This window comes from Canis lupus, chromosome 33, assembly GCF_003254725.2.
Source record: "Canis lupus dingo isolate Sandy chromosome 33, ASM325472v2, whole genome shotgun sequence".
NCBI lineage: Eukaryota > Metazoa > Chordata > Mammalia > Carnivora > Canidae > Canis > Canis lupus.
In genome coordinates this window covers 31,544,020-31,607,125 of record NC_064275.1, presented here as the reverse complement: position 1 = coordinate 31,607,125, position 63,106 = coordinate 31,544,020, and the positions used below count along the sequence as shown (strand labels likewise).

General features: G+C 53.3%; 2 protein-coding genes and 1 long non-coding RNA gene across 3 annotated transcripts; 1 reads left to right on the top strand and 2 right to left on the bottom strand.

The window, feature by feature from the left end:
- Positions 1-15,097: 15,097 nt before the first annotated feature.
- CPN2 (carboxypeptidase N subunit 2) lies at positions 15,098-23,423 on the bottom strand. Its single transcript, XM_025473223.3, has 2 exons — positions 23,271-23,423; positions 15,098-17,472 (listed from the first exon to the last, which is right to left on the bottom strand). The coding sequence occupies exon 2, from the start codon at positions 17,467-17,469 to the stop codon at positions 15,826-15,828; it is 1,644 nt and encodes a 547-aa protein (XP_025329008.3). The 5' UTR covers positions 17,470-17,472; positions 23,271-23,423; the 3' UTR covers positions 15,098-15,825.
- Positions 23,424-23,815: 392 nt separating this feature from the next.
- On the top strand, positions 23,816-26,622 carry LOC125754268 (uncharacterized). The gene is made up of 2 exons (XR_007408029.1): positions 23,816-23,855; positions 26,452-26,622. It is a non-coding gene; the product is annotated as an uncharacterized LOC125754268 (long non-coding RNA).
- Positions 26,623-30,166: 3,544 nt separating this feature from the next.
- LRRC15 (leucine rich repeat containing 15) lies at positions 30,167-43,551 on the bottom strand. The gene is made up of 2 exons (XM_025473231.3): positions 43,482-43,551; positions 30,167-35,639 (listed from the first exon to the last, which is right to left on the bottom strand). Exons 1-2 carry the CDS (start codon positions 43,549-43,551, stop codon positions 33,883-33,885), a joined length of 1,827 nt encoding a protein of 608 aa, XP_025329016.1. The 3' UTR covers positions 30,167-33,882.
- Positions 43,552-63,106: the final 19,555 nt, after the last annotated feature.

Below are 63,106 nucleotides of genomic sequence, written 5' to 3'. Positions count from 1 at the left end.
AGCCAGTTCCACTGCGTCTCAAGGCTAATGTGGGACCAGAGCTGCCACCCACCTGGGAGGGGCAAACTGAGGGTTTCACTCAAGGAACGCTCGTTCCCCAGCCTTCGGGAGGTCGCAAGGAATATGCACCTGCACAACCACTGAGGAGAGGTTGTGCCAACACACCCCGGTGACAGGTTCATGGTCAGTCACAGGCCAGGAGAAGTGCCTGGCCTCTGCCCCCGCCCCACCGAGGTTGGCCCTAGCTGCTCACCGCCTCAGCTGCGAGGCCTGGCATGTGAAAGGTTCCCCCCAGAATGGCCGGTTCTCACGTTGAAGCCCACAGCCTCGCCGCTGCCCAGGCCCCTCTGTCTGCTGGGCTGAGAGGTCCGACTTTCCTCATAGAGGGGGCCGGTGCAGAGCTGTGACTCTTTATCATGTGAGCGTCACCAATTGGCCATGGGCTTTTTTTTTTTTTAAATATTTTATTTATTTATTCATGAGAGACACAGAGAGAGGCAGAGACACAGGCAGAGGGAGAAGCAGGCTCAGTGCAGGGAGCCTGACGTGGGACTCGATCCCGGGACCCCAGGGTCACGCCCTGGGCCGAAGGTGGGCACTAAACCGCTGAGCCCTGCAGGGATGCCCCTGCCGTGGGCTTTTAAGGGTTTCATTTCTGAGCCTCTCCCTCAGCCTTCTTCTCTCCTGTGTGAATCCCTGATCCCACGTCGCTGTGTCCACCTGCCCCAGGGTGGAAACTGTTCCCTGTAAATCCTACATCCCGAGCACTACGAAGGCCACTGAGGAGACACCCACAAGAGAGAAATCAAGCAAGTCATGTGGCTCGGGAGGCTGGCCGTCCCTCGGGTTGAAAGCTTGACCAAACATCAGAAACTTGAAAAGAAGGGTTTTCTTTCAGGGAATCCTTCCTCACTTGGCTACCCTCTGTGCGTTCCTGGTTTCCTCCACCTGGAGGCAGCTGAGCAGGAGGCTCGGCAGGGGAAAGGTCACGGGTGAAGACCTCACGTTTGTTTTTCAAGGGCACGTATTTCAGGGCACCTGGCTGTGGCTCCTGTGCCTCCACACGTGATGGGCAAGCCCCCAGGGCCAGCAGCACGTTGGATGGGTGTAGAGGTGACCCAGGACAAGCTAGACAGACAGAGGGCCCAGGGGCGCTACGGCCCTCCGTTTTGGCCTCCGCTGGGTCACGGGGACTGGTCCTGGGAGTGGGGTGGCTGTGTCCTCCAGGAAGAGCGAGCGCAGCCCACAAAGCATCGCCCCTCTCGGGGACCTTCCTGGAGCTGGGCGCTGGGAGCCGGTGGGGCAGCACCCGAAGGGAGCAAGCAAGGCCGCGAAGGAGGTCTCGACTCCAAAGACGCTGGAAAGGACGGCGTCCCCGGGCACCCCCTTGCCCTCCACCCTCTCAGCGTCTGGGGCCCCCACCCCGAGGATGACCTTGATGTCAGTCCTATGGGGGGGGGGGGGCGAGGACAAGTCTGTCCCTGAGCAGCTTCACGTGGCACAGCCCTCCTGAGCAACCCCTACATGCTTGTCTCTTGGGTTGAACAAGGAGAAGAAATTGTGGAAGAGGAAGTCAACTATGTGGGGAGGCTAAAAGAACATAACAATTTTCTTTTTTTTCTTTCATAACAAGGTCTGTTTGTCCAGAATTCTCATCCTCATGCTCAACTCCCTGTCCTTGAAGATGATAATGTCATTCACTTCCCCTCCTGGCACCGCCTCCACGGCACCTTCCGGGGGCATGGGACGGGGTGGGGTGTGCTTCTCGGGAGGAAAGGAGGGGAGTCCGCAGGACCTCCTTCCACCTGCAGGGGAGGGGGTGGGTTTGTAGTGTGTGAGATAAGCCAAGTCTTATCTCAGATTTGACTTCTGACAGGAGGAGGGTGGGCGGGCCACCTTTCCTCCCTCCACGGTGGGGAAGGATAAGAGGGGTGCAGAGCTGTGCATGTTCTTCTCTGTCGTCGGGGTGAGCAGAGGATTCGGATTCAGCTCTTACGGGATGGGATCTCATTTCTCCATGAACAATCAGGCAAAATGTCAGGTGAACAGAGGGCGAGTAAAGGTGAGAGGACCACGGACAAGATCGGCTATAGATGCTGGAGGTTCCAGAGCAACGATCGCATCAGAGGCATGTGAGTGCCAAAGACTTCGGGGCCATGTTCATGGACGCCTTGGCCTGTAGGGCCTTTCAAATGGACAGTGCTGCCATCCGGCCCCTTTAGCATGTTGTCTCCAGCTCAGGGGAGCAGTGTGGTCCTGCGATTACAATACGGGCCTAATGCGGGATGGTGCCAGAGAGGGAGGCAGCATCAAGTCATTGAGCCTAAGGCGCGTCTGAGAGAGGGGCTCCCTGCAGTAGATTGAGGCAGAAGGAGGATGTGGGACTTTTGTTTTGTTGGTTGCATATCTGTGGCCCTGGGGTGAGTGTGGGTGGCTGTTATTTGTTTTCTGGACGAGATGAAAGAGCTCTTCAAGTGGAAGTATTTGCACAAGGGGTCTGGTGGGATGGGAGGGTGTGAGTCAGACTATTCACTGAGAAAACAAGAAAATCAGGCTTTTTAAGAACTAGGCAATGGGAGGAGTTTAGCAGCAACTGGCAACTCAGCAGAAATAACAAAACATTCCCAGAATGAATGGAGTTGCAGGAGCCAACGTGAGCATGCCCCACCACCCTCCACGGGTGCGTACAGATACACACACACACACACACACACACACACCCCATCTAGCCTTCCATTCCCAAATCCACTGGAGGACCCAGGGTTGGGAGGGGATGGGGGGTGGCGGGTGGCTGAAGGGAGGTTCAGGGTGATCCATGCCAATGAGCTTCATTTAGTCATTTCATTCAAATCCACAAGGCTGTCAAAGTCAGAGCCTGGGACTCCTCTCCCTTGAAAGGCTTTCTCCCCCAGCCCTCAGGTGCAGCTTCCAATCTGTGGGGGAGGGGAGGGGAGGAGAGGGAGGGGGAGAGAGGGAAAGGCAAAGGGAAGGGCAAGGAGGATGTCTGAAGAACTTACGTTGTCTGAGGGCAAAGAGTCCCCTCCTGGTTTCCTAACCCAGGAAACCCCAATAAACCCTTTAGGATTCCTGGATGTGGAGGATGACATCTCCAATGCCTTCCAGGGGTGGGGGTGCGTCTGGGAGGGCGTGGCGGGGCGGGGCCTGCTGAGTCTGAGAGGGACTTAAACACACAACGGTGGTGTCTTAGGGTCCAGCGGGCAAACGCGGGCATGGAGTGATAAGAGTGAGGGACTAAGGGAGGCTTGGCCAGGGACAGTTCTGACCCATCCACCCTGGGTGAGGGCCCCGCGAGTGCTCTCCTCTACAGCAACACCAACAGTTTCCTGGCTCCCCATCGACCTGTCCTCCCTCTCGCACCCACTTCCCAAGGGAAATCTTCAGTCTCATTCGACATAGTCACTGGCTGCTTCACAAGACACCTGCTGTCTACTAAAAGGAGGAAGGAAGATGGACAAACATGAGCCAGCCCGACAGATGTCACCTCCGCATGGAGGGGTGGGGGTGTGTGGAGGGCCTCACTGGACAAATGGTGACTCTGAACCATGATCCCAGGGTTCAGAAAGAGCACTCAACTTTTGACCTCGGTCAGGGTCGTGAGTTCAAGCCCTATAGTGGGTCTAGAAATAATGAAAAATGAATGAACAAACTTTAAAAAAATTAAGTATGTATAGGGTGCCTGGGTGGCTCAGCAGTTGAGGGTCTGCCTTCGGCTAGGGCATCATCCCGGGATCCTGGGATCAAGTCCCACGTTGTCAGGTTCCCTGTGAGAAGCCTGCTTCTCCCTCTGCCCTGCCTCTGCCTATCTCTGTGTGGGTCTCTCGTGAATAAAGAAATAAAATTTTAAAATAATATAAGAATTTAAAATATTTAAAATAAATTTTTAATTTATTATTTATTTTATTTAATTTATATAATTTATTATTTATTTAATTTATTTTATTAAAATAAACATTTTAAAACATTTAAAATAAATTTTAAAAATGGAATGGAAAGATGCGGCGAGGAGGATGTGAAGGTACCTAATACTGCTGAACTCTACGCTTAGAAACGGCTAAAAGGCTCCATCGTAGGTAATGTCTATTTTTAACCACAACTTAAAAACAAAACAAGACTCCCCGGCCTTGACTCAGAGTAAGGGAGCTCTGGGTCAGGTTGGAGGGGGTCCTGTCGCCCATAGTGTGGAAAACCAGGGTTCAACCATCTGGAATATTTTCTTCCTCACCAGGGAGACAGACATGGTCACTGATGTCAAAGGCAGGGCAGGAAGGAGGAACGAACGTCAGCATTTCCAAGCACCTTCTAAGGGCACCTGGGAGGCTCAGTCCCGTTAAGCATCTGACGCTTGCTTTCATCTGCCAGGAGGTGGCACTCTCCACTCACCTGGTCAGGCTGTGGGGCGCTCTGGAAGGAGGGCATCAAGCTAAAGTTTTCCAAGGGGCTTGATTGGCTCCAGAAAGTTGATCCGAGTTTCTCCAAGCTGTCTGATCCTATCTGAGTCTATGCTTGTGTCTAAGGATGGGATTCCAGGGGCCCCTGGCCTCCTCCGACAGACAGAGCACAACTCTTGACCTCAAGGTTGTGAGTTCGAGCCCTAAATTGGGAGTAGAGATTACTTTAAAAAATAAAACGGGGCGGGGGGTTGGTGGAGGAAGAAAAAGAAAAACAGATGCCATTCTAGTCAAGGCCTTGGTAATATAACCGATCCTTCCGACGGCATCTGGTTACAAGGAGAACAGATTCCCACCCAACCTACGCAGATGATTAACAATTCCCATAAAAGAAAGAATACTCCCTGAGAGTTTCGGAACTCTGGAGAGTTACAGGTAAGGAGAAAAGATAAATATTTTAGTTTGTTTACAAAACAACATTTTCATAAAATTTCTGTAAGTTATAGACGTCTCTACAGAAAAAGTTTCTTCCAATCTGGAGGAGTAGACATGAGGGGATCAACAATGTTTTGAGCAAGAGTCATTAAAAACAGTCATCATTGTCCTTAACTTATTCAGTTCCATGTTGTTTCTTTTTGTTCTGTTTAAATACAGCTTTTGCATTAGTTCTGACAATTCATACTTTAGTTTTATGATCTCAGGGTGACCAGAGACCGGTATTTGTCAAAAGGCCTTTCCGTGAATCTTCTTGAAGCTGGACCATATTTTTGCAAGGGCATCAGAACAATACAGGGCGGTCAACAATGGACGTGGTTAAAGCCCAGTGAGAGTTCATTATAATGCAGTCGATAAGGAACTTGGATTATTTTTTGTAACACACAGCCGGCATGTTCACAGCCGCAACGTCCACAATAGCCAAATTGCGGAAGGAGCCTCGGTGTCCATCGAAAGATGGTGGATAAAGAAGATGTGGTCTGTATAAACGGCTTTCAAGCCAATTCAAGGTTGTTGGTTTATTTTAAAAAGACGTGTCTTTGGAGCTAACAACGTCACACATCATACAGATAACCAGCTTTCTCTCTCCCACGCCGCCGCCCCCTCGAGTTGTAAGATCACTTGATTTCAGTTCTGTCTGCCTTACAAGCCCTTGGGGTGGGCGGTGGGACGTGCTGTGCTCCCGTCACGGTCTGTGGGCCTGGAACGGCGGTGATCGATAGAGACCCTCCCGTCACCTTTATGCAAAGAAACCACGTTTACTGTCTTGTTAGACCCACAGGCACAGAAAAGAAAAGAAAAGAAGAAAAGAAAAGGAAAGGAAAGGAAAGGAAAGGAAAGGAAAGAAAAGAAAAGAAAAGAAAGAAAGAAAAGGAAAGAAAAGAAAAGAAAAGAAAAGAAGAAAAGAAAAGGAAAGGAAAGGAAAGAAAAGAAAAGAAAAGAAAGAAAAAAAAGAAAAGAAGAAAAGAAAAGAAAAGAAAGAAAAGAAAAGAAAAAGAAAAGAAAAGAAAGAAAAGAAAAGAAAAGAAAAGAAAAGAAAAGAAAAGAAAAGAAAAGAAAAGAAAAGAAAAGGAGAACTACTTATGCCCTCGTTCCACCGGACCGACCCAGATGCTGGAGGGTCAGGCCCGAGGGGGGGCCCTACTCAACTCTGCTGTTAACTCAATGGGTTAGTTAAGTTTTACCTCTTGTGATTTGTCCACGAAACTACTTAAAATGGTCGATTTTGTCTGTCTCATATACTTTTCATTGCTAAGAGCAAATGGGTAAAATAAAAGAAAAAAGGTTTATAGGTAAATCTTTACAATAGCTTCCAAAATCTTTGGTGACCTGACTTTGAGGTTGTGCTAGGTTAATTGATAAATTGGGTTGAATTCATCGGATACCTACATCTTTTCAACATAAAGTAAAATACTAAAGCATGAATCAGTTAAGACACTTGAGGTGGTTTTTTGTTTTGTTTCGTTATGTTTTCCTTCCTCCCCCCTTCTCCCCACCCCTTTTTCCTTTTTATCTTTTGTCTTATTCAGGAAAACTGCAGATACTTGGGTGTGTTAGTAAACATGCTTCGTGCTTTCTTAAAAATTGTATCATAGGGACGCCCGGGTGGCTCAGCGGTTGAGTGTCTGCCTTTGGCTCAGGTTGTGATCCCGGGATCCGGAATCAAGTCCCACACTGGGCTCCCTGCATGGAGCCTGCTTCTCCCTCTGCCTATGTCTTTGCCTCTCTCTCAGTCTGTGTCTCTCTTGAATAAATAAATAAATAAATCTTTTTAAAAATTGTATCATAAGCGCACACACACACACACACACACACACACTGTGTCTCTAAAAACTATGACATGTATTCATACATTTGCCAATCTAAAGAATTCTGGTACAATAGACAGTGCACCATTGGTTCCTACTGACTTTTCACCAGAGACAGAGGTTTCTAGGAGTTTAAAGTCTGCCACTTGGGGGACGCCTGGGTGGCTCAGCGGTTGAGCATCTGCCTTTGGGTCAGGGCGTGATCACAGGGTCCAGGATCGAGTCCTGCATCCAGCCCCTCGCAGCTGTGGAGGTGCTATGGAAAATGTGCTGGCCTTAACTGTGAGACTCAGGCATCCCTGAAACTCTAGCCTCAAGGCCATTCAAAGCTACCTCCAGAGAGTTTCGGAGGCCCGGTAAAAACATGCTGGATTTCCTCGGGAACACCACACTTCCTTGAATGCAGCTTTTAACTAGCCCCTTACAAGAGGGAGCGAGACCCTGTCTCCAGAGGAGTCCTGACCTCAACAGTAGGTCTGGAGGGCCCCTCAATGTCCCGTCCATCTCACGTGGAGACAAGTCTTCCTGGATGCACCTCCCAACCAGTTGCTCACATCAGGGAGTTGGAAACGGTTTCCTCACCTGGCTGGAGGAGCAAAGACGAACTTGCTACTTATCTCCGAGGACAAAGCTTTCCCTGAGTGAAGCTTTCCACGAGGCCTCTCACACAGGGAGTTAGACCCTAACCTCCACAGCAGGTGTGGAGGTGCAACGGCAATGAGCTGGCCTTCATGCTGAGGCTCAGGCGTTCCTAGAAGGCTAGTCTCTCAACAAGCGCGGTGTGTCGCCTCACACTGCACCTCGTACTCACTGCTGAGAGAGGACCTAAGTTACCAGAGTGATAGGATAGTTGGAAACTGCCAATCAGGAAAGCTTCCTCCTCAGCTGTAAGACCTGCCTTTCCCCTGTGCCTCCAGGCCAAAGTTTGGAGGTAGTTGCTAATCTCCCTCAGTTGTGAGGGGTCGTTGAAAGGGTCACTCCAGGAGGGCTTGGCTCTCAGAGTGAAGCGGTCTTTCCACCGTCCATACACAGCTCCTGTGGACAGGGGGCTACCGCCCTTATGGAAGAGGCTGCTGGAAAGCTGCTTTCAAGGAACTGTCATGTCCCAGGGGCATCGCATCCCATTTTTACCGCGCCTCTAAACTAAACCTGCTGTGGGGATAGGTTTGAACTCCCTTAACTGCAAGTCTAGCCTTTTAGGAAGGCCCAAGGCTCAGAATTTAGGCCAGTTCCTTTCCACTGTGCCTCCACAGCTGCTGTGGAGGTAGGGTCTAAGTCCCCTAAGTGAGAGGCCTGGTGGAGAGCTTCCTTCAGGAAAAGCTTTGTCCTTAGAGATAAGTAAACCGCTCTCCCTTTGGGCCTCCAGTGCTGCTGAGAAAATAGGTTCCAACTCCCTGGTGGGAGAAGCTAGTTGGAAGGCACATTCCAGGAAGGCTGGTCTCCCCGAGAGGTGGAGCCCTTCCAGCACATCTTAGGGCCCTTCCAAGCCTACTGTGGAGCTGGCTTCTAAACCCTAGTTGAGAGGCCAGTGGAAAGCGGCACTCATCAGGGGGCAGCTGTCCCCAGGGTTGAGGACAGCGAGTCCCATTGGGCCTCCAACCTAAGGTTGACCTGGGGCATACCTCCCACATGGGAGAGGCTAGCTGAAAGTTTAATTCAAGTAATTAAATTAATTAAATTAAATTAAATTAAATTAAAATGTAATTCAAGTAATGCTTATTTCTCAGCGTTCAGTATGTCGCCTTGACACTGTACCTCCACACCAACTGTTGAGACAGGCTCTAAGTCACTCAAGTGATAGGCGAGTTGAAAGCCGTCAGCCAGGAAAGCCTCCTTCTCAGGGTTGTGTCCAAGGCCTTTCCCCTGCGCCTCCACCTCAGAGCGTGGAGCCAGCTGCTAACCTCCCTCAGGTGTGAGAGCTCATTGAAAGGTTCGCTCAGGGAAGTCTTGGTTCTCGGAGTGAAAGAGAACGTCATTCCCCTGCAGAGAGGGGGTCTGTGTCCCTTATGGAAGAGTCTAGTGGAAAGCTGCATTCAAGGAACTGGGGTGTCCCAGAGGCATTCCGGGCGTTTTTACCACACCTGCGCAGCTGCCGTGGAGATAGTTTTGAACTCCCTTAATTGAGAAGCTCTTTCTAGGAAGGTCTGAGCCTCAGAATTAAGGCCAGCTCCTTCCCTTGCACCTCCACAGCCGCCGTTGAGGTAGGGTCTAACTCCCCTATGTGAGAGGCCTTTTCCTCACGGAGAGCTTTGTCCCAAGAGCTAAGAAGTCGACTCTCCCTTTGGGCCATCACCACCGCTGAGGAAATAGGTTCCAACTCCCTGATGCGAGAGAGGCCGGTTGGAAGATGCATTCCAGGAAGGCATGTCGCCCCAGGGGTTGCTCAGTGCATTTAAGGCCCCTTCGAACCTCCTGTGGGGCTGGGTTCTAAAGCCCATCTTTGAGGGGCCAGTGGAAAGCCGCACTCGGGGACACCTGTTCCCAGGGCTCAGCACAGCGTGCTCCATCCAGCCGCCACCCCCTGCTGCGATAGGGCCTGCGTCCCCCGCGGGAGGGGCCGGCTGAAGCTTTGCTTCAAGGGACACTTGTTTCTCGGAGGTCAGTGTACCGCCTTGTCACTCCGCCTGCACAGCCACCGTTAACAGACGTTCCAAGTCACCTCAGTGACGGGCAAGCTGAAAGCCGCAGGCCAGGCAAGCCTCCTCCTTAGGCTTAAGCCCGCGGCCTTCCGGGGAGCCCCACACCGACGTCGGGGCCAGCTGCCAGCCTCCGTCAGGTGCGGCCTCGTGGGCGGTTTCACTCCAAGGAGGCTCGGTCCTCGCGGTGAAGGGGACCGCATGCCCACGGCCCGCACCCAACGCCCGTGGACATGGGTCTGACCGCACGTGGGAGAGCGTAGCTGCAGTCAAGGGGCGCTTGTTTCTCAGAGTGAAGGGCACCAGGCCCGTTTCCATCGCGTCTCCGCCCTTGCCTTGAGATTTGCTCTGACTCGTAGTTGAGGAGCTTGTAGAACGCCTCGTTCTCGGCGTGGTGTGCACAGAGCAGCATGAAAGTGCTCCGGGCCACAGTGGGGACAGCGGGAGGTGGCTCGGGTCATCGGTGCCAGAAATAAGGGCTCGGGCCGGCCTGCAGCAGTGAGGGGGCGCCCCAGAGGCCTTCCAGAGACAGCCTTCAGGCTCGGCCTCTATGTCGGATGGGGGGAAGGGCAAGCCATTGGCTGGACACTGACTCTGTGTCATCCTCTGAGAAAGGACGGGTCAGTCAGGGGTCCAGTTGGCACGTGAGCACTTCAGCTAGAGGGAATTTAATACAGAGGGTCGGTGGCACAGCCGTGTGAGAGCTGAGAAACCGAGCAGGATGTTGAGGCCGCACAGAGGCGAGCCAGGTGAGGAACCCTCCAGCATCATCAAGGGCAGGAAGGGAAAGGAACTAGTTGGCCCTGCACAAACCCGAGTGGGCCTGTGTGCAGGTGGAGCTGAGGCCACGGAGGAACCCCAGCGCGGGGATGGGGATGAAATGCCCGGGCTTCTCCCCCCGCACCCCCTCCACTCCCCACCTTGCACCTGCTAAGCCTGGCAAGCCCAGAGATCCAGACACCTGGGAAATGCCTCCGCAGCACAGAAAGCGGGTGGAGAGGGCTGGGAGGCCGTGTAAGAGCAGCAGGCCAGCACCCAGAGCGTCGGCATCACAGAGCGGGCAGCTGGGGAGACGGGGTGGCCCACCCAGGACCGCAGGAAGCAGGAGGTGCCCCCGAAAGGAGAGGCGGCCAGCGCCGAGGACACGGGCTGGGAGGGCTGGCAGGTGTGGGACGGTCGGCATGGCCCCGGTGCAGGCTTTCGGGGCCAAGGCCAAAGCTGACTCCTGCCCCAGCCACAGTGTCCGCAGCCAGGCCTCCGGGGTGGGACAGGGCAAGGTGGCAGCAGGAGGCGCGGGGACGTGTGGGGCCCCGGCCCAGGGAAACAGGGTGGTGCTGTAGCAACAGGGGTGTCCCGGGGAATCCAGCAGCCGTACGGCCCACAGCCATGTGTGTAACTGTGGCAGGTGAATGATGCCTTCGGGGCCACAGTTCCCACCTGGATGCGCACGCCTGCCCCACGGGGGAGTCGAACCCACCAGAAGCACTTTGTACTCTAGGAAGACTGGGGATGCCAAGCAGACGCCGGGCCTGGCCTGGGCTCAGCGACACCACTGAGGCATTTGGGACGCGGGCTGGACTGAATCTGATAGGCTCTCGGGGCCCCCTGAGATTATCTAGCCCCTGAAAAGAGGCTGGCGCCATCGGCCTGCTAGTCTCGGGTGAGTTTTGGCACCCGGCCACGTCTCTGGCCTTTCTGTTATGACCAGCCACCCACATTCTAAGTGAGCAAGAAGGCAGGGTGGCAGGTGAGACCCTAAGGAGAGCCAGACTGTCTGGTCTTTTGGCTTGTGACCCCATCCTGATGGCAGGGAGGCCACCAAGCCGAAGGCAAGTGCCCTCAGCACCACGGAAGCTGGCGGCCCCGCGGACAGGAGACAGGCCGCGAGGGAGCCCAGGAGAGCGGGAGGGATGATGCCGCGAGACAGCCCACAGACCGTGACAGCTCATGTGCTTAGATGGACAAAGTAGGCCTGCACTTTTGTCCTGTTGTGCTTGCTTGATGATGAACTAAGTGTTGAAACGCTGACCTAAGATGTGACGTCCCCCCTGCCACCCCCGCCACCCCCCCCCCCCCCCCCCCCGTCCTTACAGTCACCACAGAGATGCAGACGCCTGGGGCCAGCTCACAGGGAGGCCTGGTCCTTCCCAAAGGCCTGCCCTCCGGCGCACACGCACGTGCACATGCACACACGCGCACACACACGCTATCCCAGGGCCGCATGAGGCGCCGTGCCCCCACCGTGCCTCTCACTCGGGATGGCTGGGGACAGAGGGCGGAACAGAGGACACGAACCTGGCCCTCCCACAGCAGGCATTGGCCAGAGACACGTGGCCCACGTCAAGTCCAAGCTCTTCCTTTGCTGGAGCCATGGGGGACTTCTCCTCGTCCCCTCAGAGCCCCGCTCACAGCCACCGGCGAGCGTGGGCCCAGCTGGCTCCACGGACGCAGGGCAGGAAGGGGTCTTTGAGGCCCCCCGGGGTTATGGGCCTGGGCAGGTCCCTGAAGTGGTGCAGAGACTCCCGTGGGTGCTCTTTCCTGAAACGGCCCTAGCTGTGGCCCGGCTGTGAGAGGGATTGGCGACCCGGGGCTCGACCCGTCGGGTGAAGCCCTCCGCTGTGCAGCCGGGTCCCCGGCCATCTCCACCTCTCGCCTGTGGCTCCAGCACCAAGGAACTGCTTGTCATTGTCCCAAAGCTCCCTGTCTCTTCAGCACCCTGGCTTGGGGGGGCCGCGTCTCCACCCGGAATCCCCCCAACGCCTTGCCGCACGCACATGCCAGCTCCCGCCGTCTTTAACTCAGGGCAGCGGCCTGAGCAGTGGGCCTGGCCAGGGACGTGAGGGTGGCAGGAGGCATGGCCCCCAGGGCGCGCTGGCTGGTGGGGCGCTGGCATGGTCGTGGGAGACACCTGACCACTCACTGTCCTACCAGGCTGTCCCGTAGGGCAGGACATGCAGCATCGCCGGGACAAGTGTGTCCACAGGCCGCGAGGTGTCGGTGCCGGCCGGGGACCCGCAGGGACCGCAGGCCTCCGCCAGCCACCCCTCGGGCGCGGCACTGGCCCAGAACTGCAGGAGACCACCCAGGGGCCTGGCACTGGCCCAGAACTGCAGGAGACAGAAGGCTCTGCGGCACCGAGTCTAGGCCCTCGGCCGTCCCTTGTCCCCTCCCTGTGGGCGCCAGGGTGTGACTTCCAGCGAGGACTGCGGGGACAGCACGGAGCCCCCGAGGAGCAGCAGGAGCCCGGCTGCCGCGTGGGCCTGGCCGCGTGGAGAGCTGAACGGTCTGCAGAAGCAGACGTGGGGGAGCCGAGAGCGCAGTGCAAGGGAGACGTCACTGCCGGCTCACGCTGAGCTAAATCGCCTGGGTTTGGGCAGCGCCAGACTCTCCAGTACCCACAGTAGGTTTGTACTTCTGAGAACCCAGGTGCGTTGTTCCGGGGACCTTACGTGAATGCGCTCACTCCCCCTTCTCCAACAGCACGGTCAGTGAGCACCGCTATGCCCACAATCCGCGGTGTGGAGGAGGAAACTGAGGCACAGGTGGCTACAGTCACTGCTCCAAGGTTACACTGCTGGCTAGTGGCAGGGAATCACCCAACTGAGGAGCATTCAACACATCAGGCCGGGGGACCCCACCTGTCGGAAGGAGGTGCTTTGGGATGACCTGGCCGCCCTCGCACTGCAAGAAAACAAGGCAGTGTGCATCCAGCTTGTTTCTTCAGAATCTACGGGGGGCATGAGGAAAAACACCAAGAACAAAGAGACCCTATGAAATGAGACCCTCTTCTTCTGTGCAGTGTGTGGCTCCTCTTATTCATGAGCCACCCAGGGCACTCTAGCGGTTTGGTCTGCCGAAGCTGGCATTCGCTCCACTGCCCTGGGTCTAGCTATACAAACACTGTGAGACCCCACATGGGACAACATCGAGCCCAAGCTTTCAGCCTTGGCTGAGCATTAGATGTCCCTGCGGGACTTAGGAATAAGACTGCTCTCTGGGTCCCCCCAGGCTGATTGAATCAAATCCCCGGGAGTGGGGGCTGCCCTGGTACCTGTTGTTGGGGTTGGCTTAACGTCCCCAGGTGATTCTGAGGTTTAATCAGCATCAAGAACCAGACTCCCGGGGCGCCTGGGTGGTCAGCCCATTAAGTGTCTGCCTTGGGTTCAGATCACGGTCTCATGGTCCTGGGATGGAGCCCATGCCTGGCCCCTTGCTCAGCGGAGAGTCTGCTTCTCCCTCTCCCTCTCCACCTGCTTGTACACGCTCTCTCTCTCTCAGATAAACAAAAAATCTTTAGAAGAAGAAGAGGAGGAGGAAGAAGAGGAAGAAGAACCACCAAACTCCCGGGGCACCTGGGTGGCTCAGTCAGTAGGTGTCCAGCTCTTGGTTTTGGCTCCAGTCGTGGTCTCCGGGTCATGAAATCGGTTGGTCTCCATGCTCGGCAAGGCGTCTGTTGGGGTTCTCTCGCTCCCTCTCACTCAGCCCCCCGCCAAGTGCTCTCACTCACTCGCTCTCTCGCAAATAAACAAATAAATAAATCTTTAAAAAAGAACCAAACTGAGGAAAGGCCCAGAGAGGAGCCACAATTGGCCAGAGGCTGAAGATTAAGGAAGAGGGGAGCCAAGTGTCCTGATTTCAATTCCAGAACCCATCAGAGCTTTACTCTGCCCCAGACTGGGACAGCTGCAGCAGGAGACAGGCGGCAGGGCGTGAAGCCTCCCGGGGTCGGGGGCGCCCTTGGAGCCTCGTCTCTGCTGCAGTCGTTCTGTCTGGAGGGATGCTCATCGCCTCTGCTTCCCCTCAAGATCCTGTGGCCCCCTGCGTGGCGAGGACTTCTTCCACTGCAGACTTTGCCCTGGCCTCCCCCTGGCCCTGGAGGAGCCCCATCCTCTGGTTCCCCACCGCCTCCATGGTACCGTTTCCCCAACATTCGTCAGGTGGCTGGGCCGCCAGCTAAAACACTGCATACCCAACTGCAAATCATCTTGTAGTATACGTAGGTCCCATGCAACATGTATATGTTTATTTGCAAAAATCTGGCAATCCTACCCAAAAGAGCACAGTGACTCTGGTCTCACCGAGCCAACTTGAAAGGGAAAAGAAGCAGCTTGCTCAGACGACACAGCCCCTGGCTGTTGGCCAGAGCTCTTTTCCCCAACATCACTCAGCACAATTATACTGTAATTTAATAAAGAGTTAGGGTTTGGGGGAAAATATAATTAAGAGAAATGTCACTCGATTATCTTGTTCCTTTATCTCTGGCAGCAGATGCCTGAGTGGGCGGTGAGCTGTAGTTCAGACAGGTGGTCACTGGACGGAGGCCGTGAAGTCCTGGAGGTGCCGGGTGCGGCGGTGCTCTCCCTGGAGAGGACGCATCCCCCGCAGAGGGAAGGCCGCGGCCTCGCGCAGCTGGCCCGGGCCGGGCAGGACGGCACAGCGCGGCTGGCGTTACAGGACTTCAGGTCTCAGACATCGGGCCTCGGCCTTCCTGAGGCAGCACAGTCCCCTAGCCGTGGAGGACCGATGAGGATTTGAATCCCAAAGCTTCTGGGAGCTGAACCCAATGAATCTGGGAGCCTGTTCCTTCGGCAAATCTGCTGAACGACCTTCCATCCCCTTAGAATTTATGGTGATTCTGATTTGAGCCTCGGGAAGCACGTTTTTTAAAAGAGCATCACTGGACATGAGGGAGGAGGGACACTTCCTTGTCTGACGCGGACATGTGCCTCTGTCTTCCCCCAAACCTGTCCCTGCCCCTGGTGATGGCTTCACTGTCCTCCCACCCAGAAGCCAGGACACGTGCACCCTTCTCTGACCTCTCCTGGCAGACCACGAGTGAGTTCCTGGAGGGCCTGCCATACATCAGATTCACTTCTCCCTCCCTCACCCCGGCATTTCCCCCGACCCGTCCACACTGCAGGCAGGAGAACCAGGCAGGAGCTGCACATGATTCGGTCTGGGGAGACAAAGAGCCTCCTCGGGCTGGGAACAGGAAGGGGGAATGGACAGAGGGGTGCTCAGAAGCATTCGCTGACCGGTAGGCCAATGAGGATCAAGGCTGAGAAGAGACCAGAGACCACACCCGGCTCCTGGGCTTGGCGACCTGCTGGAGGGGAATCCAGGAGGAATGGGGAGCAGGTCTGTTCCACACGGGTTTGTGGCTGAATGATCAGACACGGGGCTGCAGGTTGTCGTGCATCCCGCCCATGAACCTGAGATGGAGATGTGGGTTGTCACGCATCCCATCCCAGGGACATACATGCACAAGATTCCCCAGGGAGACCGAACAACAGGCCCCTGGGGGGCACCAGCATGGAGGAGGTGCCTGGGAGACTGAAGGGGTGGCTGGGCTCTTAGGGAGTGGTGTCCTGCCAACCAGAGGAGGACTGGTGCAGAGAGCTGAGGCCCACTGAGGCAGATGCACCAGAAAGCCGACAACTGAAGCGCCTCCAGGCCTCAGCTCCGTATGCCCTGCGCCTAGTGCCCCCCTGGCCGAGCCTCTATAGCCACGGTGACCCTCACAGAGCCACAGCTCGACTTCAAGTCCCACCCCTGGCTGGCATTATATGTCATCCCCGGGGGGCCCGACCCCTGCCTGGGAGACAGCTGGATGTTTAGCCAGCGACACCGGGCCTCGTCACAGGCAAGCACCACGGTGCCCTCAGGGTTGCTGTAGGTGCACCGGCTCCAGACAGCCCTTTCCTCCACCCCCAGGTCCCAGCTGCTCCCTGGGTCCCCGTGCTCCGGCCCCGGGGCCTGGAAGCCCAAGTGATCCCGAGTGACAGGACACACCAGCTGCTCCTCCTTTAGGGCAGGCAACACCTGGCCCTTCAGATAGGCAGGGCCTGCACAGTAGGTCTGGATGTTGAAGAGCCGGTCGCTGTACTGGTACAGCCACTGAAAGAGGTAGGCCAGGTGGCAGTCGCATTGCCAGGGGTTGCCGTGCAGGGCCAGGTTGAACAGGTTGTAGTTGCTGTCGAAGATGCCCGTGGGGAGTGTGGTCAGGAGGTTCCTAGACAGACTGAGCAGTTCCAGATTGGACAGGTTCTGGAAGAGGGCTGGGTGCAGGGCTGTCAGGTTGTTGCTGCCCAAGTAGAGCTTAACCAGCCCCTCAAGGCCTCTGAAGACGCCGGCCGGGAGGTGGGTAATGGCGTTGTGTGACAGCGTCAGGGAACTGAGGCTGGACAGGTTGGCAAAGGCGCCCTCGCTGACAGCCTCCAGCTTGTTGTAGGACAGAGACAGGACCAGCAGGCCAGGGGTAGGGGCAAAGAGGCCGGCGGGCAGCACCCGCAGCGCGTTCCCCTGCAGGCTCAGGAAGGTCAGGTTGCCCAGGGAGGAGAAGACCGACAGGGGCAGGTGCCCGATAGCATTGCGCTGCAGCCACAGCTGCTCCAGCCGGAAGAGCCGGGAGAACACCCCCGGGGGCAGCTCCGAGATGGAGTTGCCGTCCAGGAAGAGCTCCCGAAGGCTGTGCAGGCCACCGAACACGCCCGGGGGCAGGCCGGAGAGCGCGTTGTCGCTCAGCCTCAGGGTCTGCAGGCTGCCCAGGGGGTCAAACAGCCCCTCGGGCAAGTGGGCCAGCAGGTTCTGAGCCAGGTTGAGGCTCTGCAGACGCGTCAGAGGCTGGAAGAGCCTCCTGGGCAGGCTCTGGAGCCGGTTGCCCTGCAGCTGGAGAGACTCCAGGGCTTCCATGTGGCCGAAGAGGCCCTCGGGCAGAGCCTCCAGCAGGTTGAAGTTGAACGTGAACTTGCCCAGCGAGGTCAGGTTGGAGAAGGCGGCGGAGCTGAGGTTGGCGAAGGCACCGCCCGTGACCTCAAGGTCCTGCAGCCTGGGCAGCCCCCCGAAGGCGTCCGGCCCGAGGTGCTGGAGCGGGGCGTTGAGGAAGACCACCTTGGTCAGGTTGGGGCTGCCGCTGAAGGCCCTGGACCCGAGCGTGCTGAGCGACGTCTCCACGAAGACGATGTCGGTGGCGAGCGGCGGGATGTCGGGCGGGACAGCAGCCAGCCCGGCGTCGGAGCAGAAGAGCTCCTGCGCAAAGCAGTCGCAGCCCGCAGGGCAGGGCCGGGCGCACCGGGCCAGGAGCAGGAGGCAGGCCCAGCGCAGCCAGGCCCGGGGCAGCATGTCCTGGTCCCGGGGAAGAGAGAGCACAGGTGATGCCTAATCAGGGCGTGAGGCCAGGGGGCGGCGGGGACGGCAGTGGGGATAGTGGGGACAGGGGCGGCAGCCTGGCGAGCTCCACGGGTGCAGGGCTCAGACTCCAACAGCGAGGGGCCACGGGGCCTGTCCCGGTCGCCGGGGGGTCAGGGGCAGGGCCCACGTCCCGGCCTCCTGGTGTCCCGTGTTCTCTCCAGGTGGGAGAGCGTGCAAATGAGGTCAAAAGGCATGGAAGCGAGGGAAGGGAGGGGACCGTGGGGTCTTGGAAGTTTGCAGGCAACGGGTAAAATGCGGGAGGTTATTAGCGCCTTGGAGAAGCTTCAACCATGACTCTGCCCGCGTTCCCGCCGCGGGAGGTTTCAGAGCCTCACTGTCTGCTCTCGTATTTCTGCCAGGGGTGACAGGCTCCTACCGTTTTTTCTTTTTTTTTTTTTAAAGATATTATTTATTTATTCATGAGAGACAACAGGGAGAGAGAGAGGCAGAGACACAGGCAGAGGGAGAAGCAGGCTCCATGCAGGGAGCCCGATGCAGGACTTGATCCCGGGACCCCGGGGTCAGGCCCTGGGCCAAAGGTGGGGCTAAACCGCTGGCCCTGGGCTGCCCTGACGGGCTCCTATCTTGAATGCGTCGCCTGCTCCCTGCTCCTGCTGCCAAATGCTCTCCTCCTGCCCACCTGCCTCCCCAGCATCTTGGAGCCCTTGGAACTTTCCAACACTGTGTGGACAGGACGGTCCCAGATACGGGGATTCCACAGACCAGTAGGTTTTCTTCGTTTTTTGGGTTTTAAGAAAGGAAAGAGGACCGAGGTTTTAGTTAGCTAAAAAAAAAAAAAAAAAAAAAAAAATTTTAATGTAAGCATCCAACCCCAGGTCACAAATGGGTGTTGCCATGTACAGGTGTGTCTTATGGCTCATTTTTTTTCTTATATATGAACCACTAGCCAATATGTAAAAATTGAGGAATATCACATTAAAAAGTCCAGATTTCAGGGATCCCTGGGTGGCGCAGTGGTTTAGCGCCTGCCTTTGGCCCAGGGCGCGATCCTGGAGACACGGGATCGAATCCCACGTCGGGCTCCCAGTACATGGAGCCTGCTTCTCCCTCTGCCTATGTCTCTGCCTCTCTCTCTCTCTCTGTGTGACTATCATAAATAAATTTTAAAAAAAATTAAAAAAATAAAAATAAAAATAAATAAATAAAAATAAAAATTAAAAAAAAAAAAAAGTCCAGATTTCAGGATGATTTAGGAGCAGCGGCTCACATTCCCGCACGACCTGACCAATGGGGCTCAGCTGCCCCACCAGGGGGTGTGCACCCCCTGGGCACTACTGCTCCCACCCATCATTTACGGAGCTTGTAGCGGCACAAGTCCGTGAGTTCCGGTACCGGCTGCACCACATTCCAGCCGTGTGACCTTGGGCATGTCACTGAATCTGGCTTCCTCACTCTCCTTATCTGTAGAACCGGGTAGCAATAGTGCCTACCACCGCATCAGGGTAAGTGCGAGGGTTGACTGAGGAAACGTAGGCAACGCTTTTAGATCAGTGTCTGACATAAAGTGAGAAATTAATAAATTGTGTTAATTATTGTTAAAGATTGTAAGCCACCGTCGTAACAGAAGGGTTATTTGAACACCAAAAAAGTAGGAAGAATAGAGTGGCCTTTAGATAGAATATATTTGGCTTTACTAAAAAAGACAGGAAGGAACGAAAGAAGAGAGAGAGAGAGATGGGAGGCAAAGAGAGAAGGAGGAAGGAAGAAAGACAGAAAGAAAAAAACCTTTGAACAACATGACCCTAGTTTTCTCAATTTACCTGCCCCCAGTAAGCACCGGAGGCGGCTTGGTGCTGGGGCATCTTGGCTCCAAAGCCCTCTTGCCGGCTGCCTCTCTGCTGCCCTTGGCTGGCTGCCTCCTCCATCCGAACGGCTCCCCATGGGCAAACAGTGCTTACGAAAGCTCCCTAACCCCGCTCCCATTCAGGCACTCAATAATCTGATTTTTCCAGGAATTTTCCTGCCTAATCAATAGAGCAGGGACCGTTTCTCCCACAGAAAGCACACACCGCCCCCCTCGGGGCTCCTCCGCGGTTGCAGAGATACTGCGTGAGCCCCAGGAAGGTAGGAGGGAAGGGCTCCGCTGTAACGACCGCGCCTGCCACTCACGACACCCGGATCCTAGACGGACAGCCTTGAGGCAATAGAGCCGCGGGCTGAAGCTGCGCTCTGTAACCCTGTCTGGGGTTGAGAAGCAAGGGGCACACATGGGTCTGAGGTTGCTACAGATAGGAAGAGGGCCCTGGCTGCAGAAGGAAGAGGTGGCCAGGGCAGCCCGGGGGGCTCAGTGGTTGAGCATCTGCCTTCGGCCCAGGTCGTGACCCTGGAGACCCTGGATCGATTCCCACGTCGGGCTCCCTGCGTGGAGCCTGCTTCTCCCTCTGCCTGTGTCTCTGCCCACCCACCCTCTGTCTCTATGAATAAATAAAAAATATTTTATAAATAAATAAATAAGCCATAATGCATAATAATGCATAGTGATGTGCCAGTCCCCTTTCTTGTTAACTCCTTTGCTCCTTGGCTCCCAAAGGCAGTTTCCAGAAAAAAAAAACTTCCACTAGAACGGCCACATACAAGGGACCTCACCTAGTCTGTCCCCACATGCCTAAGGGCATGCACTGCTGTGACACGGTCAGCCTAGGGAGGATCGACCTGGGAGACAAGCGCCTGGGTACCTGAAGCAAGATTTAAAGTGCTGCCATAGGCTCCAGAGGTATGTGTCCCTTTGTTTTGCAAACTTCTCACCCCTTGGAGGTGTTGTGGTGGGAAGAGGGCCAGAACAGGGCCTCTGTGGTTCAGGAAGGAGAGAGCCCCATCTACGGGGTTGGAGGAAGCAGGGGATGGTACTCACAGTGAGGGTGCGGACGCGGGCCATTTCCCAGCTATCCACCCCCAGCCCAAGACTCATTCTCTTTGTGTCCTAGAGTCAGACAGTCTATGGCTACAGGCGTTGTCTCTAGCCCCCATTTGCTGTGTGGCCTTCCCTGAGTGGCTTAACCTCTCTGTACTTCCATTTCCTTATCTTCAAACAGCAAACTTTAATTCTACCTATTTCACAGGGTTGTTCTGGGGATTGAATGAGAAAATATGTTGGAAGCTGCAAACCCAGAGCCTGGTGCACAGTGAGCGTTCATGACCTTGATTATTCGGAGCTCAGGCCAGCCCCAACTTTGCTCTAAAATTGTCACAGAGGTCAGCTATGGAAAACCTGCTGAGATCATCCAATCACCCCTTTTGTGGACCAGCAAGACGCCTCTCTACAGCACTTTCTCTGGCTGTTTCCTCCCAGCCAAGGGAAGCTTGTAATTGTTTTGTCCTTGGTTCGGGGCAGCACAGATTCTGATGGCTCTGGCCGGGATGCCCTAGACTTGGGCTCCTTTCCCAAGTGCCCTCAAGAGCAGGTCACTGGGGGCTCTGGAGATGGGTAGTGCTCCTGCCGAGGCACTGTGGGGGCTGGCAGCACAAGGGACTGTGGGACAGGAGCCAGAAGATTCCTGCTTCTCATCTGAGAAACCACCTCCACATTTCTGCAGAGACCAGCAAATGCCCACAGAAAACGTTCCATAGTTTCAGCAAGCCAGGGGAGTCTGTCTTTGGCAGGGGCAGGGGCAGGGGAGTGGTTGACTCGTTGCAAATGGACGTTTTCCTCTTCTCAAATTGCTTTTGGATTGATATGTTTCTGTGTGTGCCACAGGCTGGTCTGTCATCCACCACAGAGCCAACCCTCACTGCTTCCAGAGGGTGATGGGCGCCCAGAGCCGCAGCCCCGAACTGTCAGAGGACTGCTGCTGCTGTACTCAGGGATGGCAATGTCCAGGTCTGCATCGCCAGCAGGGCTGGACTCTGCCCCTTGGGCCACAGTACCTCTCAGGGCAGGAAGAGGGGCATCACAGGCTCATCTGGAGCCCCTGACTGCTCCGTCCAGGTCCCCCCGGAAGTCCTGCCGCTCCTTGGACCCCGGGCTCCCTTCCTGGGCTCCTGCCTCTGCCCCCACCCCACCTGTGCAGCGGGCTGGCCCTCCACCTGCTGCCCACTGTGTCCCAGGCAGTGAATTAACCCCTAGTGCCTGGCTTCTGCATTTGTAAATTGAGAACAATCACGACAGCAACACTACCACCTAAATCACAGTTTTGTTAGAGTTGTGGTAATTAAATGAGATAACTGGCATTGAGTTTGTGATACAGCGATATAGTAAGAAATATATATTTGGTCTTTGTCCTGGCTCCTGCCACAGAGCTCCAAAAACCCTTGAAATTTCCTGAGAGATAACAGAGGATTGTCTTTTATTATTCATAATGAGACCCTTTCAACCCACACACTTATATAAATGGAGTGACTCTCAATGGGCCCCTAGATAAGCTTCAGATTATACAGTTCAGAGGTAGCAGCTACCTCCGAAAAAGAGAATTGTGAGTGATTTTGATTCTTTCCTTTTGCTTTATCGTATGTTTTCTACAGTTTCTAAAATAATAATAAGTAGGTCACCTTTGTAATAAGGTTGAAAATCATAAAAATTCAGATAATCATGTAAAACACACAACCCAGTTCCAAAGACATCATTCGGGCTTCCTGGATTGCTCTCCTCCCTTGCAATTACATTGCGAAACCTCAAAAGAGCCTGTCAGCAGAGCGTAATGAGAGAAGCCTGAACTGAGCACTGTCCTTTATTCAGATGCTTCCCGTGCTTTGCCACCTCTACCTCCCCTTCTACCGCCCTCTCCATTTTAGAATGTCCCCGTATCTCCCCATTTCCCCTGTATTCACACCTTCCCCGGGAAGCCGTCCTTGCCTGCATCTCCTGTGGATCCCATAGGTCATTCTCATCCTCAGTTGAATGTTTGGGTCCTTCTGCTCTAACTTCTGGTCGTTTGCACCCACCTGCCTGCGAGCTGCTGGGGCTGGGCATGCCTCCTGCAGCCTGTCTTGCCTGGCCGTACACCCCGCAGCTGTCCCAGAGCGGGGCCGAGTGTGGTGCGCTGAGTTGAACTCAGTGTGTCTGGGGCTCTTGGTCCCCTATAATCACACCTTGTGTTCCTTGTGCTTAGTGGAGCGGGGAAGCACTTGAGCTCTCCCAGGGCTGTGACCCAGGTTCAAATTCCAACACTGCTCCCTACAGGCTCCGTGGGCTTGGGCAGGTCACTCCTCCTCTCCAAGCTTCAGCTCTCCCACGCATGATTGTAACCTCATCCTTCAGGGTTAAAATTTGTCTCCAGGTGGATAATATATATGCTTACGCTGGATAATAAATACAAAGCACTTAACACAGTACCTAGCAAATAGTAAATGTTCGATAAAAGGTAGCTACGTACAGATTTCATTCCTAGAGTGACTCTATCAACTAAACCAGGTCTCAAAGGGAAGCGACAGGCTGGCATAAACCAGGCATAAAGGAGGAGGGAACCAGGCAAACCTGGACACACGCTAGTCCTGCTTATCCCACCATTCACTTTGTGCTCCCAGAGCACACGGACCAGGTCACCTTTATCTCAGGATGTCCTTGCTGCCACCTGCCTCCTGTCTCAGACCAGCACCACCCTGCCTGGGTACCGAGGGGGCTTCTCCCCCCATGGCAGAGGACAGGAACAGTGTATCCTGCTTGGGGCTGGGGACAGGCTCTGAGCCTGAGAGAAGTAACCTGTCCCTTTCCTGCCCTGCAGCCAGGATCCAAGGCAAGATTCCTGCCACATCCCCACAGACCCCAGGAGACCTACCGTGAGGGGCTGAGTGGATGCTCCCCAGAAGCTCTGGCTCTTCCTAGGGAGCAGAAGTGTGTCTGGTGTGGTCTATGGTCAGTGTGAGCCCAGCAGCCCCAGCGGTGATCAAAGTTCCGGGCAGAGGTTCCTCCCCTCACATGGACTAAGTGTTCCCGGAATGTCACCAGGGTCACAGGCAGGAGAAGAGAATATGGGGCAAGACCTCTGAAGATTAACCAAATGACCCTGAACTGGTTCCATGGACAGATGGCCACTGAGGCCAAAATCCAGCTAAGATCACAGGCCTGGCCACTTTAGGACTCTAGAAAGTTCCCAGTAGGCTGATCCAGGGGTGAGGACCGAGGCCTGGGGTCCACGCTTACCTCCCCTCCTGGCAAAAGGTCAGTCTGGTGCCAGGAGCCTGACCTCGGCCGAACGGCTGGCCACAGGTACCTGCGTGGCTCTCGATGGCAGGAGGAATCCTAAGGATTGTGGCTTGTTCCTTGATTTGTTTGCTTCATAAACTAGCTTTTTTTTTTTTTTTTCTTTTTTTTATAAACTAGCTTTTTAAATCCTGAGTTAGAAGAGGAGAGATGGAAGGAGGTAAGTTTGGACCCAATATGGAGAGGCACACTCTCCCCGTGGGGCTAGCCAGGGGTGGAAGAAGTTGCTTTGGAAAATAGTGGTTTCCTGTCTAGGGATGTTCTTCCAAGGGCTGCAGAATGAGGTGTGGTGTGTGTGTGTGTGCGTGTGTGTGCGCGTAGGTGAGTGTGTACATGTCTTAAGGGGTGCAGAGTGAAGGCATGACCAAGATAAGCAGTCTCAGATCATTTTCAATGTCCGGAGTCTACCATTCAAAGTAGACTGATGGTGGGGGCACTTGGGTGGCTCAGTGGCTGACCTTTGGCTCAGGGAGTGACCCTGGGGTCCTGGGATCGAGTCCCACATCGGGCTGCCTGCGAGGGGCCTGCTTCTCCCTCTGCCTGTGTCTCTGCCTCTCTGTGTCTCTCAGGAATAAATAAATAAAATCTTTTTAAAAAACAAAAACAGGGATCTCTGGGTGGCACAGCGGTTTGGCGCCTGCCTTTGGCCCAGGGTGCGATCCTGGAGACCCAGGATCGAGTCCCACATCAGGCTCCTGGTGCATGGAGCCTGCCTCTCTCTCTCTCTGTGACTATCATAAATAAATAAATAAATAAATAAATAAATAAATAAATAAATAAACAAACAAACAAAAAAAACAAAAACAAAGTAGGCTGATGGCTTTAAAAGTCTTTGCATGATACTAATATTTATCTCGAGGGGGGCAGGCAAGAAGCCGCAGGAGGAGGGTCCCACCAACTTACCTGGACAACTTTCGAAACAACCTGAACACCCACAAATTCAACCAAGATGTAAAGAGAGAGCAGCTGGAGGCTACAGAGAGAAAAGGGCTCACTTCTAAAAGTAGGAGGGCGGAGAAAAAAAAAAGAAATGCAATAGGGGAGGGCACGGCGCCCAGAAGGGGAGGCCTCAGGCGAGCACCCGGAGCTGGGAACTCTGCCCCGGGCCTGGTTCCCGATTGAGAAGGCTCAGCAGGGAACAGGGCCGGGACTGGCAGGAGTGCAGGGGAGCCTCCGGTTCCCCAGGTGCTGGGGGGGGGAGCACGGGGGGAGCACGGGGGGAGCATGGGGGGAGCACGGAGGGCGGCACGGTGGGAGGAGCACGGGGGGGGCACAGGGTCACGGGAGGAGCACGGGGGGAGCACAGGGGTGGCACGGGGGGCGACATGGGGGGGCATGGGTGGGCACGGGGGGAGCACGAGGGGCGGCACGGGGGAGCATGGGGGGCACGGAGGGAGCATGGGGCGAGCACAGGGGGAGCATGGGGGGAGCACGGGGGCGGCACGGTGGGGGGAGCACGGGGGGCACGGGGTCACGGGGGGAGCACGGGGGGGTAGCACGGGGGTAGCACGGGGGGCATGGGGGGCACGGAGGGAGCACGGGGGGAGCACGTAGGGAGCACGGGGCGAGCACAGGGGGAGCATAGCATGGGGGGGAGTACGGGGGGGTGGCACGGGGGAGCACGGGGGTGGCATGGGGGGGCACGGGGGAGCACGGGGCGAGCACGGGGGAGCATGGGGGGAGCACGGGGGGCGGCACGGTGGTGGGAGCACGGGGGGCACGGGGGCGAGCACGGGGGGGAACACAGGGGGCGGCACGGTGGGGGGAGCACGGAGGGAGCACGGGGGGAGCACAGAGGGAGCATGAGCGGCCTTCACCCCCAAGCCGCAGGGGGCGGAGGCGCAGGACTGCGAGGCCTCCCCCCTTCCCCTCTCACCCCCCACCCCCCACCCCCATGCTCCCTCCCCCTACTCCACCCCTCCCCCTCCCACCCTACCCCCACCCCTACGCTCCCTCTCATGCCCACTCCCACCCTCCCTCACCCCTCCCTCTCACCCCCACCCTCCCACCACCCTTTCTCACCCCCCACCCCCGCGCCCCACTGTGCAGCCTGAGCCCGGCCGGGTCGCGGTGGGGACTCCTGAGCGGACACGGGCCACCCCCACTCCTGTCTCAGTGCGACTCCTTTTCACAGGAGGCTAAAAATTTCCAATTCTTTTTCTTTTCCCACCTTAAGGTCAATACTTGACCAACTCTTCATTTGTAAGTTTTTTCCTTTCTGACTCTCATATTTCTACAATTACATGCCTTAGATGAATTTTTCACTTCTGGATTCCCTTCAATGTGTTCAATTTAATTTGGGGAGCTAAGCGGGATATGGGTATTTGTTTGTTTTCTTTGTCTCCTTCCCTTTTACCATGGAGGCAGTTAGTGCCTCCTAAGGCGCAGACCAAAATACACCCAGAACCAAGCGGAACACCGAGTGGCCCATTCTGACAGATTATATTCCCTCTTCCTTCCCCTCCTGGCCTCTTCTTTTATCTTATGTTTTCGTGGTCGATGTTGGTCACTGTAAGCATTGCCGGTTTCTATAAATTTGGGATTGAGCGTCTTCTAACATACAGAACAAAATACACGCAGAACCAAGAGGATCACCCTCTAGGTCCCCTCGGGGAAACTACATGCTCCCTCCACTACCATTTCCTCACCACCACCATCCCCCCCTTTTCTTCTTTTCTTCTCATTTTTCTTCTTCTTCTTTGCTTTTGGTTTTGGTTTTTTATTTTTACTACTTTGTTTTAAAATTTGTTTTTCAGGGACGCCAGGGTGGCTCAGAGATTGAGCATCCACCTTCGGTTCGGGCCATGATTCGGGGGTCCTGGGATCAAGTCCCACATGGATCAGTCTCCCCACAGGGACCTTGTTTCTGCCTCACTCTATGTCTCTCATGAATAAGTGAATAAATTAAAAAAAAAATTTTCACGTTAGTGGTCTTTTTGTTTTCTTTTGTTCTGTTCTTTTTCTTTTATTTTCTGGTCTCTGACCTCTTCGGAATCATCTAGGGTGTGTTTTACTTGATATTTTTGACTCAGCTCGCGCATACTGCCACTTTGCACTGGACAAAATGACTAGAAGGAAGAACTCACCACAAAAGAAAGAACAGGAAGCAATACTCTGCCACAGAATTACTGAATGTGGATTTAAATACTATGTCAGAAATTCAATTCAGAAGTACAAATATAAAGTTACTGGCAGCTCTGGAAAAAAAGCGTAGAGGACTCAAGAGACTTTGTTACTACAGAATTTAGATCTAATCAGGCCAAAATTAAAAATGATTTAACTGAAATGTAATCCAAACTGGATGCTCTAAGTGCTAGGGTTAATGAGGTGGAAGAGAATGTGAGTGCCATTGAAGACAAGTTGAAAAAAAAGAAAGAAAAAAAAAAGAAGACAAGTTAATGGTAAGGAAGGAAGCTGAGGAAAAAAAAGAAAAACAATTAAGAGCTCACGAGGAAAGGCTGAGATAAATAAATGACAGCTTGAGAAGCAAGAATATACATCTAATTAGGATTCCAGAAGAGGCTGAGAGAAATAGAGGACCCCAAGGTATATTTGAACAAATCATCACTGAGAACTTCCCTAATCTTGGGAAGGAAACGGACATTCAGATCCAAGATGTAGAGAGGACCCCGCCAAAAATCAATTCAACGCCTCGGCATTTAAGAGTGAAACTTGCAAATTTCAAAGATAAAGAGAAAATCCTTAAAGCACGTCAAGGCAAGAGATCCCTAACTTATAAGGGGAGAGATATCAGGTTAACAAAGACCTCTCCACAGACCTGGCAGGCCAGAAAGGGCTGGCAGGATATATTCAGGGTCCTACATGAGAAGAACATGCAGCCAAGAATACTGTGTCCAACAAAGCTGTCATTTAGAATAGGAGAGATAAAGAGCTTCCAGCATAGACAGAAACGAAAAGAATATGTGACCACCAAACTGGCTCTGCAAGAAATATTAAGGAGGACTCTGTAAAAGAAAGAGGGAGCCCCAAAAAACAATCCACAAAAACAGGGACTGAATAAGTAATATGATGACACTAAGTTCCTATCTTTCAGTAGTTACTCTGAAGGTGAATGGGCTAAACGATCCCATCAAAAGACATAGGATATTGGACTGGATAAAAAAGCAAGACCTGGGACTCCTGGGTGGTTCAGCAGTTGAGCGTCTGCCTTCGGTTCAGGACATGATCCTGGGGTCCTGGGATCGAGTCCCACATCGGGCTCCCTGCATAGAGCTTACTTTTCCCTCTGCCTGTGTCTCTACCTCTCTGTGTGTCACCTCATGAATAAATAAATAAAATCTTTAAAAAAAAAAAAAAGCAAGACCCACCTATATGCTGTCAACAAAGGACTCATTTTAGACCCAAGGACACCTCCAGCCTGAAAATGAAAGGGTGGAGAACCATTTACCATTCAAATGGTCCTCAAAAGAAAGCTGAGGTAGCCATCCTCATGTCAGATAAATTAAACTTTATACCAAAGACAGTAGAAAGATATGAAGAGTAAAACTAAATCATGCTTAAACAGTCTGTCCAAAAAAAACAAAAACAAAAAACAGTCTATCCAACAAGAAGACCTAACAGTCATGAATATTTATGTCCCTAATGTGGGAGCTGCCAAGTACATCAATCAATTAACAACCAAATTAAACAGATACTTAGATAATAACACACTAATAGTAGGCTTCAACATGGCACTTTCTGCAAGTGACAGATCTTCTAAGCAGAACATCAGCAAAGAAACAAGGCCGTTAAAATGATACACTGGACCAAAAAGACTTCAGGTATCACAGAACATTCCATCCGAATGCAACTGAATGCACACTCTTCTCAAGTGCACATGGAACTTTCTCAGGATAGACCACATACTGGGTCATAAGTCAGGTCTCAACTGATACCAAAAGACTGGGATTGTCCTCTGCATATTTTCAGACCACAATGCTCTGAAACTAAAACTCAATCACAAGAAGACATTTGGAAGCAACACATGGAGGTTAAAGAGCATCCTACTAAAAGATGAAAGGATATTAGAGAAGAATTTAAAAGATTCATGGAAACTAATGAAAATGAAGACACAACGATTCAAAACCGGTCCTAAGAGGGAAATACATCACAATACAAACTTGGGAAAAAATCAAATACACAAGCTCATTTCACACCTAAAGGAATTGGAGAGAGAACAGCAAATAAAGCCTACAGCAAGCAAAAGAAGAGAGATTATAAAGATATGAGCAGAACTCAATGAAGTAGAGACCAGAAGCAGTGTAGAACACATCGACAAAACCAGGAGTTGGTTCCTTGAAAGCATCAATAAATAGATAAACCATTAGCCAACTTTATTAAAAGGAAAAGAAATAGACTCAAATTAGTAAAATCACGAATGAAAGAGGAGAGATCACAACTAACCAGCCCTTATGCAAATTATTTAATCTCTACAAGTCTTTGTCTATCTGTGGAATGGGTGCACACACACACACACACACACGAAATCAAACTTCAGGTAGGAGCAGGATACCCTGGGCGTATGTGTGTGTGTGGAGGGGAGATTTGCAATAAGAACTCTAGGGACTTTCTGGGAAATGGGATGAGGACTCTGACCCCTTTTTCCATTAGCCAAAACTCCAGAAACCTGTCTTTGTGGACAGGTTCAGTGGTTAGGGGGACAAGAGGCCCTGCCCCAGTCACTGAAGGGGTCCAGCCCGTGATATGGTGAGCATACTATTGCCCCCTGTTTGGGTCCACCTGCCTCAGACAAGCCTACACCTGCCAGAGAGGATGTAAGAGCTAGAAGAGCCAGGAAAATTCAGCTAGAAACGTCTTGACTGGGCACAGCAGTGGGATAAAGGAACATTGGAGAGGACCATCCCTTTCTCAAGCTGTGCTGGCAGCTGTGGCCACCTCCTGGAGTCCACAGACCTGAAGAAGTCCTGAGGACACCTGGACACTTTGGAGGGAGTCCCTGTCACTCAGATGGTGTCTTCTGAGAGCCTGTGACTCACTGAGCCTGGTGTGAGGCACTGGTAGGAATGCTGCGGTGTGCAGGAAGAGTCCCACCTACCTAAGTGTGTGTGTGTGTGTGTGTGTGCGCGTGCACACGTGCACATGCATGTGCATGCAGGTTAAATGAATAGCCTTTCTGGTGACGCAGAAGAATCCCCAGTCTGGGAGTCCGGAGACCTCCTGCGGCGTGAGCTCCGGCATTAATTCGCTCACTAAGACTTGAGCAGATTCATTTCCTGCCTCGATCTCACTTCCTTCATCTCTGAAACGGTTTGACCCTATTAAGACTCCTTCCCACGACAGCGGCCGATAAATGTCGTTTGTTACTCCATTTTTGTTCCCCATTCACTTTCCAAAGGTCTCTTTCCAGGCTCAGCGCCTCTTCTCCTTGAGGGTCTGTCTGGGTCAGCCTTACACGCACGTACAAGAGGAGAACCCGCAGGTGGGAGATTCCACAGCCGAGACACCCAACGCTCAGTTGTCCTGCGTATACCATTTATTGTTGACTCTGTACACCAAATTTGTTACAGGCAGCATCCAGCAAAGACAGTCCCCCAACCCTGCCCTCCAGGGCTCACAGTCTATAAAACCCTGGGGGCCTAGAAATTTCTAAATGCGTCACCAAGCACCTGGGACTATTTGCAATGATTCCCTAAGCGAGGCAAACACCATCTACTTTTGAAGGCAGCGGGCTGGGTGGTGCAGTGACCTCTCCTCGGGGGAGGGAGGAAGAGCACAGCTGAGCGAAGTCTGGCCTGGAGAAGCGCCTGCCCCTTCTCTGAACCACACTGAGGGCTTCCTCCCCGAGCCTACCCCCACCACCTCCCCAACCGCTCGGGGTCTCGGGTTCGGTTCTGGCTGTGGGACCCGTGGGCTGGACTCTGGGCGGTTTGTAGCTAGAGGCTAGGACCCAGCCAGGGTCTGCGTAACGGCGCTCGGTCTCTAGGTCTCTCTCGCTGCCTGCTCTCCGTAAGCTTCCTGAGTGTGGAAACAGTTGCCTGAAACTGCTCTTTCCTTGACGGACGGGTGGGCTTAGGGATCACCTGTGTTGACAAGCTTCCGATCCACGCAGTACCAAACAGGTGCCAACGGCTCAGACTGTAGGAAGCCACAGGCAAGTGGCCCTCCTCTTCTTTATGGATGAAAGCCCAGGACAGGCCATGGGGTCTTGTACAAGCGTGAAGAGAAGAAAACCCACAGCCCGCTGAATAACGTTGCAGAAGAAAGAGTGAGTTTAGACCCAGCTCCAGGGGATAACCGTCGTACCCATGCACAGGGGTGTTGTCAGGCTTAAAAGAAAATGCTCGTTCAGGTCCTTTAAAGGGTATCTAGACACCCTAAGTGTTTTTGAGGAACAGTGGCTCCAACTGGCTTTTATTCTCTTTCCTCCTACGTTGACTCTTCACTCCAAATGGAGGCTGCTGCTACTGGCAAGGTATCCTAGGGGCCGGTAGGCAAATGGGGAAATTAAAGTGGATTCTGTGGCCTACCTCAGCTTTGGGGGACCAGGAAGCTCACTCCAGTCCTGAGAAGTGAGCAGATGCAATGTCTTACTGGAAAAGAAACCTCATCCAGCTTTTCTGGTAGCTCCCTGACCAGACAACATGGTTCAGAAAGGCCAAAGCCCTGCTGAGGAAGAGGAGACCCAATGGCTCCATCCAATCCACTCTGATGGGAGGAAGGAGCAGGCAAGCTCAAAGGGTCGGGTAACGGGTTCACCACCCCCACTGGGGGGTGCCCTGCAGGGAGACATCTCAGGACAGCTGCCCTCAGGTTAGCCTATGGCCTGGGGAAACATGCTGATATCCTGGGCCCGCGAGAAAGGAACTCCAAAGTCATGGCCAATGCCACAAATACCCAAGCGTTCTGGGTTCAGATTGGCGGGACCTTCTAGGTGAAAAGGATGCCTCCTTCCTCTCACTGCCATGTCTGGCCCGCTTGCACCCTTGCACAATGAGACATTGTCGTCTGCTCCTAAGGAACACCTCGAGGAGTACATGCTTCTCCCTGGAGGAAAGCAGCCCAGCTTCCCCGGAGGCCCCAGAATCAACTGGGCAGGCCACCATCGGGTGGAAAAATGCCCATGCCCCAGGCTCTGGGCTCACTTCCTCTTGGGTCCTGGCAAGTCTCAGAACATGTCCACCGGTTGCTATAAACATTTTGAAAACGTTTTGGAAACCCAGATTTACGTTGGGGAGATGTCTTTTGCCTTTGACAGGCCCCATCTTTCCCAGATTCTCCGGGACACAGAGTAAAAACTATGCAGTGTGCTAGTTCTTATGTACATCCCTTCCTGGACCCTTTTTGTTGGGGGCCTGTCAGCATCATGCTGCTAAGACCTCGGGGGATTTCTTATTTGTTTTGTGGGACAGAGGAAACAAGGAAGAGCTGGTCAGGATTTTCTTTTTCTTTTTTTCCAGTCAGGATTTTCAAATGCTTATAGCACTGGCTGCAGCTCTTTCCTGGGCAGAGACCTGAAGTTCTCCATTTCACTGCTTTACTTTGGGACTGATAGACCAGTTGTCCAGACAGAAACATGAGTTGCCATGAACACAGTTTCTTTACCAGCATAAATATGTGTGTAGCAGGGAGGGTGATGAAAGCAGGTATTTATGTGGTTGTAACCCAAGGAACCAAACAACTCAACTCTTATAACCAGGCCACAGGCAGAAGGAACTCTGGAGAGCCCCCAGACCCAGGGTGACCCATCTGTGTGCCTGGTGTTGCCTACTGTATGCGAGCATTCTGAACTTCAGTTTCTAGCTGACTGGAACACTGGTGGAGAATCTTACCACACTAGAAGGATTACCAGGTTCCATTACACTCGGCTGTTCAATTAAAGGCTCTCATGTCTGAACTATTTCACTTCCCCCAAATGGAAAGTGAAAATTAAAAACAGACATAGGCATAGCAAGCCCAAAAGGCCCAGGCAGAGGGGCCTCCAATGAGCAGCAGACAGCTGGCTGGCAGAGAAAGGGGTGTCAGGACGACCCTGACCAGGCCGTTCTGGGTGACTTGGGGTGTGGGGATCCGATTACATCTCCTGTCCAGGCCATAACACACCCACATTGACTCCTCCACCCCTGACAGCTGGACCTTGGCAAGGGCGGGCTGGCAGGGGCAGTGAGGGGCCGTCCAGGCTCATGGGGACCCATCTCCACAAGCCTGTCCTCTCCAGTCAAAGCCCAGGATGGAAGATACTAGTGATGTCTAGTTTCTTGATCTGGATGCTGATTCCACAGGCGCGAACTGCTTGTGAAGATCCATCAAACTCTACACAACCATGCTCCCACTTTTCTGTATGCATGTTATACTTCAATAAAAAGCTAAAAGATAAAAACCCTGGGATGAACATAAGGACCCCCAGGTTCTAGGGTGCTTTCTCATCTAGTACTAATAAGCTGATTTTAAGAGTTTTTAGGGGTCAGACATTCTACATGATCTTATTTCTCAAAGGACCAAAATGTTCAAGTCAAAATTTGCAGTTCGGAAATCTTCTCTACAAGGCTGGCTTGCCGCACAGGTGCCCTTCTTCCTTTTCCAGGTAACGACCCCATGAGAGATGCTGATAGCAGCTCTCCCTGCAGGAACTGAGCAGCTTCTTTCACACCCTGCAGCCAGGCCCTTGGCAGCTCTCAGGACGCCAGCCGAGCAGGTGGGAGCCTTTGGGAGGAGAGAACTCACCCTGCTTTCAGGAGTGGAAACTCACGGGAGATCTTTCATTTGAGGGGACAGGGGAGAGCCATGCCACAAAGGCAGGGAGCAAAGGAAGGAAAATCAACTTACATCCTACTTGGGAGAGAAGCTGTCCCCATGGAGAACTCTTCCCACAAAGTGAGCAGGAATGGTAACTGAGTCCAGAGGCCAGCATGGCCATGGGCCAGGAGAGCTTGTCAGAGGAGAGCTGGTGAAGGCTGTGGAGAGGGCTTTCTCACATGAAGCCCGGGGACGTGAATTAGAAACCCCGTGGGGTTCTTGCCAAGGCCAGTTGGGTCTTCCTGGTGGTAAGAAGGCCCTGCGAGAGCTGGTTCTCCTGTGGTTCTCTAGAGGAGAACCAGGCAGGTCTCTTGGAGACCAGCAAGAGGAAGCAGGGGGTGGCTCTGTGGACCCAGGGGTGGAGGTAGGACAATGAAATTCCCAGATCCTCCAGTGGTCCCACTGGTCCGCAACCCTGCCTCCAGCCCACCTCTTCAACACTCGTTGGGCGCCTTCATCTGCATCAGGACCGTGTGGTTCCTCTTCTTGCAACAGCAACAGCAGATGCAGGCAACCAGGGAACAGGCCAGGGCAATGATGCCAATAACAATGGCAGCAATGGCCAGCCCGCTCTGGGCCTGGGTCATGCCCCACGTGCTGCGGTCGTCAGTGACCTCAATGGTGGTCAGATCAGTGTAGTCCTCCACAGGGCTGGTGAACTCAGTAGTGGAGACGGAGGTGGTATCAGGGAAGCTGGGTGTGTCTGGGTACTGTGGTGTTTCCGGGTAGCTGGGCACCTCGGGGATCATTGGGACCTGGACACTGGGGACAGCAACGTTGACGTTGATGATGATGAGGGACTGGCCTCGGACACTGGGTGGGCTGAAACATACTGGGAGAGTGTCTGTCCCCAACCTGGGTTTGTTGAGCAGGAGCCAGTTGTGGAGTGGAAGGATGTCTGAGTCACACCTCCAGGGGTTGTCATAGAGCCTCAGCTCACACAGGTTCCCCAGGTGATCAAAGATGCCCATGGGCAGGTTCTCCAGCTGGTTGTTCTGCAGCTGGATGGTCATGAGGCCGTTGACATTGGCGAAGATATTCCCCGGGAGCTGTCTGAGGCGGTTGTTCTGCAAGGAGATGTTCTGCAGGTTGACCAACATGCGGAAGACGCTCCCGTCCAGCTCTTGCAGCGCGTTGGTGTGGAGGGACAGCTCCCGCAGCTCCACCAGCCCATTGAAGGCATCTGGGGAGATGTAGTTGATCTGGTTGCGGCTGAGGATCAGGACCTGCAGCTGGTGGAGGTTGCTGAAGACGTTGTCAGGCAGAGAAGTGATGTGGTTGTCGTAGAGCCAGAGCTCACGCAGATTGTGCATGGGCCCAAAGATCCCTGGTGAGAGCTCCTTCAGGGAATTCCCAAAAAGCGTAAGACGGTTGAGCTGGGGCAGCTGCATGAAGATGCCAGGGGGCAACTGAGAGATGTGGTTGTTGGACAGATAGAGCTTCTGGAGGTTACGGTTGTTGTGGAAGAGGCCAGGGGAGAGCATACCAATCTGGTTTTGCTGTAGGGCCAGCTCCTGGAGGTTCCCACATCCATCAAATGTGCCCATAGGGATTTCTGAGAGCCTGTTCTCATACAGTCGGAGGACCTGGAGGTTGCCCAGGCGCTGAAAGATCCTGGGCGAGAGGTGGGTGAGGCTATTCTTGCCTAGATTGAGCTTCGTGAGGCCCACCAGGTGGTCAAAGACACCGTCGGGGATATATTCCAGGTGGTTGCCATGCAGCTGCAGCTCTTTGAGGTTGCTGAACTGGGAGAAGTGTGCTGGCTGGATCTGCACCAGCTGGTTGCTGGACAGAAGGAGTGACTCGAGGTTGTTCAAGCCCTGGAAGAGGCCAATAGGCAGAACCTGAAGCTTGTTGTTGGCAAGGCTGAGGTAACGCAGTGACCCTAGGTTGCGGAAGGCACCAGGCATGATGTGGGACAGCTCATTCTTCTCAATCCTCAGGGCAATGAGGGCCGAGATGTTGAGGAACGGGGACTCGTTGAGTTCAGTGATGTGCGTGTTGAGGATCTGCAGGCTCATGGCGTTCCAGGGCAGGGGAGCGGGCACTGCCACGATGCGCGCCCCAGTGCACTCCACCTGGGAGGCTCTGGAGCAGGTGCACTCACTTGGGCAGCCGTAGTAGGCCAGCCCCGCGCTCCAGGCCTGGCAGCCCACCAGCAAAAGAAGGTAGTGTTTCAGCGGCATGGTCTCTGCAAGGGGAGACAGCAACCTAGTCAGGATCACCTCACCGCACTGCTGGGGGTTTAAGCCAACATCTGGCTTGCCTTTGAACTCCATCACCACGCCCTGACTTACGCCACCTGTGGTCTAGTCATCAAGCGTCTTCACCTTCTCCCTGTGTCCTTGCCCAAGCAACTGCCTCCACCCAGAGTACTCTTGTCCTTATCTGAGTCCTGCCCGTACTTCCAAGTCCAGCTCAAACGCAGTCACCTCCAGGAAGCTTCCCCAGATCTGTGATCAGCATTAGTTACCCTCCCACGCAGGTGGGTTCCCCAGTGCCCATAATGGCCAGTGCCCCGGCTGGCTCTGTGTGGCATGTGTTGTGTTCCTGTCTGTGTCCTTCTCTAGCCAATAAGCTTTTCAAGGGCAGGGGTGTTCATCTTTCATCCCTAGAGGTTCCTTAAGGCAGGAACAGTATCTTGTCTGGTTATAAAATCCCCGGAGCAGATGCATCTATCTATCCCCCAAAGCACCTGAACTTGCTGGTTGAACATGACCTCCTCCGGAGAAACAGATGGGAAATGAGACCAAATAAATAGGGCCTGAACCTGAAAGAAGATGCTAAGACCACAAATTTGGGGGTCTGCTGGGAAAATAGCAGCAGCCAACAAAGGCGGGACGCACTGCCGATCTGGCAAGCTCAGCTTTTCCCTCTGCCTGGGTCCCACCTGGCCCCCATCGCTGTGAGTGACCACCTGGCCTTGCCTTGACCCCCTCGCACGTGCTTCATTTAGGTTTAATTCAAACCACCTTCTCAATGAAAGACCATTCTCTGCGCTACTTCCCGTCTCACTGAAGGGGCTGTAGCAGCTCGGCCAGTTCGAGGGGCCTGCCTCTGGTACTACCAGATCCAGTCTCCACACCAAACCATGGAGGAGGTCCAGGAAAACTCACGATGCGCTTTGAGCCCAGAGGTGGTAGGGCCAGATGCTCCCGCAGGCGTGGTGCTGGTCTGGGCATGGAAGCAAATTCATGAAGGGTTCAATGTTTGAGGTCAGGGGTGGTGGGAATTATCTACATACATAACTATAGATAATGTATACAATGCAGTGGAGAAGGAGGTATGGGCACTGAGCCCCCCTCCACAAATAGTTAAGAACCACAACTAGCTGTTCGATCTTGAAGGAAACTTGAAGCTTCAAGCTCACCATCCTCATGTGTTAAGTTGGGATGATAACCTCTGCCCCCTCTTGAGACCACTGAGAAGAGCAAACAGGATGGATGATCATACATACATTCCCACTGTTTATGGGGATGAAGGAAGCAGGGAAACTGAGGCTCAGAGCTTAAAGCCTGGATCTCCAGACTCTTGGGTGATTACTTTGAGTGTTACTTTAATGCCCTTCCTTTTAATGAGCAAAAATCCTGAGTCAGAGGAAGGAATTTCAAATGATGGCATGTAGGGCATAAACTGGCTGGGTGGAGAAGGCATTTCTCTGGTCTCTCTTCCTGAACTCACGGAGTCCTAGACCTGGCCCATAACTCAGAATAATCCAGGCTTCCCAACCTGGTCTTAACTCAATGCACCTTTTTCCTGCGCCCACCCTCCCCACCCCCAACAAGCCTGCCCTGGGGACAGAACCCAAGTTCATCCTCATCCACCCACACCTTGATTTTTCGTTTATTCACAACCATCCAAGCCCTGACTTGTTGTGATTTGGCATTAAGGACTTGAATAGGTACATAAAATGAGGGAGGAAAGAAAGAATAATAACGTGGCCAACAGTCCTGGGGATGCAGAGGACCGGGGCCTCTGCGTGGACACACACTACAAGGACAAACTCGCACAGACAAAAGTCAGGTCCAGAACTTGAGAGAGGAAAGGAGCGGTCTACAGAGGGCACCCAGAAAGTGTCTCAACACCCACCCCAGGACAAAGACTTAAGGTTTTCATTGATGGTAACAGAGAAAGGAGACTGCCCAGCACAACCCGTGTGATCCTCGCCTGCACCTGCAAGGACGAAGTGTGGGACAAGGGAAGCGATGCTCTTCCTCTGCACTGTCCTCATCAGGCCGCAGCTGTGCTGCTGTGCCCGGGGCCACTCCAAACGTCAAGAGGGCTACTAACAAACCAGTCTCTCAAAGGCCTCAGAGAAGGGCAAGGGCATGGTGAGGGGATCCAGAAACTGGAATATCTGAGCATCCGTTGAAGGAACATGGATGCACGGAGAGCTGGAAGAAGAGATCTGTTAAGGAAGCTACTGGCACTTTCCAAGGATACACAAAGGACCGCCCTGGGAGTCACTGTGGCTCCAGGGGTCACAAACGTGTGCCGAAGCTGTGGGGCAGCAGATTTCAGCTCACCACTGAGGAGAGCTTGTCTGAATCAGGATGGACAACCCATGGAGTTAGAGCAGAGGCTGAGCAGCCACAGGCTGGAAAGGAGGCGACACAGAAGATCCCTACGCCTGGTAAGGTACTGGACGCCCCGCCTCTCCCCAAGGCTTCGGGATTCTAAGGCTGAGTCCCAGAGCAAGGATATGGGATCCAGCTACTGAGACTGTTGTGCCTGTGCTGCCAGGGCTCCATGTGGGCAGGTGGGGGGTGCCCCTCCCCTTGGCACACGCTTGGGGGGACACTCACACCCCTGGACTGACTCACAAAAGTGCAGCTCTATTTGCTCCTGGAGACGCGCGAGCTAGTACTTGCGTATTTTTAATGTCTACTCTGCCCAGCATGCTTCAAAATGGTGCCGTACCCTAAATGTCAGAGACTAAATTCTGGGTCCATAATGTGGCAAACCCCAGGCAGTGTCTGTCAAATCTCCCCAGCTGTCAATGAGGGCGTGGGATGCGATGCCCTCCGAGGACCCATCCCAGACCTTCTCAGCATCTGCGCTCCCCAGCTGGGGTGGGGGCATCAAGCCAGCCCCAGGAAGGGCTCAGGGCCAGGGGAGGGTGCCTCATGGCTTGGGAGGAAGAGAGAAATGATAATTCCCTTATGGGAACAGAGCCACTGTTGTTTAAAATGGACCACACTCAGCTTGACAAATATTGCAAGAATTTGCAGATTTTCCTTTTTATAAATCCTTCTGTCTGTGGAGTCCACCCCAGCACCACATGCGGTGGTTTCCTGTTTTCCAGCACTTGCTACTGCCACAGGCACGGACTGCTCCAGAGGCCCTCCACGGGGCCCTCCACACCCCAGCTGCAGAGCCCTGGGGGGAAGCGCAGAGGCACCTGGACAGCCACCCGGCCGGGATGGGGAGCGAGCGCGGGCATGCTCAGCGGCCCTGGCCCTCTGCAGCCGGCACGCAGCCGCCTAATAGCCCACGCTGCCCAGGGCCGCTTGGCAGCCGTGACAGATGCCAGTTAAAGACCCACGAAGTTACCCTAATTATACCCTCCTCCCCAGGCGGCCGAGTGCCTTCTCCATCTCTGCAGTTACTCAGTCCAGCCCCCGTCCCAAGGGGCAGGCCAGCCTGGGGTCTGTCGCTGGCCCAGGACCTCAGTGAGCCGAGCAGACAGACAGACAGCTCACCCGGACCCTCCCCGGGAGTAGAAGCGCTTGGCCCAGGCACTTGGGCTGTGAGTCCCTTCAGCGAGAGCTGCCTGTGACTCATGAGTGAACCCATAATTAGCCTCGAAGCCCTTGGCTTTGTTGGTTGGCGGGTTGGCACCTTTTCAGCTTATTACCATCATTCGCATCCCTTAAACATGACATGCCCTGGGAGGAGATGCCTTCTATGTCAGTGCCACGGAGCAAAGCTTCTGGAAAGAGCCTGGCAGACAGATGTGCTGCTACTCTGGTCCCGACACTAAACTGGAGTGTGAGTTTGGGTAAATTCTCTGGACCTTACTTTCTCCTCCCGTGAAGACTTCCAAGGGCCCTTGTTGGCCCTCATGTCTTGTGACCAGAGACAGAAAGGAAATCTGGCCTGAAGACCCACCATCCTCCCTCCCACATAGGTCACCCAAATGGCTGACAACGCCACCTGGCCTGGCGCCACCTTCATGTGACGCTGGGGGAACTCACACCCATCTACATTGTCTCAGAGTGTTCCCGGCAGGGCAAACCCATGTGTTAATCAGGGCACCCAGAGAGCCAAGAGCCATTTCATGGGACTCAGGAGTGAGTGTCTGGTCCTGCCACCATCCAGGGCACTGAGGGGAGCTGAGACCCAGAGAGAAGATCTCCCTCACTGGGCGGAGCCCTCTTCCCGGAGAGGTCTCCCTAAACATGGTGTCATCCGCAGGGACACGTTGCCCAATCCAGCTGAGGGAGGTGGCAGCCTGGGAGTTGTGAGGGGTTCTGATCCACCCCCTCCAGCCAGTATGGGTCTCGATCAAGCTGCTCATCTGGCCCCTGGGCGGCTCAGCAGTTGAGCATCTGCCTTCAGCTCAGGTGGTGATCCCGGGGTCCCGGGATCAAGTCCCGCATCGGGCTCCCTGCATGGAGCCTGCTTCTCCCTCTGCCTGTGTCTCTGCCTCTCTCTCTGTGTCTCTCATGAATAAATAAAATTTTTTAAAAAATTAAAAGCTGCTCATCAATGCTCAGCCCAATGAGTCTGAAGTCATCAATTGAGAGGCTCAGTGCAGCCAGACATCCCCATCTCACTAAACAGGGGGTAACCACCCTACACCCCAAATCAGTTCATAAAATCACCTGGAAGATCCTGGAACACTTGCTTCATAAAACTGACCTCACAGCAGTGTGGCTGTAAGGCCGAGGTGAGCACTGCCTGGGAAGCACTTGGAGTCGTTCTTGGCACAATACAGATGCCCAATAAATGTCGATGACAATTCCTGCTTGCTCTGCTGTTGAGTAAAATCAGGACTTCTGGAGACTCCACCCACAGAGATCCTGACTCCTCTGTCTGGGTGGGCCCAGTGCTCTGCCAGGTGAGTCTGTTGCAGGTGCCTATGGTCTACACTCAGAAGCCCCCGTTGGGGTCCAGCCCAGCTTAAACACATGACCTGGGTCATTTACTGCCACGGACAGAGAGACTGAACTGAGGATCAGGGAGGCTGAAGGTTGGGCCACAACTGCGCTTAGCGACCTCTATGAATATTCCCTTCCAGAGCCCTTTTCTGCACCCCCCGGCAAAAATCTGAGATGGGAGCTAAACTGAACCCAGCAGTGGAGGCCACTTCCAGAAGCGGCGCTCAGAGCCCCGGGCCTCAGAGGTGGAAGGGCTCTTAAGGCTCTCCAGTCAAACCACCTGGCTGTTTTGTAGACGGTTACACTACGGGGCGCAGAGGGAGGAGGGGACTTGCCCAAGGTCATACAGTCATTTGAAGATTTCTGACACCCAGATCAGGACTCTACCTAAGCGTAGAGCTCAGTGAATCCCTGAATCTCATCATGAGGATTCAGGACATTATCAACCATGTGTCTAGCAATGCCTGGAAGGGGCGGGGGTGGGGGGAGGGAGCTTTACTCCCTCTGTCCCAAAATGATCCCAGGCTCATATACATTCCACCTGCCAGCTGCCCAGCATTATTAACCAGGGTCAAGTGCTCCTCCCAACTCCCAGGCTCCACAGTTTGGAGGGATGTTTGTTCTTCCTCAAAGCTGCTCTGATGCTCCTATAGCTCAATTTCACATGAGGGGCCTGAAATAGTAGAGAGAAGGAACAAAAGGGGTTGCCCGAAAGTGTTAATCCCGTAATCTCAACACACGGTCCCTTCAGGGATTTGCCCACATTAAGAATGCTCTACCCTAAATACAAAGCACCCTGAAGCCCCAAGGGACAGCTGTTCCCCACCTGGCCCCATTATTGACCTCATCTCTCCTGGACCTTCAAAGCCAAAATATTGTTCATTTGTTTAAAAAAGAAAATAAGTAAGAAAAAGCAAGTCCTTTCCAGCCCCAGGGTTAGGGGAGGGAGGGCTTCCTGCAGAGGCCAGAGAGGACCTACAATTAACGTGGCAAAAGCGGCAGGAGACACCGACTTGCCAGCGGAGCAAGGAGCTCCTGCTCGGGGCCTGGATGCAAGAAGTTACAGCCCGTCCTCAGGGTGACACCTCATGCACCCGCATAAGATAGAGGCGGACGAACGCCTCCACCAAGCACCTCGGAAGCAGTTTCTAAACCCCGTGTCCTCAAAGCCCAGAGACGAGGCAGTGAGACCAGGAGCTCGCAGTAGTTCCCTCACCGGCAGGCCTCCGGGAGGCCACCTGCCACGTGCCGGCAACCTGGATGTGCACTGGCCGGACGCGGGTGGGACGGCCTCCCCTCCGTTCACCCCACTTCTGCTCCCCCGCAGCCCACTCCCCTGCAGGTACTGAGCCAGCCAGCCCTGCGGGAGGCTTCAGGGGCCCCCCCGCGGCCCCCCAACCTCTCTCACAGGCTTGTCTCACCATTGTAGAGTCGTGCGACTCGAGACCACAGGCGAATGGGCCTGTCTGGCCCGGAATGCACCTGGATGTCCAGCCAGTGTACAATGAAAGAGGTGACGGCCATGCGACAGTTTCTCAGTTATGGAGGCAGTGGCAGCCAGCACATCTGGAAGCCGCTGGGGAGGGTGAGATAATTCCAGAGAATCCTGGAGGCAGGCATCCAGCACCTTCAGGCTGGGAGACACCATCTCCAGCATCGCAGCCTGCCCTGGGGTAACACATTTGGCCCTGGAGGCAGACTGGCTCTCACACTTTGGCACAGGTGGGAAAGTTCTAGAAAAGTTCTGGTTTTCCTCAGCTGGTTCATTGGCCTTGCTCCTGCCTCTGCATTAGAGCAGAGATGCCAGGAGAGCTACCAGAGTCACCGTGTTAAATCACGCCACCCGCATCACAAGCCCATCCCCGGCTCTGCTCCCCTGCTGGGGACAGCAGCCTGGCCACACCCGACGTGACCCGCTGCCCAGAGGGGGCCCCCGGAACAGGGGTGCCTAAGCCACACACAGACTTAGGGCCCGAAGCAATTCTGAGACCACAGCTCAAGTCCAAACTGGGAATCTGAACCCAGCAACAGCACTTCGGCTGCAGCCACTGTTGTGGCAACTCTAAGTCCCCTGAAGAGGACAGATCTGTCTTTCCGGGGAGCCCTCCTTGGTCCTAGACCGACCCACACGCTGGGCAGGCCAGGACCGCCCCCGCAGCGAGCGCTGGGGAAAGGAGGGTTCAAATAACCTGAGTCTCTGGAAAAGAGAAACTCTTCCCCAAAGCAGAGCTAGTCCCAGAAAGAGGTAAACTCGAGGGGTCACCGGTGCGCTAATCTGGTCAACTTTCAATGCATTTTGGCTCTGCAGAACATCTGGTCAGCACCCCCAGATCGACCTCAGGGGGTGCCGAGGGTCCGTGGTTCGGGGGCTGGTCCGTGGGGGGGCTGGCTGGGCAAGGGGAGGACCGGCCCACTCCCTCAGGGGGGTGCCCCGCTGGCCCCTCCTGGCGTCATCCCGGGGTGGGATGCATTCCGCATCCCGGGTCGCCCATCCTGGGGGGTGCATCCCGGGGGGGGGGGCGCATCTGGAAGGGCCCATCGGGCATCCCGAGGGGCGCATCCCGGGGGGCACATCCCGCAGCACATCCAGCATCCTGAGGGGCCCGTCCTGAGGGGCGCATCCCGAGGAGCGCATCCCGAGGGGAGCATCTGGGGGAGTGCATTCAGCATCTCGAGGGGCACATCCCACAGCACGTTCTGCATCCCGAGGGGCCGGTCCGGAGGGGCCCATCCCGGGGGGCGCATCCCGGGGGGCCCATCCCGGGGGGCGCATCCCGAGGGACGTATCCCGCTGGGGCCCATGGAGGGGGGCGCATCCCGAGGGGAGCATCCCGGGGGGCGCATCCCGCAGCACGTCCCGCATCCCGAGGAGCAGGAGCGCATCCCGGGGGGCGCATCCCAGGTCCCGGGGTGGGGGGGTGCCCACCTACCAGCAGCTCGGCGCCCGCCCGCCGCGGACCAGAGGCAGCGACAGCAGGACCGGCCTCGCGGCTGCAGCATGAGCACCGCGACCCGGCGCGGCCCGTATTTAAACCTCGGGGGCGTGAGTCACCGCGGGGCAGGGCGCGCTCGCGGCGGGAGGGGCGGGAGGGGCGGGAGGGGCGGGCCCGGGGCTTTAAAGGCCGGGCTTCCCTCTCCCCCTGCTGGCCTCGGCCGCCTGGGCCCCAGGGAAGGGCCGTGCCGGAGAGCGGGTCTCCCCTCTGTGTCCTCCAAGCTTTGTATTCCAAGTAATTCCAAATTTCCAGAAGATTGGCAAGAACAGTGTTATCTACCTAACCCAACTGGCACCCCCACCCCCCACCCCCATACCCACCCACACCCCCACACCCACCCCCACCTCAGAGGTGCCACGCAGGCAGGAAAGGGGCCTGTGCAAGAATGAGAGGCTCCCCGCTCTCCACCCCTGCGCTGAAGCCCCCTCCCTGCTGCCCTCAAGGGGGCAGGAAACCATTTCTGTCCTCGGTAGGACCAGGAGGGCCTGGGGAAGAAGAGAAGGAAGTCTCGGTGGCAGTGGGGAGGCTGCGACACCCCGGCTTCTCCTCCAAATCGCAGCCTCAGGAAGGCAGAGCTGCCCTGGGCTGAGCCACCGGCCCTTCCGCGGCTCAGTTTACCCTCCCAGCTACATGGGGACAGTGACACTCACACACCTGCCTCCTGGAACGCCAGGAGCCTTAATTAATGTTTGCGCTGCGCCTCGAGACCTGTGATGAAAGGCAGACATAAAAGCCGCGGTGTTATTACCGAAATAGCCACTTGGGCGGCTGGCAGGGGTCAAAGCCCGCAGCCTGAATCAGGCACATTCCTCCCCGGCGGAGGCACCGTGATTCACGGACCGCAACAAAGAGCGCCACCTCCATCAAGTGACAAGAGCCCGAGAGGGACACGCGCGGCTTGCAGGGTCTCCCGGCGGCGCCCAGCCCCAGCTCGTCAACCACCAGCCTCCTTTCCATATTATTCCACTTGGAGAACTCCCTCCCTCTTACTACCCTGGCGCCTCTCATCCCCACACTGGGGGCATCAACTGCCTTTCCCTAGAACCTGCTAGAATAAGAGCACTTCCCCTTTATCTTCCATCCTTGCTTCCTGACTCTAACATTCAACCACTGCGCCCTAGGAGACGTGCACAACAGGCACAAATCATACCTCTTCTTGCCCAGGAAGAGCTGACCCTCGGGGTGGAAAGAGGAAGGATGGACACTTGCGAAGCGCCTGCGGGCAATTAGGGTCCACAGGCACCCTGTCCCCTCTCTGTACCAAGTTTCCCACCTTCACCGCGACTGATGTTCAGGGCCAGCGGATTCTTCATGGCGAGCAGCTGGCCCAGGCCCAGGCATCCCTGGAAGACATTGCCGGCTCAGTTTCAATCCACCACAAGAGAGCATCACCATAACGCCAGTCCAATGAATTTTTTTGTTTCCCGGTGCGTGTAAAAGTCGTGTTTACACTGTACTGAAGTCCATTAGGTATGCAGTAGGATTATGTCTAGAACATGTACAGATCTTAATTAAAAAACACTGCCTTGCTATAAATGCCGACCAGCATCCACACTTGCAGCAAGTCATGGCCTTTTTGCTGGTGGAGGGTCCAGCCCCGGTGTGGACGGCTGCTGACTGATGAGGGGGCGGCAGCTGCAGACTGGGGTGGCTGTGGCAACTGCTTAAAAGAAGGCAACAGTGAAGTTTGCCATATTGACGGACTCTTCCTTTCAGGGAAAACTCCTCTGCAGCACGCAGTGCTGTTTGATAGCATTTTACCCACAGCAGGACTTCTTTCAAAATTGGAGCCAATTCCCTGTGGCTGCTTGATCAACAGAGTTGATGTAATATTCTGAACACTTTGTTGTCATTTCGACGATCCTCACAGCATCTGCACCAGGAGGAGTTTCTATCTCAAGAAGCCAATTTCTTTGCTCATCCGTAAGAAGCAACACCTCATTCATTCAGCCTTTATCATGAATGGACGCGGCAATCCAGTCACATCCTCACGCCTGCCTTCTAGTTCTCTTGCTGTTTCCCCCACATCTGCACTTACTTTCTCCACTGGAGTCTTTGACCCTCGCAGTCATCCATAAGGGTGGGAATCAACTCCTTTCAAACTCCTGTTAATGTGGAATCACCAATGTTATTAATGGCCCTGGAATGGTGAATCCTTTCCAGAAGGTTTTCAATGTACATTGCCCAGGGACACCTGACTGGCTCCATCAGTAGAGCATGTGACTCTTAATCTCAGGGTCATGAGTTCAAGCCCCACATTGGGCATAGACACTCTTTAAAAAAATTTTTTTGTTTTTACTTTGCCCAGACCCATCAGAGCAATTGCTATCTATAGCAGCTATAGCCTTATGAAATATATTCCTTAAATAATAAGACTTGAAAGTAGAAATGACTCCTTGATCCCTGAGCTGTGGAATGGATGTTGTGCTAACAGGCATAAAAACCTCATTGTCCATCCCCATCAGAGCTCTTGAGGTACCAGGTACTTTATCAACAAGCAGTCATACTTTTAAAGGGATTTTTTTTTCTGAGCAGTAGGTCTCAACAGTGGGCTTAAAGTATTCAGTAAACATGTTGTAAACCGATGGGCTGTCATCCAGGTGCTGCTACTCCATGTAGGGAGCATAGGCTGAGTAGAGCTAGCATAATTCTTAAAGGTCTTAGGATTTGCAGAACGGCAAACGAACATTAGCTTCAACTTCACATCAGCAGCTGCCTTAGCCGCTACCACGAGTCAGCCTGTCCTTTGAACCTTGAAGCCAGGCATGGACTTCGTCTCTGGCTGGGGAAGTCCTAGGGGGCATTTCTTCCGAGAGAAGGCAGTTTTGTCTACACTGAAAGCCTGTTATTTAGGGGAGCCACCATCATGAACTAATGTACCCCCTAGGGGAAGGTACATTAATGAACCAATGAACTAATCCTCTGAATGACTTGCTGTAGCTTCCACGCCAGCACTTGCCACGTCACCTTGCTGGTGTTAAGGAGGAGGCTGCTTCCCTTACACCTCATGAACCAACCTCTGCTAGCTTCCAACTTTGCTTGCGTGGTTTCCTCCGCTCTCTCAGCCGTCATAGACCTGAAGAGTTAGGGCCTTGCTTTGGATTAGGCTTTGGCTTGAGGGAATGTTGTATGGAGTTTGATCCTCTCCCTAGACCACTCACACTTTCTCTGTATCAGCGATAAGGCTGGTTTTTTTTTTAATCAGTGATGTGTCCCCTGGAGTAGCACTCCTAAATTCCTTCAGGAACTTTTCATTTTCATTCAGAACTTGACTATTGGGTGCAAGAGGTCTACCTTTTGGCCCATCTCAGCTTTCAATATCCCTTCTTTACTAAGCTTAATCAGTTCTAGCTTTTGATTTAAAGTGAGAGATGTGCAACTCCTCCTTTCACTTGAACACTTAGAGGCCATTGTGGTGGCTATTCGTTGGCCTAATTTCGATATTGCTGTGTCTCGGGGAATGAGGAGGACCCAGGAGAGGGAGAGAGATGGGGGAACAGCTGGTCAGTGGAGCATTCGGGACACACACAACATTTATGGATTAAGATCACTGTCTCATGTGGGTGTGGTTTGTGGTGCTCCAAAGCAATTACCAATTACCATACTAAATACTATCAAAGATCACTGATTACAGATCCCCTTAACAAATATAATAATAATGAAAAAGTTCGAAATATTGCGAGAATTTTTGATTCTGATAATCAGAATTGATTGAGAATTTTGATAAATGTGACACAGAGACATGAAGTGAGCATGCTGTGGGGAAAATGGTGCTGATAGACTTGCTCAACACACGGTTGCCATAAACCTTCAATTAGTAAAAAATGCAGTATCTGTGAAGTGCAGTAAAGCAAAGTGCAAAGAAGTGAGGTGTGTCTGTATTATAGGATGCTTTAAAGTATCCCTGGGCTCTACCCATTAAATACCAGTAGCTTCCCTTCCAACTTGTAACAACCAAAAATGTCTCTACGGGTTGTGAATACAGACACACACACACACACACACACACACACACACACACACATAGTTGAGAACCACTGATCTACCAATAATCCTGTGAATGGGAGCAACTGCCCCCTTTTTACAAATAGGATAACTAAGGCCCAGAGCAGTTAACTAATTTCCTCAAGATCATATGCCTAATGACAGAAACAAAATGCGAACCCTGGACTGTGGGTTGTGTGCTCTTCCCACCACAGTGTGCTCAAACACACGGAACTGCTACAGATAGAAGTGTGGCTGTGTTTAAACTGGTGCAGAGTAAGGATTTTGAGAAGTCCACAAGAGTGAAGTTCTCAGCGTAAGGTGGGTAAATGTGGGATCGTTTGGAGGGAGACAGCTTGAGTTTCATGCAGAAGGCGACCTTAAATGATGAGCGGGATCTGGAAATGTGGGAGCAGTGAGTTAAGGAAAATCATCAGATCAGAGCAAGGAGAAAGGGCTCTCCACCAACACTGAATTTAGAGGGAGCCCAGGAATGTGTCAGATCTCCCTGAAGAGGGCTGGGATGGCTCCCTGAGGGATGTGATGTCCTTTGTAGGGAGACCCTGAGGATTTTGGAGGAGAGTAGAGGCACAGTCAGAGCCACACTGCAGGAAGCACAGTATGGCAGGAGCTTCAGGTTTCACGGGGGACCCTTGGCTGTCCACAAAGCACCCAGTTTTCAAAGCACCTACATCCTCTTTGGTCTTCATGACAGGACATGGGTTCCAATAGAGTAACCACCCACGCAGGAAGGATCAGTTCCCCAGATCGAGGGTGGCTATAGGGATCCAGCACAGAACCTCTGAGCGTTAGCTCACTGAGACCCCCTCTTTCATGGGGAAGCTCACCCTCTGCTACAGAGAAAGCGAGATGGCCCCGGAAGCCCCCAGAAGTGAGATCTGTGGGTGAAAGGAAAAACCTGATTTACCACCCTGTACACCACAGGGCTCATTTTCCAGACCCCCTGGGAGAACCAAAGGGGCCAGGGTAGCCCCCAGTCTTCAGAGAAGTCCAATCTTTCTCACTTGTGCATGTTTCTTGAAATCTAGTTAATCAGCACAGAATCCAGGGAACTGGAGGTCATGTAGTCTCTCCACAGCACCCTTGACAGAGGGAGTCGTGGCCCTGCTCGGTCCATTCAGGGTTGGGGAAGTCAGGTCCACACAGTGAAATCCCTTGGGGAGCTTGGCAGGATAGAAAGATGGAGAACCCCCAGCACTAGGTGAGGACGTGGGTGGTCTCGCATGCTGTGGGTGGGAATGTAAATTGGGGTAGCAATAGCCTCTCTCCGTCCCCAGGTCACTCTGCTCTGCTGCCCTCGCTGCTCCCCACACAGTGGCCCTGCTCTCTTGGAGGCAGAGAAGACGGAGAGGCTCCACCTCCTCTCATTCCCCTAAGGTTTCCCGCTCATTCCCAAGGCCCCGGCTGTTCTCTGAAGGAGGACTTTTAGGTTGTCCTCAAAGCAGTGAATCTCAAAACCAACGAACAGCCATCCCTGTCACTCATGCAGGACAGCCTCTCCTAACAGGCCCGAGAACATCGGAGGTCATCCAAGTCTCTGCCCATTTTCTCCGTTTTATTGAAAAAACTTCCCCAACACAGGTGAGGAGGAACAAGAAAGAACAGGGCGGGCAAGAGAAAATTTCATCCAGTTATACATCTCTAGGTTTTATGTCTATCTACAGCTAGGTTTTCTATTCACACACGTGTATGTTCACCCACACGTGTACACACATGCGCAGATGTGATCTCTGAGGCTATAAATGTATAAATTCCCAGGAAAGGGTGCAAAAGGGTGTGCTCAAACCCTGCGGCAGTAGCAGGGGAGGGAACAGTGATGGACACAGATTTTTTATAACTGCGTGTCAGCTTATGTTGCATTTAAATAAAAATGCATTCCTGAACTGCCCTGCATGGATCATTAGAACAACTATTTATTTTATTTTATTATTTTATTTTATTTTATTTTATTTGTTATTTAGAACAATTATTTTAAAAGACAAAAAATACACAGTTTATTCTTTCAAACTTTTTTATTACACTGAAACCTGCCTCCCTGGGCCCTCCACCAACAGGTTCTCTTCCCCCCTCAGGTGCCTCCCCTCACCTGGAAGCCTTCGCCTCAGATGTTTGGGGCCCATGAACAGGTTCCCTGTCTTCCAAAGCCTCCTTGATGTATACTCCTTTAGACACATCATGCATGGTCCCTTCCCTCAACTGTCCTGGTTGCTCCCCACGGGGCCCCACATTCACTCAGCAAACTGAGTATTCTGTAAGTGGCAGGCCTGGCTAGTGAGTTTGTCCTGAAGGGCACTCAGATACGTGAACTGTCATATTCGAGTGTAAGGTACATGTGGGATGGGGCTATGCAAGGGGGCTGCCCAGCCTTCCTGGGCCATGGGAGGATGGATTCCTCCAGAAGGTGACCCTTGGATGAAGCCTGGGAGGGTGAATGGGTGTTTGGGCCTCTGAGAAGAACAAATAGCATTTGCAAAGGTTCAAAGGCACAAGAGACCTTGGCACCTTCAGCTGGTGGCAAATAGTTCAAGATAACTGGGGAGCAGGGTGTCTATGAGGGCTTAGGAGAAACACCATCCTGGGAAGAGGGCAGGCTGCAACATAGGAAGGGCCTCACCAACTGGGACTCATTCTGTCGGCCATGGAGGGCCACAGGAAGGTGAAGCCAGGGACAGAGAGTCAGACTGGTGGACGGCAGTTGCTTAGGAACCAGATGTGATTCTGCACCCCTCCTCCCCTAGGGGACTCTTGGTTGTCACAACTTGGAGAATGCAAATGGCATCCACTGAGCAGACCCAAAAGATGCTGCTCCCCCCACCCCCAGGGCACAGGCAGCCCGCTTCAGCAAAGAATTATTTCGACTGAGATGTCAACAGTGCTGAGGTTGAGAAACACAGGTATGGAGGATGGATAGCTCTGGCAGCAGCATAGAGGATGGATCACTGGGGGGTGTGGGTGGGAGACTGTAGGAATACTTGATAAATAATAGATAGCAATAGCTCAGCTGGGAGACCCTGAAAGCCTTAGCTAAGACAGGGCAGTGAGAGTGGAGAGGAGACTGAATCAGGAAGTGATAACAGGAGCGAAACTGGTACAACATGGTGATGGCTTGGTTATGGTGGGAAGTGGGGTGATACAGTGGGGCTGTTACAATACAGGTTAGATCACCATGAGAAAGTGAGCCCAAAATAGCAAGAGCTTAAACAAGGTGGATGTTTATTTCCCATCAAGCCTAGAATGGTGGCTTGACTATATCAGGAACCAAGACCCCATCTGTCCAATTGCTCAGCCCTCCTCAATCCATCTCCAAAATGGCTGTTCTCACTCCCGCTTTCACATTCATATTCCAGCCAAAGGAAAGGCAGGAAAGAGGAAAGGGCTCTGTCCTTCTCTTTAAAGACATGACCTAAAAGCTCTACACATCACTTGCACTCATAACCTATTGGCCAGGATGCAGTCATGTGGCTGCCCCTATCTGCAAGGGAAATGTAGTCTTGAGTTGAGCCCCATATGTAAATTAAAACTTTTGTAAAGGTAGAGGGGAGCAGCCCTTGGAAGGCTATTAGCAATCCATGCCAGGGGTGATAAAAGAGAAAAAGCCTGAAAGGAACAGCCAGGCTTTCAGCATGGGTGATCCAGTGGATGGTGGGTACCATGAAGAGGACCAGAGGGGCACCTGGGTGGCTCAGGCAGTTAAAGCATTGACTCTTGATTTTGGCTCAGGTCATGATCTCAGGGTGATGAGAGTGAGCCCCGAGTCAGGTTCTGTGCTACGTGTGGACCCTGCTTAAGATTATCTCGCTCCCTCTGCTGCTCCTCATGCTCTTTCTCTTAAAAAAAAAAAAAAAAAAAAAAAGACCAGAGAACATGGGAGTGGAGGAAGGCAGTAAGAAGCAAGGGGGTGGGCTCATTTTGGACAGACTGTGTTTGAGCCCTGTGGGACCATAATGTGGACTGTCCCGTGGAGCCTGAAATCAGGATCTGAGTTGAGGAGAAAGGTCTGGGTGGGGGTAATGGTCTAAGAAAAAACAGATAAAGGGGAGATGGTCCAGCAATGGCGCTTAATCTGGAGTCCTTAAGCCCCACCCATTAAAGCAGCCTCTCTGCACCTCAAGTACAGAAGGTGCAGCCTATGAATTCTCTGAGATTGCATGTAAGGTACGTGGAAATGTGCTGTACACTTTTCCAAGGAGACAGCTCATAACTTCCATTAGAGTCTCAAGGGGTCTGGGTGCAGAGCGATGTAAGAAGGATGTTCAAAATGGCAGCCTATTTCCCCCACTTACTACTGAGGCAGACAGAGGAAGAAGAGTCAACCAAAGGGATGGCCTTAGGGGCAGCAGGACAGAGTGTTTGGAGGGGCAGTGGGGAGCAGAGTTTAAAAATAATGGGTGGTTAATGGGTAAGGTCAGTGGGTCTAGGGAAGCCCATGACAAGGACCTCTCAGTGGTGTGGGAAGGGAGTAGAAGGAGCAGGCGTAGGAGGCAGGTTCCCAGAGGGAGAGATTGGAGAGAAGGCAAGTCTTGGCTTTCTAGAATGACAGGGGATTAACCATGTCGGAGGTAGAATGGAAACGTCCAGCAGAGAAGGAGAGACTGAGAAGAGCAGAGATCGACCAAGTGGTGTTTTCTTCTTGAAACAGGCTCTCGACGCCAACCTTAGCACCAGGTGTGGTCCCGGCAGCAGGAGCAGGAGCACTCACTGTCCCAGAAAGTGCTCAGACTCATAGGGGGTTTTCCACCTCTACCTGTCACTGATTGACCTTGGCAAGTTAGCCCACCCCTGAGCCTCTTGGTCCCCCTGTGTGAACTCGGCTAACAACCTGCCTGATGGGAATGATGCAAGGATCAAGGAGAGATCACGAGTGCACTGCCCAGCTCAGGTCCCGATCACAGTCGATGTTCAGTAAATGGCAGGGCTCTTCTCCCCTCCTCATCCCTCCCTTCTTGTAAGATTGTTGCTTTTTATCTTGTGTGAAAAGGGCAGTCTTTGAGGAAAGGACTTTATAATCTTCCTACTTGTTCTGAAGGAGCATAATTTGGTCTATTTGAAGTACCGCACATCATCCATCCTCTTGTGGGAAGAATGAAGCCAGAAACACTGACGAAACATAGAATAATAACAGTAGGACAAACAGGCAGTCACCTTCTTAAAACCCCCAGTGACAGCTACCGGACATCTCCATCCATACCTGGTCATTAGTAGTGTTTCTCCAAGGACAAGTGTCATGAGACTGCCCTTGGTCTCCAGCGTTCTGTTCCTGATGATGATGATGATGATGATGATGATGTGTTTAGAGTCACAAGTGTTCCGAGGAGGCTATTTGGTCAGAGGCTGTCAAGCCTGGGAGCAGTGGGTGGAGGAGAGAGGATCTCACACGTGAAGAAGCAACTTCAAACAAACAACTCAATTAAAACACTGGCCGAGGACTTGAGTAGACATTTCAACAGGAAGACACACCGAAGGCCAATAAGCACCTGAGAAGGAGCTCAACATCACTAGTCATCAGAGAAATGCAAACCAAAGCCACGGTTAAGATGCCACCTCACACCCATTAGGATGGCTACGGTCCAAAAAATGGGCAATAATAAGTGTTAGCCAGGACGTGGAGAAACTGGAACCCTGGTGTGTCGCTGATGGGAACGTAAAATGCTCTGGAAAAACGGTAGAGCAGCGCCTGCAACATTTCAACAGAGAATTAGCCCCGGATCCAGCAATCCCACTTCGAGGTATGCACCCCAAAAGAATTAAGAGCAAGGATCAAACACTTATTTGTACGTCCGTGGTCATAGCAGCATTCATTATTCACAACACCCAAAGAGGTGAAAGCCACCCAAGGGTCTAAAAGGACAAAAATAATAATAATAATAAATAAAAGGACAAACATGATACCAATTCTAGGAAGTGCTGAAAGTGGTCTAATTCACGGAGGCAGGAAGCAGAACGGTGGCTGCCAAGGGCTGGAGGCAGGAGCAGGGATGTGATGCTTCGTGGGGACAGAGCTTCAGTTGAGGGTGATGAAAAGTTCTGCAGATGGATGGTGGTGATGGTTGCACAATATGAATATGCTTAATGCCACTGAGCTGTACCTTAAAAATGGTTAAGATGGTAAAAAAAAATTTAAGATTTTATTTATTTATTCATGAGAGACACAGAGAGAGGGAGAGACACAGGCAGAGGGAGAGGCAGGCTCCCTGCAGGGAGCCCGACGTGGGACTCGACCCCGGGACCCCAGGATCCCGCCCTGGGCCACAGGCAGACGCTCAACCACTGAGCCCCCAGGTGCCCCTAGATGGTAAATTTTATATTACGTATAGTTTATCACACACACACACACACAGCAGTCCCCAGATCGAATTACGCTGGACAGAGTTGAAGACCTTGTTCAACTTACAAAAAGCTCGTCTACAAATTTAAAAATTAGGCCTTTCTGAAGACGTTATCAAAAATAAAGAACACACAAACCCGATCTAAGTGAGCCGGGTCCTGCTTGACCTGGCCGTGCGTGGGTCACAGCGCCCACCCCGCTGCTGGGGGCTAGACTCAGGCCCCTGCCCAGCAGGTGTGTCTGGGCCTGTGAGGAAGGCTGACTTCACTCTTGTGATGGGAATATGAGCCATCATTCCCTCCCCTATAATTTTGTCTTTTATATATTTTTTCACATTTTCTCCGTGTGACTTGACGATTTTTATAACGAAGAAAACATTCCTTAAATTATCCGTATTTTGAAGACTCCATCCTCCATGCCAGCCCCTGCGAGCGAGGGCTCAGCACTTCTCAGGAGGGCCCTCCGCCACCCAGGCTCAGCCCCTTCAGGAGAAATGCTCTTTGCCCCCGTGAGTCACGCAGGACGGAAGAGAGAAAGGTCTGCTCAGCCAGGATGGGGCCAGAGGGCGGGCGGACGCAAGCCTTCGGAGGGTGAAGGGGACTCTGGAGGGCCCTGAGGGACAGGCGGGTGTTGCAGGGCCGTCCGTGTGGTAGCCAGGGCGGGACCCGGGTCCCGGAATCAAGTCCCCGTCGGGGTCCCCGCAGGGAGCCTGCCTCTCTCTCTGTCTCTGTCTCTCTCTCTCTCAAATAATAAATAAATAAATAAATAAATAAATAAATAAATAAATAAATAAAAACTTAAAAACGAGAGACACGATCCCGTATTCTCTGTCCTGCCCCACACTCCTATTAGCCAATGTTCCTCAGGAGACCCACAAGTTTCCTCTCCAGGGTCCCCCCTGCTCGGCCCCCGAAGCTGCTGTTGCTCCTAATACATGAAGCTGTTTCCCTCTGACGGGGGAGCACGGCTGAGCGACCTCTAGGTCCCATGGGGGAGCTGCCACCTGGCTCCTTGGAATGACAGTCTTCTCTGACACTGGCCACTTCCCTACTGGCAAATTAAGGGAAATGACGAGCTTTATCTCTGACAGCACAGGGTTCCGGGGACAGGCGAGCAGGACGGTGCTGGTGACAGCCCGGAGCCTACAATGAGGCAGGAAGTGGCTCGCAGGGTGGATGGAAGCCCGATGACAGGTGACGACCCCGCCCCAGCCCTCCCGCAGGACATTCCCTCGCATGTAGGGCAGAGTCATGATCCTCAGGCCGGTGACTGCGGGTAGACCGGCCTCCTGGGCGTCTCAGACACGGGTGCCCATCCGTGCACCCACGCAGCTCTTTGTGATTCTCTCCTGTCTCATCCTGCCCCGTTCCACAGAGGGTTGCCGTAGCGCAAATAAAACGTAATGAAGAGTTAAAAGCAGGAAGGCAAGAAAAAAGAAAAACCAAAGTGAAGGACTAAAAGGGATCTGAGAATAAGGCCGAATGTGAATATCTCACGATTCCTTTCATGACAGTTCATCCAGCTGCACAGGTGTGATTTGTGGACTTGCCTATATGAATATACGGGCGGCAATTTTTAATATATATATATATATATATATATATATATATATATATATTTTTTTTTTTTTTTTTTTTTAGAGAGGCAGCCTGGGCTGACGTGCAGCTTTGCCCTCCTCTCCTCTCCCCAACCTGGGACGCACATGTGAGGCTCGAAGCGCCACAGCCACGGGGTCAAGTGCCACAGGCCAGAGATGGTGGAGGGAACAACCCACAGACCCGGAGGCCTGGGGGACCCTGGATTCGCGGCACCACCGCGGGACAGTCGGCCTCGGCGCTCATCGGCCCGGAGGAGAGCCGTCTCTGGCTCAGCCAGACCGTGTCACCAGGGGCCCTGTCGCATGTGGTCCACAAGAAGCCTCGGGAGCAAGCAGGGCCCGAGAAGAGAGACGGGTGTGGACAGATACCGTGGGGACCTCGCAGTTAAGGGGGAGGAGGCTCAGCTTGCAGGGGAAACTGAGGTAAGGCAACCAGAGAGGTCGGAAGGGAGGGGAACCTTGCCAGGGTGGGCCACACATTTGCCTCCAAGCTTTGTCGCAAAGAGAGAAAGGCGAGCAGGTCTGTTTCTGCCCCAGATACGAAGGTCAGGGGCTGAGGAGGGGTGTCACCCTGGGACACAGACCAGGTGAGCATCTCTCCCGAGGGTCTGAGCACAGTGGCTACTTTGTCACTTAGTCCAACAGTCTCCGCACCGAGCATCCTTGCCACACACGGACGGGAGTCCCATGGGGCTGTTCTTACCACATTCCTCCATGAGCCCCTGCCAACTGCCATATTCTGCAGAGGCCCAGTCCGCGTGGTCCGGACGCCAGTTCTTGGCATCCCTGGCCTTGGGAGAGGCAGAGCCTAGGCTATCAGAGGGGTGCACGAGCCGCACCCCACGTCTCTTTCCAGCAACTCTCCCTAAATATCATTCCCCTCCTCTGGGCATTTCAACATCAGCTGCCTGGGGGTGGGGGCGGCAGCACTGCCCCTCAGGCCGGTATTGAGGTGCCGGGCTTCTCTCCAGAACATACAGACCCATCTATGCTAGAGTCGCTCAGGAAATCAAGTTGCCTGAAAAGAGAGGGTCTCTGAGCGCCCGACAAAGAAACCACCTAGCTAATCGGAGCAAAACCAGAAATTCCTCAAAGAAAGGAAGATGCAGTTGATTTTCACCTGGGTGTTTAAGTGATACCCCATAACTCAACTTATAAACCAAGCCCAAAGGGCTGGGCCCTGGTTAAGAGTCTGGCAGTGTGGGCCTGTCGGGAGGATGACACGCTCAGGAAGCTGTGACACCCGGCGGGCCTGTGAATCAGCCCCACTGTCCCCACGGGCACCTCCTCCTCGGGAAGGGAGGCAGGGGGAGGGGCAGCCCGAGCAGGGATGTCCACTGCCCTGCCAGTCCCCTCCCCAGTCACTGAGCTGCTCAGGTCACCCTGGGCTCCCTGCTGCCTCCCACCAGCCCCTCCTCGAGGGCAGTGGGACCCAGGCGTCCCAAGGCGTCAGAGAAGATCCTCACGGAGCCTCACCTGCATGAGGGATGTGTGCACGTCTATGCCATCCAGAGGAACCCTCTCCATTTACAGGCAACTGATCCAGAGGGGAAGAGACTTACCCAGGGTTGTACCGTGAGAGGCACAGCCAAGTCAGGAGTCCACACACTCGCTCGCTCGCTGTCCCTCCAGGAGGAGCCTGACCTCAGCAGGTCTGACCCTCGGTGCCACAGCGCCTGCTGACATGACATGCCTCAGGAGATGCCACCGCAGGACACCAGGTCCTGGGGAGGACCCACCTCACACTCCGATACCGTGGGTGCCCAGGGGACCTTCTGGATGCAGCAAGTCCTCCCACAGAGCTTTGCAGGTCACAGAGCACTTTCTCAGCCATGTGTCACCATGACTGTTCCAGGAGCGCCTCTTCCCGGCATCCGTGGGGTAGGAGCAGGACTGCGACAGGCAGGACGACTCTTGCTGTCTCACTAGGAAGAGTGAGGCTCCGCACCTAATGCCAGAGGATGAGCTTTCTGTTTGCGGCAGCGACTGGGCCGCAGGACACACAGGCGGTGCTCCCAGTTAGCGAGGAGCCTGGGGCCCAGCTGCAGCACCCACCCAGGGGGCCTCCGACAACCTCGCCAGGGGTCACGAGAGCAACCAGCCAACACGCGTTTCTTCGAAGCAGGGGGTGGGCGGCGGGAAGGCACATGGGGACAGGGACACAGGGGTCAGCGCTTACCCTAATGTCCCAGCTGTTTTGGGAAAGGCCCTTTCTGTAGCCACTTAGGTATCAGGAGGGCAATGCAGCCTAGGGGAGGGAGGGAGGGAGGGAGGGAGGGAGGGAGGGTCGGGTGACAAGGATGTGTCTTTGAAGGGACAGAGGAGGATGGATGGACAAGGGAGGGAAGTGATTCAAGACTCAGACTCAGGGTTCCTGTAGCATCAGAACACGAAGGACCTTTATAGATGGGGGTCTGAGGCCCAGGGACGGGAAAGGATTGACGCAAAGTCACAGAAGCTGGTCAGTACAGTGGGAAGATGTGATCCTGGGGAGGGCGATACTGGGTACCTAGAGGGAGGGATAAGGTAGGTGTGAGAAAACCAGACACACGCTTTGGCTAGCGGCCAGCCGAAGGGCCATGTGAGAACCTAGGATCGAGCTTTCCAAAGCAAGGTGGGCATGTAAAGCCCAAGGAAGCCTCTGCAGGCCTGTGAGAGGCCATTGGCACCCTGCTGCGGGGCGACTGGTTTTACGCATGTTTGTGAGAACATGGACGGGTCCCAGGGCACTAAGCACCCACGCTAACTAATGCCTGCAAACTGATCTTCCGCTCAGCACAGGTCAGTTCAACAAGGCCGTGACCAACGTCCCCAGTGGCCGGTGGCTGGGCACTGGGTTACACCCTTATCCACCCAGTTCAACCCAGGGCTGGGTCCATTAATCACAGACTGTGTGAGTGGAAAGGGATCTTAACGAGCATTTTCCAGCCTCACACCTATCTCCATCAAACACTGGGATTCCTCCCATCGCGGGGTTGCTCAGCTACAGTCCGAGCTCCAGAGGCGGCTCGCAGCCCCAGGTGGGGGCCTCTCCGACCCTGCATGGCGCTGGCCGGGTTCTTCCTTCGACTCAGCCGCGATCTCTTCCACTGCTCACTCTGTATTTCCTGCCAACGGGTCTTCATCCGACCCCTTGAAACCTTAGGGAATACATCCCTTCCTCTTCCCCAGACCAACCCTTAACTGGTGGACGCAATGGGCAGCACTCCCCAAATCCTCACTGTTCCGGGTTGGACACCCTTGGCTCTCTAAACCGGTTTCCACGGGCCTGGGTTCAGTCCTTCCCCAGGCTCTTCTCCATCCTAGTGATTTTCTACTATACTCTCTCCCCTCTAATGCTGGGGGATCCCCAACATTGAACATGACAATCAAGTTGAAGATGAACATCTCAAATCACTACCCACATGCCCCCTCTCCTTTCTGCTATCTCGTGTTTAAGCTCTGTGATGCAAGCTTCTGAGACCCAGACTGTGGCTCATAATTCAACATGTAAGGCACAGGACAGGACGCCTGGGGGCTCAGTGGTTGAGCGTCTGCCTTCGGCTCAGGTCGTGATCTCAAGGTCCTGGGATCGAGTCCCACGTCGGGCTACCCGCAGGGAGCCTGCTTCTCCCTCTACCTAGGTCACTGCCTCTCTCTGTTTCTCATGAATAAATTTTTTTTTTTAAACTCTAAACACGTATGGCAAATCCTGATTTTCCAAAAACATTATTAAGGAAGTATATTTAACTCTGTAAAAGGCAGTGGGGTCAAGGGTGGGATCCCCCAATGGCACAGTGTACATGGAAGCTAAGGTGTCAGTTCCCGTTGTGGAGGCTAGCTTGTGCATGACATCTGGATTCAGGTGAGACCTGACTCTCGGTGCCCACCAAGCACCAAGCCCTGCAGCTCCATGACAGAAAGTCCATATAATACACAGCCTTTTTCCCAAGGAGCCCAGTGAGGGAGAGCAGTACACATGGAGGTACAGCAAAATGTGCTGGATGCCATCATGGAGGCATGAGAACGGGAAAGGTCAGGTTCCTATTATCGCTGTAGCAAATTAGTACAAACCCAACAGGGATCTCAATGAGCTCAAATCAAGGTGTCAGCAGGACTGGGTCCTTTGTAGAGGCTCTAGGAGATGATCCTTTTTTTCCAGCTTCTAGAGACTGCCTGCCTTCCTTGGCTCATGGCCTTTTCCCCATGTTCAAAGCCAGCAGTGTTGTTACTTCTCCCAATCTCTCTCTCTAACCTCCTGCCTCCTCCCTTCACGTAGGAGGACTTGTGTGATTACGCGGGGCTCCCCTGGAAAATTCACAATAAACTCCCATCTCAGGTGTCTTAACCCGATCACTTCTGCAAAGTCCCTTTTGCCCTGTCAGGTAAAATGTGTTCCTGGGCTCTGGGGACCGAGACCTCAACATCTTTGGAAGGCACGAGAAATAAGACGTGGGAAGACGTGTTATATTTGAATGGATCCTTCAAGGCTCTGCGAGAGTTTTATGCAGGAAAGCCTTGGTGCAAAAAGGAAAAGGGATTCACACGAAGAACGTGCTTGCTCAAGGCCTGGAGACAAGAAAGCATAGCTACTGTTTTCCTTTTTTGATGACCTGCTTTTCTTTGTCTTTGGAAAGACCCAACCTCTGCCCCAATGCCGCTAGGGTTCAGAGGTTTACTACCCTTCACTGCAGTTCACTTCTTCCTACGATGGCTCTGAACAGAGAAGAACCTGCCTTAAATTGAACCAGGCTGTTCTCTTCATCACTGGACACCTTAATAGACCTCACAGTCCCCAGAAGTCGCTTCAGTTGGACCAGAAAGGGGGACTGGGCAATGGAAGGGTCATGGCACACAGGGGTCTGATACATCTGGAAGGTTCTCTGAGGTTCATCCTTGGGCAGACTGTTCCTCTTAAAAGCCTCAGAACAGGTCACCAGGCCAATAACTTACTAGAACAATACCATTCCCAAAGCTGCTGGCCTCCTCTACTCCTGTGCTACAAGTCAACTGAAAAGAACTTGAGCTGAGGCTGAATTTGGACTTGAGCTTCAAGAGATTAAAAACTCAGAAATGCTGACATTTTCTGTTTCTCTTGATGTCATTGCGAACATAAATTGCTAGAGGTTTGGAGTCAGGGAGGCCCACTGCCGTCTCCCTGAGATAAGTCAGGGTTCTGACAGCCTCAGTCCAGGGAATCACTGCTGTGGCCATGGGCAAGGGTGGCCAGGAACTCTGTGGGCTGCGGAGGGAGGACAGTGCCTGGACAGGTCCCTGATCTCTCTGCATCCTCTGTTGACATCCTCTGCCCCTGCGTCTCCTCTATGCCAGGCAATTGCTCCCCGTGATGCTCTGGTGTGTAAGGCAATGGAGCGGATACCACCCTGTCCTCAGTGCTGAGCAGGGCTTGAGTTTACAGCACATTTTTATATCCTTTACCTTCTTCAACTCTTACAACAACCTGGTGAGGGAAACGGAGTAAGTGGCAGGGCTGAGACCAACTCTCCTCTGTTCCCGCCACACGTGGACACTACCCATGAGCTCTGGACCACGACTGCTGGGTCAGGGCTGGGCCTGCAAAAACCGTCAATGATGGTCTGCACCCAAGATTTCCAGCTGCATTAGAGACTCTTAACTCTAGGGAAAAAACTGAGGGTTGCTGGCGAGGGTGGGGAATAGGGTAATCGGGTAATGGGCCCTGGGGTGGGGGGGCACCTGATATAACGAGCACTGGGTGTTATATGCAACTGACAGATCACTAAATTCTACCCCTGAAATTATTAATACACTATATGTTAACTAAATTGAATAGAAATTAAAAAAAAAAATTTCCAGCTCCTTTCTCTTGTTTCCTCCCCCCTCTACCACCTCTCTTCTGTATCTGTATTCCTCTCCTTTTCTTCTTCTCACCAGCCAAGAACCCCACTAATGATGCTCATTTCTTGGGGGGCCCTGCTAGGCTGGAGGGACTAGAACCCCTGGACCAGGATGCCTCCAACCACGGATGTGAGTATCCTCCTGGTGCCTGTGTCCCCCAGTCAACAGGTCCCAGGTTGGGCAGTCGAGTCATCCATACCAGAAGCAGCAGTGGGGGCGGGATCTTGGAAAGCTCCAGGCCAGAAGCCAGAGGTCTTCACATGACTCTGCCAGTCATAACCTTAGATATATTACTGCCCCACCCTGGACCTCAGTTTCCTCATCAGTAAAGTAGGACAATAATACCCACCTCCCAAGGCAGTTTTAAGGGCTAGAAAAATTGACTTCATGGTGCTGGGCATTTATTAGATTTTTAATAAAGCTTGGTTGAACGTGGCAGCAGCTGGAGTACAGAAGCCTCCTAGGGCTGTACTTGGAAATATCAATATCTATGTTGAGTAATAAGAGCCAGGAAGCACCAACAGAGAGGTAGAAAGGGATAGAGGAAGGGTGTCACGGGGCAGAGCCTGCTCATTGTTTTTCTCCTAGGCAGCTCAGGCTCCCGGGACTCTGGATCCAACCACTGGATGCAATTAATGCTTGTCTTTTTATGATGTTGATGAGATCATCTTGTAACATTCCAAATGCTTAATGAAGGTGTGTGCAACTACTGGACACTGAGTCCTGGAATCTCCCTGCCGTCGGCACACCCTGGTAGTAATGGTGATTTTTAAAAGCTGGGAAGCCCAGAGTGACTTCTCCCCAAACAGACTTGGCCAGTCCCAATGTCAGTAGAGATTCAGAGCCCAACCTGCAGTGGTTCCAGAAAGAGAAGCCAATTACAATTCTCAGTGATGGGGGCAGGGGTGGGGGATGGGGTAGGGGACCCCAAAGTATGGGAGGAATCCAGGACCCAGAACAAGGAAAACTCAATTTTTCCCGGGAGCAAAGAAACTCCAGAGCTTGAAACTTGTAACCTAGAAATGGATGGATTTTCAGTTAAACATGCAAATTGGTCAGAGCCAGCTGTCATCTGTCCCTCCTAGGATCTCACTTAGATGGCAGTAAAGGAATGGAAATGGTATAAACCCACAACATCATAGGGAACGGGAGAGGAGTATCAGTGGATTGGACCCCTCAGCACATTTACTGAACAAAACAGTTGAATGTAGGTGGGGAGGAAGAGGAGGAAGTCACAGCCAATGTGAGCAGAGAGAGCTCATTTTCCTAACAGGGCCGCATGGAGGCCTGAAGATTCATTACACCAGGTACAGTGCAGGACAGATCACATAAGCTGTGGAAGTAATAACTAGGAAGTTTTTTGAAAGTCAATATGTGGAATAGTTGCCTCTACATCCATCCCTAGGAAAACAAACAAAAAATTTATTTAAAGAAATTATAAGGTCCTCGAGAAAACAACCCTTTACAAACATTCTTGCTTATAGAGATAGATTCCTAGTATAATACTCAGCTTGCTACCCTAGAGCCCTAAAATGAAGCTTGCCAGCCAACAACTCTTGCCCACATGTACAAAGTTCTCAAAGTCAGCTACCCTATTGCCTCGTTTAAAAATATGAACAGGCAAACAAGAATTTAAGGCAAGCAAGCAACAAACAACAACAATGACAAAAAATCCCAGAGAAAACATATAGTTCAGAAAATAAAAGGGAAACTTAAAAACTGCAAAATTTAAACTGTAATATCCTAAGAAAAATACAAAAGAGACTGCATCCATAAAAC

Coding starts and splice junctions, on each gene's coding strand:
- CPN2 (XM_025473223.3), bottom strand. CDS start 17,469: ATGCTGCCCCGGGCCTGGCTGCGCTGGGCCTGCCTCCTGCTCCTGGCC.
- LRRC15 (XM_025473231.3), bottom strand. CDS start 43,551: ATGCTGCAGCCGCGAGGCCGGTCCTGCTGTCGCTGCCTCTGGTCCGCG. Junction 35,640..43,481: donor GGGCGGGCGCCGAGCTGCTG/GTAGGTGGGCAC, acceptor CTCCCCTTGCAG/AGACCATGCCGCTGAAACAC.